At 37.0% G+C, this 72,078-nt stretch overlaps 1 protein-coding gene across 1 annotated transcript; it reads left to right on the top strand.

The window, feature by feature from the left end:
- The first annotated feature begins 37,420 nt into the window (after nucleotides 1–37,420).
- Nucleotides 37,421–61,964, top strand: LOC129242193 (bicaudal D-related protein homolog). The gene is made up of 3 exons (XM_054878753.1): nucleotides 37,421–37,723; nucleotides 49,424–50,061; nucleotides 61,791–61,964. Exons 2-3 carry the CDS (start codon nucleotides 49,630–49,632, stop codon nucleotides 61,962–61,964), a joined length of 606 nt encoding a protein of 201 aa, XP_054734728.1. The 5' UTR covers nucleotides 37,421–37,723; nucleotides 49,424–49,629.
- The last annotated feature ends 10,114 nt before the right edge of the window (nucleotides 61,965–72,078 follow it).

Below are 72,078 nucleotides of genomic sequence, written 5' to 3'. Positions count from 1 at the left end.
AAAAAAACTTCAGTAAATATGTACTCAATCACCTGTATCAAAAACAATTGGTTACATGGGGATCTACACAGCACCAATACACTACATTTAATCCAAACAGGCTAAAACCCGACTATCCATCTTACTGCCGATGTAATGATGTCAAAATGTTTGTTCGGCTACGGCTTGGGCACACGATTGCAAGCCACTCCTATATATTCAACAGAACTAACCGACCAAACTGCCAGCACTGCCCTACAACACCACTAACATCAATTCATCTTCTCGACAACTGCACACAATTTTCCACAGTAAGGAGCAATATTTTTGGGGACCAAATCCCATCATCACTATTAAAAAATATATGCTACAAAAATATTCTAAAAATATGAGATTGCTTAGCACAGACCGATTTAAAGAAACTTATTTAACTAATTTACCATAACTTTACCTAGTTTGCCTATAATTAATTCATAATTCATTTTATAACAAATCAGAGAGTCGAAGGTCCTGGCAGCCAGTGCTCATATTCTCGTGTTAAAATAATTATATTATTATATCACGTTTGTAAATAAATAAATAAAATAATTCTTCCATGCCAAAACAAAAGAGAGCTATAGAATAGTAGGACGCAGTAGGCGTAGCAAAATTTATGTCGAGTAGTCGGTAGATACTATCTAACTCAGTAAGAGCCCTCGATGCTCTGATGTTACCTGTTATGTCCGACCGACTGTCATTAAGTAGAAGGAACTGTAGGCAGCTGGTTGACTGATGACGGACCACTTTCTATGGGCGAAGCACATGGAAAAGGTAGGCCCCACTTTCTACGGCGGACCACTTTCTGTGCGTCTGCCCGGCTTTCCCTCGAATCGGGCTTGAGACACTGATATGTTAATTCGGGGCCACTTCTTGGCACCACAAGATCTGCTCAGATTTCTTTCGAGGTCGGGTTAAAGAAAATTAAAAAGAGAACCCGAGCGCAGTACAATGGACTTAATATGGTCTGAGTGCTGTATTTCCTAGTTCTCCCGTCAAAAAAAGGAGTAATTTGTAACACGGCCTTCGAAAATTCTAAAGCTGCTGAACACGAGTGAGTGTCTTTCAATTGATTCTGCGGCAGCTTCCAGCTCATGTTTGAAAATGTACTTTATCTCCTCAGAGTACATAATATTGCTACTCGTGTGAATTCTTTCAGACATGCTATTACCGAGGCCAATTTGTTTACGCGGACAATAACGTCTATATTTTGCCTGATCAGAGACAATTTATGCCATTATTTTAAAAATGTGGTCAAATTGCCAATTTATTTAAAAAAACTAAATAAAATAGGAAAACACAGGGAGGCTGATGAAAGCCGCTACCAAAAAAAAATTGAATAACTTTTTTTCTTTTTAAGTTATCTGTTCCATTTTTATTTTAATTTGCAGATTGATCTTTAAAATTTATTAAAATGGATAACTGGGACACGCAAACAAGAATTTGGATAGTCCGCCGCTATTACGCACTGGAGTCCGTAGTTTTGGTACAGAGAGAGTACAGGCGGATGTTTGGCGGCGATCCCCCGAGCAGATGGACCATAATGAGACTGGTGATAATTTTGCTGAGCAAGGAACAGTCGCAAGAAGGCCTTATCATCGAAACCCACCAGTTCGGACGGAGGAAACGATCGCTGCTGTAGCTGCAGCTATACAAAGCAATCCAAGGGTTTCAACAAAAAGCTTATCTGCTCAACTTGGTGTCAGCCGACAGTCTTTGCAAACAATAATGCACAAAGATTTAGACTTATTTCCCTACAAAATTCAAATGGTTAACAAACTGAATGCAGCAGACTTGCCGATTCGCTTGGAATTTTGCCAGAAGATCCTGCAAATGATGGAAGAAGACCAAAACATGTTAAACTGCCTTTTCATGTCTGATGAGGCCCATTTCGATTTAAACGGCAATGTGAACAAACAAAATTGTCGAATATGGAGTACTTCTAACCCACAGAGACTCCACGAGACGGAATTGCATCCTCTTCGCGTGACAGTGTGGTGTGCGGTTTCTTCACGCTGCATTGTCGGGCCTTATTTTTTTGAAGAAAATGGTCACACCGTTACCGTTACTGGAGACCGTTATTTGAAAATGCTGAAAGAATTTTTGTATCCAGAACTACGCCGAAAGAGAATTCCTTTCAACTCTGTGTGGTTTCAACAAAATGGGGCAACGTCTCACATAGCCCAGACTGTTATGACAGAGTTGCGACGAAAATTTCCCAATAAACTGATTTCAAGAAACTCCGAATTTCGTTGGCCCCCCAGGTCGCCTGACCTTACTGCACCTGACTTTCTCTTGTGGGGTTTATATAAACAAGAAGTTTATAAAACAAAGCCAACAAATTTGGATGAACTATAATAAAACAATCCATTCGGGCAACAATTGCGGCTATTCCTGTCGCAACTCTCAAAGCAGCAATGAACAACTTTTTACTAAGATGCCGCACTTGTGTCAACGAGCATGGGGGGCATTTAAATTCAATTATTTTTAAAACTAGTTGAGCTACATTTAATAAAATTTAATGACCTTCAACTTGAAAAAAAAATAAATGAATTCCATACACTAAAAAAAAAAGTTATTTGAGTTTCTTAATGTAGCAAAATTCATCAGCCACCCGTACAATCTCATGCATGTCACTGCTTCAGTTGGCTTTACAGCAACCAATTTTTCAAATTTCCATAGCCCAATGGCTCAGTCGATATTCACCTTAAGAACTTATACCTATGTGCGATATGTGATATAGTACGTAGAAATGACGTAACCTGATTGAATAAGGCCGGCTTAAGGTTGGTTCTTCACCATTCATACTCGACAACGTTCGCAGCGGCAACGGATGTATCCGTCTACCGAGAGAAAATACCGACTATGTTTGAAGGGAGGCGAGGTGTCTCAATATATTTTATATGAATATGCGAACTGGACTGTATCTAAACTATTTTTCCAAGAAAAGTAAAGCAGATTGAAGCGACATTAGGAAAGCGGCTTTCAGTACTGACCGTTAGAAACGTGACCATTTGAAGCAAGGATCGCTGTCATGCAGTGCAATACTTTATATTTCTATTTATGGTGTAGCAGGCCATGTTATCAATCTCAGCCCTTAAATGCTCGCCCCTGACCGCTGAACCACTAAGCTGAATTTTCAAACCAAACTGTCACTTCCTGCAGATGCGTTGACTTTAGTCAATCACTCTCCACAGTTTATGACATGCAAATTTGTTTTTTTTTACCCTAGATTTTGCTTCAGTGCCTAACAATAACCACTCGATCTTGGCGCACTTTACCATTTCACCATACAACCGTTCATGATTATTACTTTATACGAGTAATAAACTCAGATAAAGAATTGCTGCACCGATTTGCCATTCAAAATTTAAGGAATGTGGACCAAAGGCAGCCTTTTCAAGCTATTGTGACCTTTGTATACGAGATTTATATTGGGTGTTTTTTAAAGGCTTGGGAACTTAAAATAATAATACAAAAGAGAAACTCTGTTGGAATACATTTTTTTTTATAAACTGATAAATAATTTTATGGCATATATTTTTAGAATATGATATCCGGCATGTGTCCACCGCAGTGCCGAGTTACATAGCCCATTCGATTAGCCCAATTTTAGACAAATTTTTCTAATAAATCTGAACCGTAAATCTAAATGAGCCCAATCAGCAAAAATGCAATCTTTGCATGAGCTTTATTTTATAGCCACGTAAGCCAAGATCCTCACGTAAAATTGTCCTCGTAGTCGAAGAACAAAGGTCAACAAAAGGTCTTTCAACACTTCGCTCTATGAACTTCGCGAACAAATTTATTTTTTTCAAAGTAAATTCCCAAGTAGCCGAATGGGTTGGTGCGTGACTAACTTTCGGAGTACGTAGGTTCGAATCTCCGTGAAACACCAAAATGAAGAAAAAGTTTGTTTAATAGCGGTTACCCTTCGGCAGGTAATGGCAACCCTCCGACCGTGTTTCTGCCATGAAAAAACTCCTCATAAAAATATCTATCGTTCGGAATCGGTTTAAAACTGTGGGTGCCTCCTTTTGTGGAACAACATTAGGACGCACGCCACAAATAGGAGAAGCCGCTCAGCCAAACACACATAAAGGGTGTACATATATACAGGGTGGGCCATGTAAAATTTGCGTTTTGAATCGGCTATAAAAAAAAAACGAATCAATATTTTTTCAAACTTTTTTTTTTATTTTGAAGATTGAACATTGTCATTTATGAATGAAAAATAATATCGTTCGAATGACTGCCACGACTGGCTTTCAGTAGGCCATTCGACCAACCCAATTTTTAAGCACATTTTCGATTGTTTGGGCTCCAATTTCATGAATGGCAACTTCGATTTCGTGTTTTAAAGCATCAATCGTCTCCGGATGGTTCGCATAGCATTTGTCCTTAACGGCTCCCCACAAAAAATAGTCCAACGGGCTTAAATCACAGCTCCGAGGCGGCCAATTGATATCGGAATTCAAAAAAGGTAGCCAAAAGTTGGAGTGGAACTTTGGCAGTGTGACAAGTTGCACCGTCCTGTTGAAACCAAATGTCGTCCATGCCATCCTCTTAAATTTTTGGAAACAAAAACTAGTTGAGCATGTCACGGTAACGCTCGCCATTTACTGTAACCGCGGCTCCTCGCTCATTTTCGAAAAAAATTGCCCGATGATGCCGCCAGACCCGATGATGCAGCAAAAAAAGCACCATAGTGAGTTCTGCACCTAGCACACAACCAATACATATATATAAATTACTTTAAGTGGGCCCCGAACATAGTTTTTAAATTTATTTATAAATAAATCAGAAAGAGTATGTGTTGCAATACAATTTCTCATAAAATTGTTAATTCAAAATTATTAAAAATGTTTGTAATATTTTTATGTGTACTTTATTTATCAATCCTTATTTACATATTTCTTCTATTTTAATTTTAATATACTCTGCAGTAATAATAAGGCTACCGAATAATCAGCTGGCAACTCTACCTTTATTTCGCCTTCCGTTCAACTTGTTGCACAGCCAAAGTCAAAATATCAAATAACGCTGCAACTTATACTCACTCACTCGTACCTGCCCTACTCATTATCTTCCTATATTTATTACAACTGATACATACTCGTACAAACATGTTACACCATTTCTTCTTCCTCATCTTCCTCTGTTTTCTTAAATTGTTTTTGTTTTTGCTGGCTCCCTTCCTGCATCTTACATCTTCCAAAATCTTTGTTGTTTGTGTGCGACTACTCGACTGAGCTTTTGTATACGTCCGTATTATGAGCACTCTTACCATGGGCGGGCGGTCAGGTGGCTGCAGTGTCCATGGGTTCATACGAGCAGTGGAGTGAGACGTTCTTGAGTTACATAAACATACGTACATACATACATATGTAACAATTTTTTATGCAGTTTTTATAACTTTACATTGTATTAACGAAAACAGCACTTTTGTATGTGGAGTATGACAGGGTCTTACAATTCAGTAGTGAATAACTCCTTTACGTTAACTTTTCTTATGACATCTTTGATATTTGTCAAGTAGGGATAGTATAAGTTTACGGGATAGTACAAGTTATTATCAAAATGGTCAATCTTGAAGAACAACTTATCGCAGATTTCGTGGTTCTTTTGGTGGAAATAATCGTTCGAATTTTTATTTATTTTTGTATCTCCATTTATTAAATACTATCTGCCATCCAATAACGTTCAGTATTATATACGATTACACATTCAGAAGAAAATAACCTCATAAGAACTTCCGTCGGAGATCATTCTTCTTCTTCTTAATTGGTGCGATAACCGCTTTCGCGATTTTGGCCGAGTTTAACAAAGCGCGCCAGTCGTTTCTTTCTAACCGGCGCCAATCGGACACACCAAGTGTAGCCAAGTCCTTCTCCACCTGATCTTTCCAACGCAGAGGAGGCCGCCCTCTTCCTCTGCTACCACCAGCTGGTACCGCATCGAATACTTTCAGATCCGGAGCGTTTGTTTCCATTCGGACGACATGACCCAGCCAACGAAGCCGCTGGATCTTTATTCGCTGCGCTATGTCTATGTCGTCGTAAAGCTCATACAGCTCATCGTTCCATCGTCTGCGATATTCGCCGTTGCCAACGTCCAAAGGTCAAAAAATTTTACGCAGAATCAGTCGGAAATCATTACATTGAATTAAATGGTACATGTTTTTTAATCCACTTGGAATATTGTTGTTGGATGCGCCTGAATTTGGACGTATAGCAAGCCGATTGTTGTATCTGTGACTAATACTCGTATTACTGATTTTCTCGCGTATAGGTCATGGTGTAGAATCTCATTGTTGACAAAACAAGATGCATTGCTCTTTCGACTGAAACCTTTGCAAAATTTCAGGATTTCAGTTTGAAGCTGGTTCCCATATTTGGATTCTATAGGTCCATAAAGGAGTAAGTATTGATTCATAAGGGGGGATCTATATTTTTGAACTTTTACTGTTCTAGGCCATAACCGTACGCCTTATTTGCCTTTGTGGTTTTGCTGATTGTGGCTTCAACTTCTTTCGACGTAAAGGGTGGTACCGACAAGTTTGAAATGAGCTTGAAAGAAATTCATATGTTGTGTGTCGAAAAAGTCTTTTCGTATTTTGTCAATAGATGTCGTTGGAGTCATCTATCTCCAGTGCTACCAATCACATTGTGTTATATCATATGGTGTTAGAAAGGTGACATTTTAAGCTTCATTTAACAAAAAAAAAATTAAATTCGGAGAAGTTAAAAAAGGGTTATAGCTGTTCAAAAATGAGTGAAAAAAATGAAGAAATTCGCTATATTTTGAAATTTTTGTATAAAAAGGGAAGAATGCCACGCAAGCCACCAGTGAAATTTGTGAAGTTTACGGAGACGATGCTGTATCAGTTCGTGTAGCACCACAATGGTTCGCTTGCTTCCGTTCTGGAAATTTCGATATGAAAGATGCACCTCGCTCCGGTCGGCCTATCGTTGAAAAAGTCGATGAAATTATGGAAAAGATTGACCAGGATCGTCATATAAGCTGCCATGACATCGCCAAGGCACTAAACATTCATCATCAAACGGATTTGAACCATTTAAAAAAGGCTGGTTACAAAACGAAGCTCGATGTTTGGGTATCACATGAATTGTTTGTGAAAAATTTAATGGACCGAATTAACATCTGTGATTCTTTGCTGAAACGAAATGAAATCGAACCATTTCTGAAGCGAGTGGTAACAGGAGACGAAAAGTGGATCAAATACGACAATAATGTGCGAAAAAGATCATGGTGCAAGGGTGGTGAAGCTCAACAAATGGTCGCAAGGCCAGGATTGACGCCTCGAATGGTTATGCTGTGTGTTTGGTGGGATTGGAAAGGAATCATCTACTATGAGCTGCTCCAGCCTGCTTGAACGATTGATTCTACACTTTACTGTCAACAACTGATGAGATTGAAGCAAGCAATCGAAAAAAAACGGCCAGAACTGATCAGCAGAAAGGGCGTCGTCTTCCATCAGGACAACGCTAGGCCACACACATCTTTGATGACTCGGCAAAAACTGGGAGAGCTGGGTTGGGAAGTTTTGATGCATCCACCATATAGCCCTGACCTTGCACCATCGGACTACCATTTGTTTCGGTCAATGCAGAACTCCCTTAATGGAGTCAAGTTGGCTTCAAGAGAAGCCTGTGAAAATTACTTGTCACAGTTTTTCGCCGAGAAACCACAAAAGTTTTACACTGATGGAATAATGTCTCTAGAAGAGAAATGGCAAAAGGTGGTCGACCAAAATGGTACATATTTGGTTTAATAAAGTTCCTTATAAATACAAAAAAAAAAAATGAGTTGAAGTTTGATTAGAAATACGAAAAGACTTTTACGACTACCCAATATTTCATTGTCACCTCTATATCTTTACTGAGAAAGAGTTCGAAGAATTGTTCAAGGCGTTTGACGAATTCAACAGCTTTTGATTCGTCGGTTGTTGCCCATTCATCGCCCGAAGTTTTTATTGGTGCAATGTATACAGTTGATTGCGGTATATTTCTAGTTGTCCGAATGAGTCGACAATTCAAATGTTGGTGAACAAAATTCAAGAAACTGGTTTTGTCGTTGAGAGAAAAAGGACTAGGCCACAAAAATGGAATGTTATGTTGGGAATATGGCTGCTGTGGTGCAAAGTATTGCTGAACAACCCTCAACATCGATATCTCGACAATTAGGCATTCATGAATTGACTGTTTAGCGGATTTTGTAGACGTGCTCATGGTGGACATTTAAAAGAATTCATTTTTAATATATAATTTAATTTTATAAGAATTAATTTTTAATATATAATTGATAAGAGCCGTGTTTTGAATAAAAGTAGTGAAACCAGAAATTATCTAAATTTGTACAAGTTTTATTTTAAAACTACATGTAGGCGCGTGTTTTGCAAGACCCTTTGGTGTATAAGCGGCATCATAACCTCACCATATTTCGCTGCCGGCAACTGCGGAATCTGTATATAGTCTCTTTGGAGCTATACTTGTATATCTCATATCTATAATTTTTAATATTTTTTTTTTTATGGAGGTGGCACAAAGCATTAAAAGCCGAAAAGTGTGAAACTTGCCTTTCGGCTCACCCACTAAAAACCCACCCCAGCTCCGTTTTCCTCCCGCGCGACAACCGTTAAGTAGTACTTCACGGGAGGGGGAGCGGCCTATTGCGTCTTCATGAAGATCTGCGCTGTTCTTCAGCGCGACGCAGTTTGGAGATTACTATGTTTGCCATATTACATACAGCGGACCAGTGCACTATGGGCTGGCATCAAGAAAGGTGGCCAAAAGTCGGTTTTGGAACTGGGACCAATGGAGTATATTTTTGATATCTATACACTTTAGAGCAGCTATGAGCAAAATTTCAGAGAATTTCGTTTAGTAGTTTTGCCATTAAAGGGCGATAACCATTCATACTTCGGCTTTTTTTGCACTTGGTCATATAGTTAAAAACAGTGCGAAATTCGAATATCGCTCAAAATATTTTTGGTAAATTTTACGTTTTTGTATTCAGTTAGAATATTCCAACACAGATTATACAGAAAAAGCTTTGAAATAAAGGAACTTGACGAAAAAAAATTAATTTTATTCTTAAAATGTTGTTTTTTACCAAAAAGTTTTAGCCGTCGAATGCTGGCAACTTTTGGCACTCCATGATATTAACAAAATTTCAATATGAAAATATTCTTTGAAGTATCTATTATTACCTATTAATGCGCAAATGTGCGCTTTTTAGTATTTTCAGAGATAACGGTAAAAACGTATGTGCGCTCTGAACAGCTTTTGTACTGTGTCTATGTTCAAATGCCCATAACGTTTTACTGAATTGACAGATTTGAGTCATTTTTGATATATTAAAAATATTTTTAAAAAATCGTTACACAGCCAATAGAAATGTTTTTTTTGTTTACATTACAAAAGTAACAAAGTAGCCATGATAAATTAAAAAAATCGTTGGGAGAACGTAATTCTGATTGGGGGAAGGTTTTTTTAAATGTCTAGAATTTTGCTTCTAACAACATAGTAGGCATTAAATCAAAAATAAATTTCAGAAAATTCGAAACTTAGTTGGTCGGCTCATTGTTAAATGCAATTTAATCAAAGCTGTTTCATTATAATGGCGACATTCACGAAGAAGGAAATTTTAGATGCCAATGATGCTGAAAAAGGAAGCGGTGTAAAATATATTTTAAATAAATTACTAATTGAAGAAAATAAGGTACATTCTGAGGATCTTAAGCGTTTAGTTAAGATGGTTGCGTCTCTTATTTCTAAAAGAAAGGTTAAATACAAAAAAACCAAAAAAAATAATAAATCATTTACAGAGAAAAATGTCGAATGGATTAATTCACAGTTTCTCATTCCAGAATTAAGAATAAAGTCTAGTTCCGATTCTTCTTCCTTGAAACGTGGTCGCCCATGTGTTGAATTTGAAAAAATGTCAGATCGATCGAAGCGGCGGGCAATTGCAAAAATAAGCCAGCAATGTGAAAACGATCCTCTAAAAATATTATTGGCGGCACGACAAGCTGCAATAAAGTCTCAGGAGTGCGAATTAAGTTCGGTTTTGAAGAAAATCATAGAAAACCCAGAGTATTGCGTGAAAATAAAGCAATCCAGTAAAGCCACGCTTTCACTTATTGTGAAATCTCCTGAAGAAGCTCTGGCTTTTTTGATCGATAATGGGCTTTCAAAATCAGTTTATACAAATATAAGGTTAGCAACAAAATTAAGCGGAGCTGATGTTTGGCCTCCTTACGATCGATTAAAGGAAGCTAAAGAGCAATGTAGACCTCTAAAAGAATTCATTCAAATAAATGAGAATGAAGCTAAGTGCGATCTTCAAGCGCTTTTAAATCATACTGCCAGAAGAATTGCCGAGTTGCAGCAAGAAGTAGTACTTTTATATGCACAGAAGTCTAATTTTTGCGACATTGAAGCTGTTTTTATTTTTTCTTGGGGGTTTGATGGAACCAGTGGATTTCCATCATTCAAACAACCTTATTCTGAATCAAGTGTAGAAAAAGTTGATACAAATTTACTTGCTTGTACATGCATTCCTTTAAGATTAGTAACGTCAAATGGGACCATTTTGTGGAACAACGCTATTTCTCAATCTGAAAAATTTTGTCGCCCAATTTCACTTAAATGGATAAAAGAAACTACTGAAATTATTAAATCACAAAAGCAAATAATGGACGAACAAATTAATAAGCTCGAGTGCTTGGAAATTGAGGTACAACATTTTCGTATACGTTTACATTTTTCTTTGCATATGACTCTAATAGATGGTAAAGTTTTAAATGCACTTACTGACACAACATCATCACAGTCATGTCCAATTTGCCACGCGACACCAAAACAATTCAATGATCTTTCCAATATTGCGACAGATGTTTTCTTACCAATTACTGGCTCCCTGCAGCATGGCATAAGTCCATTGCACGCTTGGATTAAAATTTTGGAATGCTGTTTAAATATTTCATACAGGAAAAATATAAGAAAGTGGAGAGTCTCAAACGAAGTTGATAAAAAAGAATATTCGCGCAGAAAAGCAGAAATACAAGATATTTTGTGGAAGAAATTGGGATTGAAAGTGGACATGCCCAAGGATAGAGGTTGCGGAAACAGTAATGATGGCAATTCAGCTCGTCGGGCTTTTCAAAATTCAGAAGTCTTTGCAAATTGTTTAGAGTTGAATACAGAATTAGTAACCAACTTTTCAATAATATTAATGGCTTTATCCTGCCATCTGCCGATAGATCCTAATAAATTCAATATACTGTGCCATCAGACTGCAAGAATTTATGTTGCGAACTACAATTGGTATTTTATGCCTGCGACGGTTCATAAAATATTAATTCACGGCTCTGCGATTATAGAAAATAGTATTTTACCTGTAGGAATGTTTGCAGAAGAAGCTTCTGAAGCCCGCAATAAAAATTATAAGTGTTACCGTGAGCGGCACAGTCGGAAATGTAGTCGAGAAGCTACAATGCAAGATATGTTCTTGCGTTCTATGGATTCCTCAGATCCACTAATAGCGTCTCATAGCTTGAGTTCACGACTACAAAAACGAAAAAAATTGCCTCTTCCATCTGCAGTAATTGCATTACTCGCATTACCAGAGGTTCCGCAAAGTGAAGAGTAACGGCCACTCCTCAAAAGAGATAAAAAAAAAGTAAATCATAAAAAAAATATAAAAATATAAAAAAATTAAAAAAAAAAAATCTTAAAAAAGCAAAAAAAAATATTTTCAGTTGAAATCAATTTTATTTTCCTAAAATATCTTTAATTTTCAAATTAAGAAAAATCTATATATATAAAAATGAAATGATGTTCGTTCGTCCGCATTTTTTTCGGCCGATACGAGGCCAATTTTATTCGTTCTTTTTTCATATTATAGGGATCCACTAGGGGAAGGTTTTTAGCAAAAAAAAATTTCTTTTAAATATTTTCTTCATATAAAAAAAAGAAAAAATCAAAATATTGTCCAAAACAAAACTTGCTCGATTGTTAGATTAAAGTAAGTTTCGAATCGACATTCATTTTATGTGTACAACTTTTTTTGAATTTTTTGTATTTGTATTGTGATACAGAAATGTATTGTATACAGAAATTTCAAATGATTCGAATGAAAATTTTTTTTTTTTTTTTTTATTTCTTCCATAAAATATTACACCTGTCGTTAGACAATAAGTAATTTGATTTACAAAAAGATGGAATGAGAGTGATATTGAAGGGCCAATGCCCCCAAGCTCATTTAGAAGAAATATATACATATTATTTAAAAACAAGTGGTTAACAAACAATGATATATACGATTAGTTGACAATTGATTACAAGGATTTTGCAAGATCTGTTGGTGTTTGACGGTTAAGCCGACTTTGGGTAGATTTTTCTTTATTTGGTAGTCTTCTCATCATAGGATTTGTATGCCTTAATAGTCTATTTATGTGTCTTCTGCTAGCGCTTTGTATTGTTTCATCAATAGTATCGATGTCAAGGTCGCGATGAATATCTGCGTTAGGTATGTACCAAGGTGCATTAGTTAAGGTCCTAAGTATTTATGAAAATAATGTTTCAATTCAATTGAGCAATGCTTTCTTTGACCAATTCTATATGGAAATGAATGCGTTTGCAAACGATGTTTTCGGCTATGAACAAATGTTGGAATCGAATGAAAAAGGAAAGAAACGCGAAATGATAAAAAAAATTCTTGGAAAATTTAAAATGAATGGTGCTTCATTGGAAAAATTCAAAGGTAATAAGAACATACACAAGATAAAGTTAGAATTCGAATTTTTAGATTTATTTTGTTTATTTCTCATTTTTTTCAGAAGTACACCACACAACAACTCATTCCAACTCTGATTTTGAAATCCTGTTGGAATTGGTGATCGATAATTTTGTCACTATAATGGTCAATGGAAATTTGCGTGTATCAGACCCTGCATATTATTTACCATATCAACTTTTTATGGAACATATGGACCAAATGAACACAAAAAAATAATTTAGTTTTGTTTTGATTTTTTGCAACATTTTGGTTTTCAGTTAATACAATAAAAACAATACTGTTTTTTCGTGAACACAAAATTCTAAATTTATTACGTTGTTTGTTTAGAATTTTTTTAGAAAAAAAGTAAATTTTTTGGTTTTGAGGAAATTTGTTTATTGTTGCTATTTGTGAAAGCGTAGATATTTGTAAGTATTTGACTATAATCCTAAAAGTTAATGGAATACCACTATGACACATAGAAAACATTTTTTCAAAGGGGTGTTTTTCGAAAATTATAAAAAAAATTGTTTTCAAAAATTTTGAAGAAATAAAGTAAAATAAAAAAATTTCGAAAGCATGAAATTTTTTCAAAACCAAATTTTCCTCAAAAAGATAAAAGAAATTTCTTCGAAGAGGTGTTTTTCTAAAATTACAAAAAAAAAAAATTTTAAACAAATAAAATAAAATAAAACTTTTTCAAGGGTATGAAATTTTTTCAAAACAAAATTTTCTGAAAACCAAACAAAATTAAAAAAAAAATGGTGTTTTCAAAGCATTTCATATTCCACTATTAATAGAGAATACATTTTTTCGAGGGGGTGTTTTTCAAAGCGGAAAAAATTTTTTTTAACAAATCAATTTAAACTTTTACAAAAGTATGAAATTTTTTCAAGAACAAAATTTTCTCAAAAACGTTAAATTAAAAAAAATAGTTTTTTCAAAATATTTAATTTTCAGCAATTAACTGAGAAGAAATTTGTTAGAGCGAAGTGTTTTTCAAAACTTCAAAAAACACTTTTTAACCAAAAAAAATAAACCTTTTTTCAAAAACAACAGGAATGATAACATTGCCTAACAATTTCTGCACTTTTGCACAGTCTAAAGAGGCATTGATACAGAGTGTATTTCCAAACATAGTTCAACATTACAAAAACCATGACTGACTCAGCGAAAGAGCAATTTTAACTGGGAAAAATAAGGACGTCAATGATATAAATTCAGCTATTTTAGATCAAATACCTGGTGACATAGTTGCGTATAAGTCAATGGACACTATTACTGATCAAGATGAGGTCGTAAATTATCCAACTGAATTCTTAAACTCACTCGATTTGCCAGGCTTACCACCTCATAATTTACGATTAAAAATTGGAGCACCGATTATTATGCTGCGCAATAGTAATGTGCCCCGACTTTGCAACGGTACCAGACTCGCTGTGAAGAAGCTAATGGGTAACGTTATCGAAGCAACAATTTTGAAAGGGAAGTACAAAGGAGAAGACATTTTGATACCCTGAATTCCACTGATTCCGGCGGATTTACCATTCGATTTCAAACGTTTGCAGTTCCCTATTCGCCTTGCCTTCGCTATGAGAATTAATAAGGCGCAAGGACAGTATCTACAAATGTGCGGTATTAATTTAGAATACCCAATTTTTTCTCATGGACAATTGTATGTAGCTTGCTCACGAGTTGGCAAACCATCGTCATTATTCACGCGAAAGATGAAAAAACCAAAAACGTTGTCTACCAAAAAGTGTTACAATAAAGTTCGAATGAAATTGTATCAAAGAATTTGCTTTGTTTCGTATTAATTTTATTCTCTTTCAGCAAATCATTGAATTTATCGTCTAGCGAAGCGGGCGAGGGTACGCTAGTATAAAATAAAAAAATCTTAAAAAAAAATCGTTTTAATAAAAAAAAACCAAAAAACCGTAAAAAAAATTTAAAAAATAAAGAAAAAATAAAAAAAAATAAAAAAAAAATTAAAAAAAATAAAAAAAAATAAAAAAAAAATAAAAGTGGAGTCTTCTAAACCTGTAACCTCCTCGTGGTAGGCTCTGGAAACTGCAAATGTTCACCAAACTTTGCAGGCTAATAACAGGCTTATGAAAGTGCTGGAATTTTCAACTTAGGCGCTTGGTATAAAGATTTTTCAAATTCTGAGTCCAGATTCGAAATCAGCGACCTCGAAAACCCCTTTATGCAAATATTTGTATAAAAAATTGATTTTTTTTAATTTCGGCCGCCATATTGAATTTTTAAATTCTGAGTCCAGATTCGAAATCAGCGACCTCGAAAACCCCTGTATGCAAATATTTGTATAAAAAAATTGATTTTTTAAAATTTCGGTCGCCATATTGGATCCGCCATATTGAATTTTTAAATCCTGAGTCCAGATTCGAAATCAGCGACCTCGAAAACCCATGTATGCAAATATTTGTATAAAAATATGGATTTTTTAAATTTTCGGTCGCCATATTGGATCCGCCATATTGAATTTCTAAAATCTGATTTTAGATTCGACATCAGCGACCCCAAAAACATTTATATACCAAGTTTCACGAAAAAATGTTTTGATTTCGATTTATGGCCGCTTTTCCTTGATGCCAGCCCATAGTGCAGTGTTTTTCGGACTCTATCATAATATCCACTAGGTTATCAGCCGTAATGGGCTTCCCCACCCTAGTGTTTAGTTCCTCCCTTTTTGACGCAAATCGCAGACAGACAAACAAAACATGTTCTGCGACTTCTGCAGTTGGTGCACAATGAGAACAGTACGGGGCGTCTTCGTGCTTAAACCTATATAAGTAGGATTTAAAGCACCCATGTCCTGTCAGTATTTGGGTTAGATAGTAATCTAAATGTCCATATTCACGGTTAATCCATTTGAAAATTATGGGAATCAAACGGTGGACGTACCGTCCGTTGAGGGACGAGCTCCATTTTTCCTGCCATGAACGCTGGCTACGCTCTCTTGCTATCTTGCGTATTGTCACCCGTTCTGAAGTAGCTTTTTTTGTAGATTTCAGCATACTCTGTTGCCATTAGGTTGATTGGGAGTAGACCTTCTATAACATAATGACGTCTTCCGATACCGTGCGAAACGCGCAGCACACTCTGAGGGCACTCAATCGGTACACCGATTTCATACACTTCACATACGAGCTGTAGTTTGTGACTCCCGCCCATGCTGGAGCTGCGTACAGCAAAATCGATGAGACCACAGTATTAAGAAGTCTCCTGCTGTTTTGCCTAGGGCCTCTAATATTCATCATTAGTCGTGTTAGTGCAATTACTGCTTCTGCTGCCCTGCTGCTCGTGTACACCAAGTGCTCTTTGAAATTGAGCTTACGGTCAATTATTACGCCCAGGTACTTAATGAATGGCTTCGATTCTATACCATGGTCGCCCACCATTATATTAGCTGACTCCACAATCTTCCTGCTGCTAATTAATACTACTTCAGTTTTATGGTCCGCAAGAGTTAGACCACTGTTGCATAACCATCTCTTTACCATGTCGACAGCCTGGTTGCATGTTTCTTAGGCTTGACGGAATGTTTTAGCCACGGCCACAACAGTTATGTCGCCAGCAAATACGATTTGCGACCCTAGAGGCAGATTACGTTCCATGACGTTCCAGAGTAAGGGCCCCAGGACTGAGTCTTGTGGAACTCCGCGGGTTATTTTGTGCTCTTTTACGCCAGCATCCGTTTTATAGCGCAGGGTTCTGTCGGAAAGGTAACTGGCGACAATCCTACGAATGTACCTCGGAATGTGGAAATTATCAAGCGCGATCAGAATTTTGCTCCAATTCGCCATATTGAAGGCGTTACAATTAGGCAATACTCCTTGCTACCGTATAGCCATCGAGTAGCTTCAATTGCCTTCTGCGCAATGGCTTTGACTGCAGATACAGCATCTGTTGTTGAACGGGCTTTCCGGAATCCAAATTTTCGGGGTGATAGACCGCCTACATCTTCTATAGCAGCCTCCAGACGAACTGAAATCAGTCGTCAGGATTTTTCCTGCAGTGTCGAGCATGCACAGGGGGCGGTAGCCTGTAGGATCTTCCGCAGCCTTGTATCCTTTCAGTATTAAAACCAGTTTCTGCAACTTCCACTGGGTTGGAAATGTAGCTTCCTTTAGACATGGTTTGTGTAGTTTTCTCAGATGCATCCCCTACGAGAGTTACATCTGCCAGCATGATTTCAATAATCTCAGTCTCCATTAAAAAAAAAATAAATAATTGGCGCGTACACTTCTGTTAGGTGTTTGGCCGAGCTCCTCCTCCTATTTGTGGTGTGCGTCTTGATGTTGTTCCGCAAATGGAGAGACCTACAGTTTCAAGCCGACTCCGAACGGCAGATATTTTTATGAGGAGCTTTTTCATGGCAGAAATACACTCGGAGGTTTGCCATTGCTTGCCGAGGGACGACCGCTATTAGAAAAATGTTTTTATTAATTTTGCTTTCACCGAGATTCGAACCAACGACCTCTCTGTGAATCCCGAACGGTAATCACGCACCAACCCATTCGGCTACGGCGGCCGCCATTGTTTTCTCTTTATACCACGTGTCGTAGTTATTTAGAGACCTTTCTTCGCCGTGCTTCCTTATTTCACAAATTATTGCGAGGTATCACTCCGAGTGTAGTGCTGGCTGAGAACAATTTCGTGTCGCGAACAAGACTAGAACTCAAGAAGGTAAGGTCGATTATAGATCCCGTTCCCGCCTTTTTATACGTCTGTTGATTTCCTGTGTTCATCAAGGCTATATCTAGCATGGCGAACACTTCCAGCAGGGCTTGCCCTCTAGGGTTTGTCCGTGGGCATCCCCAGTTAACAGACCAAGCGTTAAAATCACCGGCAACGATGACAGGTCTATGCTCCTTTACATCCTGGGCGAGGTTCTCTAGGATGCCTATTGCTTCCATCAGAGTTAAACTGGGAGGTAGGTAGCAGCTGTAAATGTATGTGCCTTCCACGCGCGTACGTACATATCCGCGGGCTGCATTCACACTTATCAGTTGGGAATTATTTGTTCCACAATTCCAAATCGTTGACTTGCCTGTTGTGTCAGAGGCCCAGCCGTTACCTTTTTTGTGTTTATAGGGCTCACTAAGTATAGCAACATCTATTTTGTGTTCCCGTATAGTCTGCTCGAATAGGTTCTGAGCTCTCTCACAGTGGTTAAGATTTAGTTGCAAGTTGCAGAAATGCCGAATTTCTTTAAGAGCTCTCAGATATTGAGGGCACTTGCTGCTGGTCATTGCATGCGCCATGTCGCTTGCCTTTTTCTTCTTGCACATTATACAGCCTGCTGTTTGTATGCAGGTTTTGGCCTGGTGATCCTTATTGCAACATTTGAAGCAGGTGTTACTAAGGTCAGCTGAGCTTTTACAGCTTACTGCCCGTATGCGACAAATTACGAGGTCTATACGGATTTTATTAGCTTTCGGCGTTTGCGTTCCTCCGTAAGCTTTTCGCAGACCCAAAATGCCTGAGATAGGTATCTCAAGCTCTTGTCAGTAACTCTCCTTTGGCAGTTTTTTTTACTCCTTGTATGTTATTACTAAGCTCCTTAAGACTTGGTTCTGTCTTAACGCGCTTCAAAATTTCGGCATATGAGATGCTACCAGCACTTTTGACTGCGATAGCGTCCTTACGGAGTGGTCTTCTCCGTCTTCGATTGCTTTTGGCGACGTTGTTTTCTGTTTTATTATCGTCTCGTTTGAGAGTATTCTGCGCAGAGCCCTTTTGATTCTTCTCAGCTTTAACCACATCCCATTTTCCTAATCTTGCTTGCTCGTTCGTTTTAACCGGCGTATTTCTCAAGACTTCAACGCGGTTCGTTTTACTTCTTTTGGCTGAGCTTGCTTCGCCGTTATCAATTGCCCTCTTTGGCATGCAATCCATGCTTGGGTACATTTGTATCGAATAGCAGATATTGCTTCATTCGTCTATCTTGGGGCCTAGTTCCTCGGGGTAAGGACAGATCTACCTAGATCTAGTTTTTTATGGAGGTCCGTTATATTGGGTGATTGATATTTCGCTTCGGAAGCTCCATGATTTCCACCAACTCCTTAACTTTATCGCCGATTGCTTGATAGATTTCTTCAGCCGTCATCACCTTCACGAAACCGAAGCGCTGCATACACAGTGACGCCGACCTGGTTCTTCCCGTGTCTGGTGGCGAGTGGGCCAATCTTGATCTCCTTTGGAAGGGTTTTTTAGAAAGTTCGCCGCAGCCATTATTGCCAACTGCAATAGCTGTTTTAGGCATTAGTTCGTGCACTTGAGATGCCATTTTTGTTGTCAGTTCAGCCTCTTCCGTAGTTTGTAGTTTCTCTTTGTTTGTATTAATATTAGTATTCATGTTGTATGGGTCCAACTTCTAAGTCGTTATCCATATACCTATATGCCTGTATATCTACATATGTGTGTGCGTGCGCCCTACCAAGTGCAGTTTTGGGGTTAAATTCGTTTACTCGCAATGTAAAAAATAGATTTTTACACGTAAACAGTAAAAAGCCTTGGCTTTCAAACCCTTTTTTTCTTTCAACAGCTTGAGTAATCACGAGAATTCTACACTAAATTAAAATACATAATTTCATGTCGATGACTTAGAAGTAGATTTTGAGAAAGTTCAGATGGAATTAAATCCTTTGCAGTCTCAAACTTGGCTGATTTCTCAGAAGATTGCAGACCAGCTTTTAAGAAAGCTTTCGAGGTCGATGCTGTAGATATACATATATTTTTTTGTAATCCATTTCTTTATTCATTTAATAGACATTTATGGAATGCACCAAGTGGTGCAACCATTTATTCTCTCTTAATTTTTGTCCTCCCTGATGGGTCATAGGGCCTCTAAAAAACGCGCCCACGATCCTTCGCGATGACTTGGACCTCTTTGAAAGATTGACGTTTCGAATGCTGGAATTCATAACGCTAAAGCTGCTGCTTGGATCTAGGACATTTACTTTAAGCGATTTAGTTTTTTTCCAATTAATATTCAGCTTGATTTTCTTTGATTCTCCCACCAAATCGTCGAGCTTCTTCTGCATGTCGGGGTGCTTTGTTGACAATAAGCAGATGGCATCGACGTAATCTGGGTCTTGAAGGTGTCCTGAGTAAAGTGAGAGCTTACTTCCGAGAGAAACATGAGAATTTCGATGTAGTAACCAATATAGGCTTCTAAGATTTATTCCTAGAGCTTTCCGTTTGGTGAAAATAGGGATATTCCATGTAAGTTTGCTATTAAGATGCATGGTGAAATATTTTGGACGTTAACATAATTTGGGGATGATTATATTACTGAACTTAACGGGTGGGCAAGTTTTTGTCTCATTTGGCTTAAGGCACCACTCTTCAAACCAATGAGTTATTTTATCAAGTCCTTTCTGGAGTTTTTGGCAAACCAGTAAGGCAGTGTCATCCGCGCGCGTTCCAACTATTGTTTCTTCGGAAGCTGATAGATTCTATATAACGGGTGATTTTTTAGCTATTATCTTTTTAAACAGTTAGTTTAAACAGCTGACGCACGTTTCGTGTTTTGTTTCACTGTCAAACATCTTCAGTTTGGTCTATAATTTAACCATGAATCGTTTTACAAACGAACAACACTTGCAAATCATTGAATTTTATTATAAAAATGCGTGTTCTGTTAAGAAAGTTTATCGCGCGCTTCTTCGATTTTATGGTCAGTTTAATCGACCCACTGAAGCGGCTATTGGAGCTATTATGACTAAATTTAGAAACAAATTTACATTATTGGACATCAAACCACCAACACGCTTATGTGTAGTGGGAACTGAAGAAAATATCGCAGCTGTATCGGCCAGTGTTAATGATGACCATCAATTATCGATTCGTCGCCGTTCGCAGCAACTAGGCCTCTGTTACTCAACAACGTGGAAAATTTTGCGAAAGGATTTAGGTGTGAAGCCTTTCAAAATACAGCTGGTGCAAGAATTGAAGTCGAATGACTTACTTCAACGCAGAATTTTTGGTGAATGGGCTCTTGGAAAGTTGGCCGAAGATCAACTTTTTTATCGAAAAATTGTGTTCAGCGACGAAGCTCATTTTTAGATCGATGGGTACGTAAATAAGCAGAATTGTCGATTTTGGAGTGAAGATCAGCCAGAAGAATTGCAAGAGCTACCAATGTATCCAGAAAAGGTCACAGTTTGGTGCGGTTTATATGCTGGAGGTATCATTGGACCGTACTTCTTCAAAGATGTTGCGAATCGTAACGTAACTGTGAATGGTGAGCGCTACCTGTGAAATGTTATCCAACTTTTTTTTGCCCAAAATGCAAGAGCTTGACTTGCATGACATGTGGTTTCAGCAAGACGGTGCCACATGCCACACAGCACGCGTAACAATGGATTTGTTGAGGGCCGAGTTCGGTGAACATTTTATTTCACGTTCGGGACCTGTCAATTGGCCACCCAGAACGTGCGATATAACGCCTTTAGATTATTTTTTGTTGGGCTATGTTAAAGCTCATGTCTCTTCAGACAAGCCTGCTTCAATTAACGCATTGGAAAACAACATTAACGCATTTATATGTGAGATACCGGCCGAAAGATTGGAAAGAGTATGCCAAAATTGGACTAAGCGGATGGACCACTTGAAGCGCAGTCGCGGTCAACATTTGCATGAAATAATCTTCAAACATTAAATTATATGGACTGTACTATCGATTTAAATAAAAATGTCATGCATTTTTCTGGATTTTACGTGTGTTTTTTTGAAAAACTTTCCTATAGCTCTTAAAAAATCACACTTTATTCAGTAAGTATAGGAAGGAGCCCATAATATTGCCTTCGCGTACACCATAGAACTTTCATATAGTTCAGACTGTTCTTCCCCTTGTTTGACAAAAAATATCGATTTTCGAAATAGGACTTAATAAATATGTAATAATTTATTGGAAAAGTTTATTTTATTTTATAGAGTAATCAATCATGCTAAGCGCGATCAAATGCTTGAGATATATCGAGAAAAGCCGATGTGCAATATTTGTTTGTTCAAATGCTTTGTGTATGCTGTTTATAAGTCTATGGACTTGTTCGATTGTACTCTGTTGTCCCCCTTAAGCCGAATTGTTTATTTGGGAATATATTTCGGTCTTCAATTATGGGCATCATTATTTTGAGAAAAAGGGAGTTTTGTGTGTTTTGTTATTTTGAAAACGGTGGATCACAAAGATTTTCGTGTTTTAACTTTACACTGCTTCTTGATGGAAAAAATACCGTTCAAGCGAAGCAACGGCTTGAAAAGTGTTATGGGGCATAAGAAACAACAATAAAATGTTAATTTTATTGAAATCAAGAAAATCCACAAAACCGCTTTGAATGATCGAAAAGTGAGGTTGCGTGACTTAACTGGCATCGTCAAAATATCAAAAAGACGTGTTAGCTTGTAATATAAGATAACTCCTGATCAAACACAATCCTAAAATTAAATTGGTATGGATACCGGGACACTCCGGCATTGTCGGTAATGAACTAGCAGGCCCAGCTGCCAAAGAAGCATCTCGACTTTCACTCATTACCACCAACAACGTCAACGTAAAAGATATCACTGACTTCTTAAAAAGTACACACCAGGCACAACATCATAACCTCATATCACAAGCTTCTAATTGGTATCAACGAGCTCAAAAATCACTTACCAGATTGGACCAAACACAAATTTTATGACCACGATTAGGTCACACCAAGCTCACAAATACAACACAACTACGAACACAAATTTTGAATAAAGACAAACCTTCCCAGCAAGAAGAGTTCCGGTCACGTTACCATTCACATGACCGGCACGCGTGACCGTTAAACGGTCACTAACCACACCTCTTTACAATAACGTTGTTAAGAGCGTTGGGAAAATCGTGCCAAAAACTTTGTGTACGTGTGATTTTCTATCCCTTTCATACATATGGATTCGTTTCAGTGCCAGTTTGATATAAACGTAGCGACGAACAAAATAACTTTTAGGCCAGCGCCGACAGCACAGCGCGATAGCCCAGCGGCTAGCAATGTGGGCGTCCGATCCGAAATCCTTGGTTCGAATCACAAAAAAAAATTTTTTTGTATACATTTATTTTATTTTGTTTTATGATATGTTTATGAGGGTATTTTTTTCATGGCAGAAATACACTCGGTGTTTTGCCATTGCCTGCTGATGGGCGACCGCTATTAGAAAAATGTTTTTATTAATTTTGCTTTCACAGAGATTCGAACTGACGTTTTCTCTGTGAATTCTGAATAGTAGTCACGTACCAACCCATTCGGCTACGGCGTTTGTTTACTTTGACTGATGCAAAAATGAGGAAAAATATATGAATGAAGTTTGCTTACTGCTTACACATTTGCCAAAGGTTGACAATTTGATTCTCGGCCTACTTTGATATCAAAAAGAGAGAAAAGATATCTTTTTGACTTATTGCCGTTTTTTTTTTGTTTTTTTTTTCTATTGATGCAAAAATGAGAAAAAATATATGAATGAAGTTTGCTTACTGCTTACACATTTTCCAAAGGTGACGGAATCAAAAAAAAAGTCGATTTTGAAACAAATACGAGTGCATATGTGTTTGTAACATACAAAAAAGTGTAATTGTGTTAGAGTTTCGGTCACGCAGGTTTTGCTGGGTTCTTACCTCCTCTCTTACCCGAACTTCGAAAATATGCACAAAATCCTTATCTTCCTAAAACTCTCCAAACCTTATTACCGTAAATGAAAACATAAATTCACAAGTCAAACTATTCATACATACATACATAGAACAAATTAATTAAACGTATTAATAGATATTTAATCTAGTATCTTAAACTAAGCCTACTACTTAAATTTAAACACATAGCTTTTAAGTTTTGTAAACTTTTCTAACTGATATAAATAACTATAGTACTTTCGTCAAGTGTTTATCTCCTTTGAAGACATCTTATTTTATCTCTAATTGTCGCTTGAGATCGACCAGTGAAAATATGTCCTTAGGAGTTATATAATTTCGAAATCTTATGCCATATTGGCGTTTTTAAGACACAAACGTACAGAATTTATCAGAAGTCTTTAGACCCTTAAATTGTTTGTTTGTTTGTTCTAAAATGGACCATGCATCCTTCATCTAGAGAGCTTATCTCCCTGTCCTGTCATATAACTCGAGTCGAATATATCCGAAAAGTTTTCATTGCTCCTCTTTCACTTCGTTTTCCTGACCCCATACACTCATAGTATTCTAGATACCTGCTTATCAATTTTAAATCTATGCAGCTTCGGTGATTTATTCTTTGTCTTTATTTTTTATATTATGATTAAAATGTTTTCAAACTTTGTTTTTTTTGTCATAATTTTTTTAAGAAGATTGAGAGCAAAGGCCTCTTCGCCATCGTTATTTCACTACAGCTGTGTATTAAAAAGCTACACGTATTACTTGGTTACTTGGCTTACCTGTAAATATCAGCTTTAAGAAGTTCTTATTAGGTGCCTGCTTTAAGTTCAACTGCAGAAGATTTTTCGCAATTATTTGCGCTATGCAGTCGCCACGATAGATTTCAACATTCTATTTTCCTTTCAGTTGCCTATTTACTTTATTATTTTTTCTATATTTTTTTCTTTTGCTTTTATATACATTGTTTCTCATTGCTGTTGTTGCTATCACAACTTTTACATCTCTTTCGCAAAAACTGAGCTCGAGAGTTTCCTTGCACCAGAACAAGTGGCACATGTTCTGACCGCGCAACAAACTAAGCAATGTTAACACAAGCACACACCCAGGTCATATTGCACATACACAAATCTTGCACCAGCCATTTGTAGCCCAGCGACAATTGCCGTCATAAACAATCCAACTGCAGCAGCAATAGAATACCTGGCAAGCATAAACATTCACCAAAGCCAACTGGAAATCGGATATCTATGTCAGTAGCAACAATTCTGGTACATTTAATGAAATTCATACAAACAAAAAGAAAGATACATACAAGTAAAATACAATAGAAAGGATACATAAAAAATAAAAAAAAAATATAGTGCGCTTTGAGCAAGTTCATTTATCTAAATACATTGCAATTGTATATTTTTCCCAGCTGCATGCAAGTAAATGAATTGTGAGGTTTGACTTATAATAAAGACTTAAACAGCCGTAAGCGCAATAAAATTAAGGTTTGGCCAAGAATTCAATCAATTGGCTCGCAAGCCGAACAAAAAATATAAGTTAGTCAAATTCTGAGATATCAGGCGTTCAAAAGTTTCATATAGCCCCAAGCAGAACAAGAAGAGAGATCTCTCAAATATGTAGTACCACAACAAGTGCATACTTATTGAATGCTTTCGGAGCAGTAAATGATGTTTGTTGGTCTTGTACTCATTTATTACTCCTTAGAGAGCGGAGGAAGAGATCTCTCAAAACGAGAAATAAAAGAGTACTCATTCTGAAATGATTTTGGATCATTAACCGATTTTGACTTATTTTGGTACTCAAATAATATTCGTTCTGGAACAGAAAAGAGGTTAAGAGGAGACCGGCGTGTCGACCTGAATGATCCTGGCAGAAGTTTTTTTAATTTAGCGCGATGTCATTCAATTCGATTACCTTGCAAGAGGAAACACCTTCGGAACAAGACGAATTTTCAGCCGCAATACCAAAATTGCAGAAATTACTTACAAATTGCACGCTCCAGAATCAATCTCCTATGCTTATTTCTTGTTTTTAACTTTTTCTTGTTCTTCTTCAACTTTATTTTGGACTGTGTACTCTTTTATAACAACATTTGATTAAAGTAATTATTAGAGCTGTGATAGTCATGCAAATGCATGTTGCATGCATATTTTGCATGTTTCGTCCATAAAAGCATATTTCGATTTAAAATGCATGTTTGCATATTTTTTGAGTAATTTTAAGAAATTTAAATTATTCTTCTAACCAAAACATAAATAGAAACAATTCAAAGCTAAACTTTCGTTTAAAGAACAGATCTATAACATTTTATGCGCCCATCTATTTCAAAATTTTTTTATTTGCTTTCTCCAATGAGGCGACAAATTTTCGAAAATTTCCACGAAATGAGTTTGGCGGAATTATTGGTTACTATCATTTGTTAGTATGAAATGGATAGTAAACGCAGTAAGTTACATCATATTCTTCTCAGTTATTGCATAGTATTTGAAGTAATCGGTTGATTGAAAATTGGGTTAAGATGCCAAAAGATAGCAAAGAAACGCCGGGTGAATTTATTGTGCGTATGAAAAACCAATTTCCCAATGTTTTTCGGTCGGACAAATCAGTTTTATTTTGTTCATATTGCAATTGTTTGGATTCTGCGAAAAAAATATTTCAAGTCAAACAGCACATTGATTCAGTGAAACACAAGGATGCTCAACAAAGAAAAAACAGAATTCTGAATATGAAATGAGCCAATTGTTAATTTCAAATTATCAACAGAAACATGGGCCAAATCTTTCGGAATTCAATATGGATTTATGTAAAACTTTAATCGAAGCCAACATTCCATTAACTAAAGTGAATCATCCGAGTGTAGTATAATTCATAGAAAAATACACTTCACAATCAAATCCAGATCAAAGCACCCGTCGTCGTGATTATGTGCCACATTTGTATGAAAAATCGATTGAAAAATTGCGTTTAAAAGCTGATGGAAAACATATTTGGGTTACACTGGATGGAACAACGAATATCGAAAAAAGATCAGTTGCGAATTTTGTTTTTGGCATATTGGACGATGAAAACGAGCGCGGAAAATCTTATTTGTTGAAAGTTAAAGAATTAGACAAATGCAACGCTAACACAGTCGCAACATTTTTTAATGAATCATTGTTACTTTTATGGCCTAAAGGTAAGTCTTTACCTAAACACTCGAAAAACGACTCAATTTTGAATTTTTTCTTTGCGTTTCTTTTGTATTGGAGAAATTCAATATGACACATGTTATGCTCGTTACTACCGATACTGCTGCATATATTATTTCGGCAATGAAGTCTCTTCAAGTTTTATTCCCAAAAATGCTACACGTTACATGTTTTGCCCATTGCATCGATTGGAATCCATGGGCAAAACATGTAACGTGTAGCATTATTCGGTCAGACTTCCATGAAGTAAATTTGTTGATATCAAAAGTAAAGGCTACCTTCGTCAAACTATGTACGTATTGCTATTTTTATCTATAGTTCAAATTCTTATATTGAAAAAACCATTAAATTCCTTCACAGTCAGCAGCTCGACAACAGCTGTTTAAGCAAGCAAATCCGAACATTCCACTGCCACCCGAACCAATTGTTACTAGATGGGGAACTTGGCTACAAGCATTCTTTTACTCAGATCGTGAGCCGGAAATCCGGCACTCATACCATCTTCTTAGGGATCTACCTAGTAGCCTCGGCATATTTGGTCTCTCTAGCACATCTCCTTTCTCAAGACGCCCGTCAGCCTTTATTTCGACATTTTGGCCATGGCCACTCTTCCATTTTCAAAGATTTGTTGAAAAAAATCGGCGATTTAGGTCGCATGAAAAGGTCATCGAGGACGCCAAACGCTTACTTTGGAGATCTCGATAAATAGAGTATTGCCTATTTCAATTCTCAAGGACTGTTTGATCGACCATTGTACATATACTTATATATTTGTTGGAGTATGTTCTGCATAAGCTTTCATTTTCACAACGGCCGTCAAAACCATATTCTCAAATGGAAATTGTCAAGTATTTCAGGTCCACATATTGGACGTCATGATGGATGCCCATAAAAAACAAAAAACCCTTTCTGAAACGCTGTGTAGTACGAAATAGTGTGAAAGAGAAGAAATGGTCTTTGCTTCGACAAAGGCGTGAGAGTCATTATGCCTCATTCAAATTGCAGTTGAAGAAAAGTTCAAAAGGTGCTTGCATCTTTTGTTGGTTGCACTCCGAGCTCCTCCTCCTATTTGTGGTTTACGTCTTGAAGTTGCTTCACAAATGGGTTGACCTACAGTTTTATGCACCTCCAAATGGCAGCCGGTTGTTACGAGAAGCGGTTAATCCTATCTAATTTTCCACCGTACGTCGTCATCATCCTGTCCAAAGAACCCCTCGAGGGGCAGCTATTTCTTCTTCTTCTTCTTAATTGGCGCGATAACCGCTTACGCGATTTTGGCCGAGCTTAATAAAGCGCGCCAGTCGTTTCTTTCTCGTGCTAACCGGCGCCAATTGGACACACCAAGTGAAGCCAAGTCCTTCTCCACCTGATCTTTCCAACGCAGAGGAGGCCTTCCTCTTCCTCTGCTACCACCAGCTGGTGCCGCATCGAATACTTTCAAAGCCGGAGCGTTTGTATGCATTCGGACGACATGACCCAGCCAACGTAGCCGCTGGATCTTTATTCGCTGCGCTATGTCTATGTCGTCGTAAAGCTCATACAGCTCATCGTTCCATCGTCTGCGATATTCGCCGTTGCCAACGTGCAAAGGTCCAAAAATCTTACGCAGAATCTTTCTCTCGAACACTCCAAGCGTCGCTTCATCGGATGTTGTCATCGTCCAAGCTTCTGCGCCATACGTCAGGACGGGCATGATGAGAGTCTTGTAGAGTGTTAGTTTTGTTCGTCGAGAGAGGACTTTACTGCTCAGTTGCCTACTTAGTCCAAAGTAGCACTTGTTGGCAAGAGAGATTCTAGGTTGGATTTCAAGGCTGACATTGTTATAGGTGTTAATGCTGGTTCCCAAATACACGAAGTCTTTTACAACCTCAAAATTATAACTGTCTACAGTGACGTGGGTGCCGATACGCGAGTGCGCCGACTGTTTGTTTGAAGACAGGAGGTACTTCGTTTTGTCCTCGTTCACCACCAGACCCATTCGCTTTGCCTCTTTATCCAGTTTGGAGAAGGCAGAACTAACAGCGCGGTTGTTAAGGCCGATGATATCGATATCATCGGCATACGCCAACAATTGTACGCTCTTATAAAATATTGTGCCTGAGCGATTAAGTTCTGCGGCTCGTACGATGCTCTCCAACATCAGGTTAAAGAAGTCACACGACAGTGAGTCACCCTGTCTGAAACCTCGTTTGGTATCAAACGGCTCGGAGAGGTCCTTCCCAATTCTGACGGCGCTGCTGGTGTTGAGCAACGTCATCTTACATAGCCGTATTAGTTTTGCGGGGATACCAAATTCAGACATAGCGGCATACAGGTAACTCCTTTCTGTACTGTCGAATGCAGCTTTGAAGTCGACGAAAAGATGGTGTGTGTCGATTCTCCTTTCGTGGGTCTTTTCCAAGATTTGGCGTATTGAGAATATTTGGCCGATGGTAGACTTTTCAGGTCTGAAGCCACACTGATAAGGTCCAATCAGTTGGTTGACGGTGGGCTTCAGCCTTTCACACAATACGCTCGCTAGAACCTTATAGGCGATATTTAGAAGACTAATCCCGCGGTAGTTGGCACAAATTGCAGGATCGCCCTTCTTATGGATTGGGCAGAGCACACTTAAATTCCAATCGGCAGGCATGCTTTCATCCGACCATATTTTGCATAGGAGCTGATGCATGCACCTTACCAGCTCCTCGCCGCCATGTTTGAATAGCTCAGCCGGGAGTCCGTCGGCGCCCGCGGCTTTGTTGTTCTTTAGGCGCGTTATCGCTATTCTCACCTCGTCATGATCGGGTAACGGAACTACAATTCCGTCGTCATCGATTGGGGTATCGGGATCTTCACATTCTCTATGACATGCGCAGCTGTCACCGTTTAACAGGTTCGAGAAGTGTTCCCTCCATAATTTAAGATTGCTCTGTACGTCAGTCACCAGATCGCCGTCTTTGTTCTTACAGGAAAACGCCCCGGTCTTAAAACCTTCTGTAAGCCGCCGAACTTTCTGGTAGAATTTTCGGGCGTTGTTCCTATTGGCCAGCATCTCAAGCTCCTCGCACTCACGTATTTCGGCCTCTCGTTTCTTCTGTCGGATAATACGTCTCTCTTCCTTTTTCAGCTCTCTGTAGCGATCCCACATGGCTCGCGTTGCGCCCGATCGCAGCGTGGCTCTATAGGCGGCATCTTTTCTTTCTGCGGCAGCATGACACTCCTCGTCGTACCAATTGTTTTTTCGGGCTCGCCGGAATCCGATTTCTTCTTCGGCGGCGGTACGTAGGGAACGAGAAATGTTGCTCCATTGCTCGCGTATGCCGATTTGTTGGGCAGTGCTTTCGGAGAGCAGGAGTGAGAGTCGAGTGGCGAATCTTCTGGCTGTCTGTTGTGATTGCAGCTTTTCGATGTCGAACATTCTTTGCGTAGGTAGATGCACGTTTTTTGCTGCACAGAGGCGGGTGCGCAGTTTGGCTGCAACAAGGTAATGATCCGAGTCGATGTTGGGTCCTCGGATCGTACGTACATCTAATACACTAGAAGCGTGTCTTCCATCTATCACAACATGATCGATCTGGTTTCGCGTTTTTCGATCAGGAGACAGCCAGGTAGCTTGGTGTATTTTCTTATGCTGGAATCTGGTGCTGCAGACTACCATGTTTCGGGCCCCGGCGAAGTCGATCAGCCTCTGTCCGTTACCGGATGTTTCGTTGTGCAGGCTGAATTTTCCGACTGTGGGACCAAAAATTCCCTCCTTGCCCACCCTGGCGTTGAAGTCACCAAGCACGATTTTTATGTCGTGGCGGGGGCAGCGCTCATAGGAACGTTCCAGGCGCTCATAGAAGGAATCTTTGGTCGCATCGTCCTTCTCTTCCGTCGGGGCGTGGGCGCAAATTAGCGATATGTTGAAAAATCTGGCTTTGATGCGGATTGTTGCGAGACGCTCGTCCACCGGAGTGAACGACAGTACTTGGCGACGAAGTCTCTCTCCCACAACAAATCCGACACCGAATTTGCGCTCCTTTACATGGCAGCTGTAGTAGACGTCGCAAGGTCCTATGGTTTTCTTTCCTTGCCCCGTCCATCGCATCTCTTGGATGGCAGTGATGTCAGCCTTTACTCTCACGAGGACATCAACCAGCCGGGCAGAGGCACCTTCCCCATTAAGGGACCGGACATTCCAGGTGCATGCCCTCAAATCATATTCCTTATTTCGTTTGCAGGGGTCGTCATCAGTAAAGGCAGTTCTCATCCGAGGCTTTTTTAATCTTTTCATTGGGGGGGATTTTTAAGTGGCGGGTCCCAAACCCAGCGCACAACCAGCTATCCTGGAATGTTTCGCCTTCTCACGTTAGCTCACTCCCGAACGGGTGTTCGGAAGCTAACCAGAGGATACGTGGGCTAATCCCGGACGTTGTGAGCTGCTTGAACCATATGTAGAAGAATCGTCCTGGCCACTCCCAAGTGAATGGCGATCAGTAACTTTCCCCACTTGCGTGGACTTCTACACATGGAACCATCCTCCGGGGCAGCCATTTATCCTAACTTAATGACAGAAATGCACTCGGTGCTTTGCCCAATGCGAATTGAGTACTGAACGTGGCGCCTTCCCAAAACAATTGCATTATTTGACAAGTATAGTTTCTTGCCTTTAATTGTTTCCATTACATACTTTCGCCTCTTCCTCTTCACAATCATGTAAGTGCCCTTCTTTTTATACGTTTATTCACAGCAAATTCATATGCTTTGCCATGCCTGCCGAGGGGTGAGTGCTATTAGAAAAAACCTTTTCCATCATTTATTATTTTCTGTTTTTAAATCATATCGGTCGATAACTCTCTTTTCCCCAATAAACATTACTAGATGACATTTTACAGTCGGCACTCCCGCCAGGACTGAAGAGGGGTCGACACTCGTCAGTGATTTTTCGAGAGCAAATTTCTTAACAGAGGAAGATAAAGCAAGGGGTGCGCGGGGTGGTGTTCTTTCACCCTTGCTTTTCAACTTCTATTGTATATATCGAAGCCTACTTTTAGATGAGCTAGACGAAGGCGACCGGTGATTTACACTACACTGGCAGGCTTTAGCATTGCTGCAACAGCAACAACAATAACAACATTAAGTAAATAACATGGCGGTAAATATCGCGTAGCTCGAATACAGCTGTAGTTCAACTGATGAGAGCATTTTTCGACAATTTTAAATTCTTCAATTTTTCTATTTTCCGTCGAGGTACCGTTTAAAGAAGGAAGGAGGAGGTGAAGAGGGATTGTTTAGGGCCTCGATCTTCGGTATTTTGGGTTTCATTGAATCTTCTTTTTACATCGGGTGTTTTTTTAAGAGCTTGAGAACTTATAATGATACTCGTAACATATATATATATATATATACATATATAATTAGCGCTTATACCCTTTTTGGGTGTTTGGTCGAGCTCTTCCTCCTATTTGTGATATGAGTCTTAATATTGTTTCCCAAAAGCAGGGACCTACAGTTTTAAACCGACTCCTAACGGCAAATAGTTATAAGGTGCTTTATCATGGCGGGAATAAAATCGGAGGTTCGCCATTGCCTGCCGACGGACGACCGCTGTTAGAAAATTACTCTTTCTTATTATTTTTTATTATAATAAGGTAGGTAATTTCATGTAATTTATTTTTTGAATACGATATCCGGCATATATCCGCCGGGGCTACGAGTTGCATGGTCCATTCGATCAGTCTAATAAATCTTTTGTCGAATGCGCTTTATGACTGTCCTGTGCCGTCTCATTGGAACCAAATATCGCCAATGTTCAGTTGAATAATTTTTGGAAACCTAAAACTCAGTCAGCATAGCTCGATAGTGCTCGTCATTCATCGTAACGCAGTTCCTTTCTCATCTCGAAAGAAATAAGGGCGGATGATGTCACCAGAAACCCATCAATGCTAACATTACCACCATGCAAATGCAAGCATCGAAAAAAGGGTGAAACTTCCATTGAAACTGAAATCTTATTCCAGCTGGGAAATTAATTTGACATTTTATTTTTTTTTGATTACTTGTTGAATTGATGATCACCTGCTCCACCATTTATTTTTTAACGCATTAGTTTTAACAAAAACTTGTCGACTTCTTGTGAAAAAAATATGTGAAAGACAATGAGAGAAACATCAAAAATTGCAACTATCTGCCATTCGCTGCCATTCAAACTGAGCCTTAATTATATCAATAGAGCCGAATAAAAGCCACTACAGTTACCGAAACAAAAGACCGCAATGGCACAGATAAGTACTTAACCCAGTCAATAATGCCAACAAAAATAAAGTCATAGAAAAATAAACCAGCCCCCAAAAGTTGCAACACAACCCCCACCACACAAAACAATAATAGCAAAACTCTGGCCCTGTACGACCCAACTTTTACGGCGTAAGGTCAACGCGGCAACAACAAAAATCAGAGCAACAGCAATAAAAACAGTAAAGCCGCATGTTCTTTTAATAAAATGCTTGACTTACAACAACTACGCGTATATGTACTGAGCTCGCAGTGGCACAATAAACCAACTGGGCGTGAGAAATTTGAATTAAATTGACAGCTGCATAGTACAACAACAATGAAGCTGGAGTCAATGCGACTGGGCTTGGTGAATGCCACACGAGGAACGGCCCATATGTGCATATGTATGTTTGTACTTAGCAGGCATTGAGGCCAAAATACATTTTTGTATATATGCCTATAGTACAATATATAGGTAAGTACATATGTACATACATATAATATTATTGGCCACTAAAATAGCACTCTATTCTACCCACTGGTGCTTAGTTTAAGTTTGGGCATTGACGACACAGCGTGGGAAAATGTCAACGCTGCTAAATTCCAGTATTACAAAAATTTTCAATTCTTATGAAAATTCTTAGAAAACCAGAAATACAGAATAGGAAAGAAATTTGGGCGAACCATAAATGCAACGGCTTAGCATCAAACTGCGACACATAAACAACAGTTTACGCTACTTACGCCGGTTGCCAAGAGCTACTTTGCGCGGCAAGTGTCAACAAGACGCCTCGTTATAGCCAAGAAGTGTCCAACAAATCGTTAAGTAAATTATGTTGTGGCCAATAAAAATCTTGTTTTTGTTTAATTAAAAGAGCAACCGCGACTCAATTATGCAGAACGCCAAAGGCGAGAGAAATGCGAAAAACCCCAATGCATACCAATGATTTATCTCTCTCTCGAGATAGAGATGAAGTCCACGTTTGTGAGAGAGCGTGGTGCAACATAAGTGCTGAGCAACAAGCAATTGAAGTGGGAATGGGGCTATGACAGCGGCAGTAAACTTGGAAAATGGCAAAGTAAACAAAAAAAGAAAAACAGTGAAACAGTGAAACCAGGTCTACTATGAGGAAGAATAAGGTCAATGAAGCGTGAAAATTCACGTTTTATGTAGAGGTTTGTGAGCGCGTAATACGGATATGGAAGAAGGGCGTTAAGGAGTGAGTGTGGGTCTCGTTTTGAATTTCAATGGCCAATGACCAAAAGGTAATCACAGTCATTCTGCAAGCGAGTGAGCGTTGGTTGTACTCGCACGAAAAGGTAGTTGAATGAATTGAGGTGGGCGCCAAACTTAGTGACACAGTGGCTTACTTTACCACTTTTCAGATATAATATTGGAGCATATTTATAAAAACAACTTCAGCTCCTTTCGATTCAGCCACCCTTTAGCGGTTAATGAACGAAACAAAACAATTTCTGTTGAATCCAACGTTTCGTATGATTTCGCAGCACTGCACTGTTTCTGTTTTTTTCCGTTAGCAGAGAAACAAAAATTTTAATTAAATTGTTGTGATGAAAGAAAGCTTGTCTGCTAATACTACCAAAAATACGAGGTGTGTTCAAAAAGTATCGCGAATTTCGTAGATTTCATGGGCCTCTTCAGTTTCGGGAATAAGAAAAAGTCATAGGGGGCTAGATCTGGGGCAGTACGGTGGCTGTGGCATCATTAGTGTGTTGTTTTGGTCAAAAAGCCGCACACAAGCAACGATGTGTGAGCAGGGGCCTTATTGTGATGCAAGAGCCAATTTTCGTTCTTCCACAAATCCGGGCGTTTCGGGCAGATTGCTTCGCGGAAATTGCCGCATAACTTACAGATAATATTCTTTATTGACCGTTTTACCCTGTGGTAAGAATTCATGATGCACAACGCCCCTGCAATCGAAGAAAACGGTAAGAAAAACTTACATTTGCCCGAACTATGCGCGCTTTTTTCGGTATTTGTTCGTGCGGCAGCTTCAATTGAGATGATTGAGCTTTGGTTTCCACGCCATAACCACAACCCCACGATTCGTCTCCAGTTATGACCCTCTGGAGCAAATTTTGGTCGTCGCAGACAGAGTCCAACATATCATTAGCAATGTTCATGCGAAGCTGCTTTTGCTTGAAATTGAGCAGTTTTGGTACAAATTTTGCGGCGACCCGTCTCATGCCCAAATCATTGAAAAAAATCGAATGGCACGAGCCAATCGATATGTCTAGGTTCTCAGCAACTTCTCTAACGGTGATTCGACGATTGGCCATTACCATTTTCTTCACTTCATACATTTTTTCGTCTATTGTTGAAGTGCTCGGGCGTCCGGCACGCTTTTCGTCGTTCACATCTTCTTGGCCTTCTGACAACATTTTGTACCACCGATAAACGTTGCTTTAGTCCAAAGTAGCTTCTTCGATTGACACAGTCAACCTTCGGAATGCATCCGCGCACTTAATTTCGTTTTTCATACAAAATTTGATGCAGGTTCTTTGAGCCATCTTTTTGAATTCAAAATGGCCGAACTCGTCGGCATGAGTGAGGGACATGAGTACCAACATATCGCCACAAAAAAATCTAAATTCGAATATACGTAACCTACGAAAATTCAAAAATTCCCGATATTTTTTGACACACCTCGTATACAAATAGGAAATGAACGTTTGAGTTTGCTAAAAATAAGTGGAATCCGTAAAATATCTAATAATTGGAAGCACTGGACGGTTGTAAGCTAAGAGGAGAGCTTAAGTGTTTTAGGAGCCACCAAATCTCCTGGTGCTCCTTGGTTCGACTTTTTTTTTCAAGCTAAGAGGATGAAAAAAAAGTTGCTTGAATATCGTTAAATTTTTATTGTATTCACTTACGGAAGAGGAAGAAAATTAGCATTTATTCTTTAGAACGGCCAGCTAGCGAAGAATTTGGCTGCATTTGATATTTTTCACTGAAAAACTAAGAAATAATTGATGCATTTTGTTGAACAATCGCTTATATGAATACCACGAACGTTGGACGGTTTAAAGATGTTTACACGCATATTCATGTGGCATGTATTTATACCACCTTGATCAAAAAGTTCCCGGAATATATTTAGAAAATCAAGGTTATTCCTTAAAAGTGTTACTTCCCATTAACTGCAACATTAAGTACGTTTAATCGAGTTCTTGAAACATTTCTGTAACTCTATTTTCTGTATAGCTATCAGAGGCCTCTTCGATTTTTCCATTCTTCCTTTCGGCTGTTAAAACGCGTAACCGGTAGTGTTTTTTGACTCGATCAAGCAGAAAAAGATCACAGGGAGCTATATCAGGTGAATTCGATGGCTATTGAATGGTATTCGTTTTGTTCTTCGGTAAAAAATTCACTGGTAATGATGGCACTGTGCGACGGTGCATTATCATGATGCAAAATTCACGAGTTGTTTTCCCATAAGCCATTTGTGGTTTTTCTACTAAGAATTTAGAACTCATAAACTTTTTTACGCAGCTTCGATACCACAAGTCGACGTCTGCTGTCGTTATGCGATATTTTTTTAATATTTAATATAACTGATGTCAGGTGAAATAACTGAATAACCGTTAATTAAATATTTAAAATAAATAAAATAATAAAAATTAAGTGTTAAATAGTGAAAGCGCGAATGATACTAAATCTCCAAATGCAGTTTTTTTTTATTTCTTTTGCTTATTCGTCTTCTTCTTTTCTTTGTTTCGGTGCTGACGTCACAACCCTGGGATGGCACAATCTTTTATTCCACTATCGTAAAAATTTGGAAAAATAGTATGAGCAATACAACAAAGATCGTGAGAAGCTATTACTACGTTTGTATAATACTTAAACCAAAAATCAGTAATAGCTGTAAACAATCCACACAAAAATTGATCACTGTACCTCTCATTTTAGTTTAATGCACTTTGTTGCAAATAATTTTTTTTGGTAATTTAAGTTTTACTCAAAAAGTTCTCTTCCAACGCATGTGTTTGCTTCTCTCAAGCTCGTTTTAATTTTGTGGAACGTAAATTTATCTTAGCCAAACTAAACACCTGTATTTGGCCGATTATATTCACCCATTCACACTCTCTCTCTCTCTCTCCTTCTCTGGAAATCTGGAAAATGTTTCTCTCTGCTCACTAAATGATTTAGTGAAACTTTAGTAAGCCACCAAAGAAACGCTCGCTCCTACTATTGCACTTCGTTACTTTGTCATTTAGATGAATTGTTGGTAAGAGAGACACTTTACATATATGTGTGAGTGTGTGTATGTGCCTGCGTACACGACTGTTTTTGTTACGTTTGTTGGTAGTTTCGTATAATGTTTAAGCCAAAACTCAACGGTTGACTTGGTTACTCACACCCGAGCGCCATAAGTGAGTGTGTGTGTGTAAGTGCTGACGGTGTTTTGGCTGTGTTTTGGTCTCGGAATTTTGCCATTTCAGTTAATATCGAACATTTGCGCTGACAGTTGGTGCTGGCGGAAGAAATTTTCGAAATTGACAGTGATAAAAACAACAACAACAAAACAAATAGATATACAACAAACAAAAATATAAATAAAAACGTGCGTTACCATTGCTAACACCGTCGGAAGCTCTTTACTGATCATTGGTTATATTTACTATAGTATCGGGCCCAGAATTTGTTTGAAGGCTGTATTAAGTGCTCTATGCAAATAGAGAATTCGCGCTCTATAGTGTGTGTGAACTGTGAAGACGTGCAGTATAGGTGAGAAGTGTGTGGTGCAAAAAAGGTACGAAAAAGGTGAAAATCTGCAACAACAACATCGTTATGGTACATAAGTAGCATTTGAGTGAAAAGCAATCAAAGTGCATGTCATTGCAGAATCAACGATTTTTTTTTGCTGCGGCCGCAGTCGCTGATGAAGGCAGCGCGAAACTATTTTTTTTACTTCTACTTTGTTTTGTCAATAAATGTTGTCGTTGAAACAGTCAAACAGAACATCCGCGAGTGGCACGTACTTGTGTACTATTTCTATATGCAAATCCATACATATACTTATATATATATGAGTGCGTAAGATATAAGTTGTGAATAAAAAAATTAAACTCAAATTGATAAAAAACTATACTGAATGATAGGTTAAGACAAATGTGAAATAAAACAAATTAAAAAATTGAATTTTCATTATATTATTCTTATATTAATGCAAAAGAAAAGCTGTCGAAAAAGTTAAAGCTGCGTATATGGGAAAATAAATAAAAATATATCCACAAATGCAGCTTAAAGGTTTTTCAAATGTATGCGTGCACAATTTTTATCTCTAAAGCCAAAATTAAAAATATAAATAAATGAAAATGATCCAGATACACAGCTCTGGAAAAAAGATGAATAAAAAGTAAAAAATTAATCTACACTGCGTGAAAAATTTATATAAAAAGTCTATAAAATATTGTTATAAAAATATGTATATACATATAGGGTGAGCCATGTAAAATTTGCTTTTTGAATCGGCTATAAAAAACAAAAACTAATCAATATTTTTTCAAACTTTTTTTATTTTGAAGATTGAAGATTGTCATTTATGAATTAAAAATAATATCATCCTGTTCAATTTTTGGAAACAACTCGTTGAGCATGTCACGGTAACGCTTGCCATTTACTGTAACTGCGGCTCCTCGCTCATTTTCGAAAAAAAATGGCCGGCATCATCGGGCCAGACCAAAAATCACACCATACAGTGACTCGTTGTGGATGCATTTGCTTCTCTACAGTAACGTGTGGATTTTCTGAGCCCCAAATCCGACAATTTTGCTTATTGACGTAGCCACCGATGTGAAAATCAGAAAAGAAGAAGAAGACTCCACACTTTGGAAATAGATTTTCAATATTTCCCAATTTTGTTCAAGCGTATAGCGTCCGATTTCGTAAATGTCAAACCTTTAAGTAAATTATGAACACATTTGACATGTCATTTGTGTTACCATTCTCAAAAAAATAAATGGTTCAAAAAGCAAACGCTATATGGCCCACCCTGTGCATACGTATTTCACTCAGCATATAGAGTCAGTTAAATAAATTTTACTGTTAGTGAAATATAGTTTGGTTTTAAACCAAAGAGTCTCACATAAGTCCTGGCACCTGTGCTTGCCTCTTTGCTTGTAATTAGAGATACCCATTTTCCAGCCGTCTTGGCTAAACGGGCTATTGTGTGACTGCCATTGATAAGTGCAAAAGTTTGGAACTCCGGACCCGAAACACCAATTGATCGAAAAAGTCTTTTTCGAATAGTGGTCGCCCCTCGGCAGACAACAGCAGTCCTGCGAGTGGATTTCTGCCTTGAAAAATCTGCTCATAAAAAAACCATCTGCCGTTCAGAGACGTCGTTAAACTGTAGGTCCCTCCATTTGTGGGAAAACATCCAGGGGCACACCCCAAAAAGAAGGAGGAGCTCGGCTAAACACCCTATAAAGTTGTAAAGGCCAATTATTGATAGATAGATAGATTTGAGGTTTGCACTTCGACCTCATGGTGTTTTGTGCTCTCTACTCATCACATTACCTCATCCAAACAGAGTTCCCTTTTAAACTTAAGATAGAGCTGGGTTGGGCTAAACCTACATATATGCGTTTCCTCTAGCTGCAGTTAGTCGAGATGTCTCAACTTTCTCCGCGCTATAGTGCCCCGCTCAAGTAGAAGATGTATTGGAGTCTCAGGGGATTGGTCGAAAAACGACAAGAGTCAATGAATCATATCCCTTGTGAGAATACCCGTGAGCATTCTCAGTTTATCTTTACGGAGAATTTTGAGTTTTCTAAACTGCTTTTGATTGTAACTGCAATAAAGATTTAGCCTGATTTAGTCCTATAATATGGTGGCAGCTCCCTTAGCCTTAGCTCTTCTCTCTAAAGTTTCTCCTTGATGATGAGTTGCTACATAGCAAGGAAGGGCTCGGGTTCTATTGGTAACGAGGCCACACGAAATGAGCGCCAATTATATTTATTATATAAATATATATAATTGGCGCGTACACCCTTTTTGGGTGTTTGGACGAGCTCCTCCTCGTATTTGTGGCGTGCGTCTTGATGTTGTTCCACAAATAGAGGGACCTACAGTCTCAAGCCGACTGCGAACGGTATATATTTTTATGAGGAGCTTTTTCATGGCAGAAATACACTCGGAGGTTAGCCATTGCCTGCTGAGGGGCGACCGCTATTAGAAAAATGTTTTTTTTTAATTTTGGTGTTTTCACCGAGATTCGATCCAACGTTCTCTCTGTGATCAAAGCTTCGCCATGTGACTAAGAGGCTTCACTTCTTCGGCTAATTGTATCTTGTAACTTTGTAGACTGGGATATATACATGAATGTTTACAGAAAGACTCCCAATTTTTGTGAACGGCATGGAATCAACTCATTGGGTCTATTCAACAACGTATAAAAGTTTTGTTTTGAATCTAGTGCATAAAATCCTCATAACTCAGATTTTCATGAGGGTTATTACTCTGGTTAAATAAAAATAAAAGGTTCAGCATAAATAGCTTAAAGGCATGACTTACCATTTTTCCTGCCTCCGAACGGTAAATGGTTTTCTTATCATGAGCTTTTTCATGGCCGAAATACACTCGGAGGTTTGCCGTCGCCTGTCGAGGGGTGACCGCTATAAAAAAAAAAATTTCTATCATTTGGTGTTTCTGGTCCGGGATTTCGAATCGGCCGAATGGTAATCGCGCTCTGACCCATTCGGCTACGGTAGCAGTAGCGATTGTCGTATTCGGCCTTTATATCGATAAATTAGGGGCTAGAAGCTTTTATATGAAAATTCACTACCTTGCCGGTGTCAGTTATCAGCGGACATAAATGTAAAATCTTCCATTGCACCTGTCAACATTTATCAACTGATTTGACACTCTTCGATTATTCTCTATTCTCGAAATTGCATACCATCTATTAAATTGAAATAAACCGGCTTATTGACCAAACTCAACTAAAACACGAAGAACAAATAAAATTTATATATGCATATAGGTATATTTTTTCACTTAATAGAGATTTTTTCACTTGTGTGTAGAATAAACCAAGGAATCGGAAGTATCAAGTATTAAAATAGATATTATTTTTTAAGCGATACGTTCTATATTCTTTTTTCAAGCACCTATCGCAAACGAGAAAATGAGGATCTTCTCAAATAAAACACCCGAAGCTCAGATTAATCTTTCTCCCTCCTCAATAGTAGGCTGCTGCTCCTTTCACAATTCGTAACGGAAAATTACTTTCAGTTGAGAATAAGGATGCATTTACAGTACAGGTGTCCTATTCTGTGCTTAGTATACGAAAAGTGATCTTAAATAGACACAGAATTGGTTCCAAGTGTAGTCTAAGGTTTAAATCAAGAAAAATCTTAAATTAAATGCTCCAGATCTACTGAATGGTGAAAAGTAACACAGAAGCGGTTTTCATTTATTTTACATTACCTTCGTTACATACCATTCACGATACGCCTTGGGCCAATCCCAATTTAGTCGCATAACGTGGTCTGAGAGACGGTCCCTGAAATGAAATGGTGCAATATTTACAATACACCATTGAAAATGCTAGTAAAGAGGCAACCGAATAGGGTAATAAAGCATCCTATACGGAGCTAGTGAGTCTGAACTGGGACATGGTAGCCGATACTCGCTGCCTCATTTCATAGACCCACTAATTACTTTAGTTAAAAAAAATTAAAATCTAAAAAATCTAAAATCGGTCGCTGGGTGCGAAAATCCACATAATTTTTTTTGTCATGTAGTTTGCGATGTATCGCAAAATATTTTTTTCTTATAGATTTCAGATTAATGTAAAGAAGATAAATCATAAATATTTCCAATTTTTGTTAGCGACAGATTTTGTGCTTCATTATACCCGCCAAAAAATATTTTGCGTTTTATGTTCAAAGTTGCTTCACCTCAATAATTTATTCTCATCCCTATCACTTTCTAGTTTCATGTAGTGCTACTCGAACTTCACATAATGAATGTTTTGTATGTGTAGAGTTGAAATTAGAAATAATTAATAACAAATCAAATATTTAAAAATTTCCTATAAACAAAACTGAAAAGAATTCAAAGAAATTAAAAAAAGTAAAGTAATATAAATTTTATCACTGGTAATGACAACTGCATTAAAAAATGAGGTCCGCAAAAATATAAATAATGAAAGAAAACTAAATTATTTTAATTAAATTAAAAGTTTGAAAATTGAAACTGAGAATAGAAGTCTGTTTAATGAAAGGTAACAAACATACATACGTACATAAGTAAATACATACATTTATATATTAATATGGAAAGGGCCGTCTTTTTTCAAAACTGCTAAAAGGCAGTCAAATCTACCCAAAAATTCTTACACATATACATGCATACATAAATATGTATTTCAAAACCCAAAATGGTATGAAAAAAGTGAACAGTTGCAAAAGTGAATATTTTAAATGAGTGAAAATTGAGTAAACTCTGGAATTCTACAGAATTTCCACACACAAATTCTCCATACTCTTACAGCAGTTAACCGAAGTTTTTTTGTTATTAACTGAACACGCAGTCTGGCAAATAGCAAAAAAAAAAAAACGCAAAACAAACACCGAATGATAGCCGAAAAGTTTAACACTTGCACGCCATAACAAAAGCGGGAACAGCAGCGACTAAAAGTGCAATGGCAAAATAAATATGAAGTGAAAAATAGTAGCGAAAGCAAAAAAAGATACATGAAAAAATATCAAAAATAAAAAAAAATTAACAAAATAACAGAAACGGAATTAACGTAACGACGAATACACGAGAAAAGTCAACAGCGCGTGAAGAACGTTACGGTGTGGTGTAGTGCAAGAGGGTGGGGAGCGGAAGACGCACTAACAGATAAAGTAGTTTGCAAAGAGTTTACATGTAGAAGATTGAGAATAAAGATAAAGGCAGATAAGGCAGTAGTAGTAGAAGCAGGCAGTAGGCATGATGCGCAGTTTTTAGAAAAGCTTAACAAAAAAAAATTAAATTCAAAATTATTAAAAACAGACCAAGTTAAGATTTCGCTTGAAAAAAAATTGTTAGCACTTCAGAAACGCCCCCAAGTGCGCAAACTTTCTGTGCATGCTGATTTTGTATGAATGAATATGTAAATTTGTATATAAGTGTGTGCCTTCTTTGTTGTACATTCGTGCGGGCTTTATCTACTATACTAACTTTGCATGCATTCCATCTATAAATAATAACTGCAAACATACATACATACCTAAGCACAGCTGTGTACTAATAATTGTATATAGAAAAAACTCATAAAACCACGGAATGCATCCTTGTCGCTCATAACCTTTTACCTTTACTAAACTATGCAAATGTACAGTTAAACCACAAATACACGCTCACAAAGGATGTCCCTCAAGTCTCTCGATATAGCAAAATTTCCCTACGGCTCACCTTTAATGCGCCATAAAGCCATACGATAAACACACACCCACACACATACGCAAATGCCAAGTGACAACAGCCACGTTGACTTCAAATGCTTTAATAAATTAAATTCCATCAAAAATGCATTTGCCTGCCAGAAACGCACTGCAGTGTGCTCTGTTGCGAAAAAGTGAGACCGAAAATGTGTTACCACTTGCATACATATTTACCTATGTGCATTCGTATGTGTGTGTGCACAATATAAACAGTTAAACGTGAAGTAAAAGCTGCTTAACGTGCGCTGACCTTCAGGAACCGCACCAAACTTCGTACAGAAAGGCAAAGAAAATGGAAAATAATAATAATAAGTAGAAGAAGAAGAAGAAGAAATGTATACCGCAACTGCAACAGCACTGCATTCGATTTGGGGGACGTTGCCTAAATAGGCGTATCATTATTACCAAGTGGAACTAAACACTGTTGCCCAACAATATTGCAGACAAATTGTTCATGCGCCGTTTAGTCACATTTCTTTTCGCCAGGCATTATGAATTTTGTTAAAGTGAGACTCTCAAAAAATAAAGTGGTGGGAAAACAGCAAACCGAAAAACTTGACAAACACTGCCTGCCAGCTAACAATTTCCATGTGACCTTAGTTGCCCTCAATATGGCAAATGAAAAAGGAATGCTACTTCATTTGGTAAAGCAACAATATTCTACTGTACTCCCCAAAGTGCAGAGCATGTTGGTTACTTTGGTTTATTTTAATGCAGTTTCGGGTTTCAGCCTTTGCATTCGAATTTCTCACTTTCTTGTTACTTTCCTTCCATTGCTTGAGGCTGGCAAAAAAATTTACTGTAAGTTTCAATTTCGAATTTATTGTGAATGTACATACTTTTATATGTTAGAGGAAGTCAAGTCAACTATGGATAGTTGGCACCCAGAATGATTGAATGGGATATTGCGTCTTCAACGTTCCGCCATCTGTGTTTGTTTGAGTTTAGCAGGAAACTGCGTGCAAAAACAAGAAAAAAAAACACACAAAATTTCGCTTTTCTTGAAACATTTCGGTCCACAACTTTTCCACTTAGGCAACTTCTTACGTAGTTTTTGTTACATAAATTCACGGTATATTTATTTACTAATACTTTTCATAAAAAATTAATATGTTAATATTGCTTATTTCACAATTTTACACAAATCTTCGTAAATGCGGGCTGTTTCGTTTCCGACGACAGAACAAGCTTCAAGGCACAATCTTCTATTTGACTAGGTTGTTTAATAAGTTTTGCGGTTCGATAAGAAAAAAAAACAATTTTATGGTTTGAATTTATTTATGAGTTTGAGAATGTGGAAGGGCTGCAAAATACGCTTCCACATCATTTGATGAAAAACGCTTTCCACCCATGAATTTGTTTAGGCCTGGAAACAATCGGAAGTCGCTAGGGGCCAAATCTAGTGAATGCTCCAACAATTCGAACTTTACTTCATGAATTTTAGCCATTATGAAAATGCTATTGTGGCATCGTCCTAATGAAAAAAAAAAATTATTTTGCAACTGGGTATTTTTTCACGCATTTTGCTTACAGCTTGTCTAAAGGTTACAATAATATTCAGAATGTATTGTTTTGTCAGTTTAGAAGTAATCCACAAACAAAATTCATTTCGCATCCAAAGAAATTGATGCTAACACCTTCGTGGCTGATTTCTAAACACGAACTCGTTTCGGAGTTGATGAGCGAAGTTCACACCATTCTTTATCCTCTTGTTTTGAGTAAGGATCATGGCGATAGACCCGAGTCTCATCCATGGTGGTAAACCGATGCAAAAAATCCACTTTTTCCTCTCGAGAACGCTCTAAATATTGCTGAGAAAATTGTAATCGAATGCGGTTTTGTGCCATTGTTAGCGAATGCGGCACCCGTTGTGCACGCAGCTTTCTGAAACCCAATACTTCAGTCAAAATATTGCTTACACCGCCCAACGAGATGCTTAGGGCTTTTACTGAATCTCTTTCAGTCACTTGACGGTTTTCCTATCATATTTTCCTGTATTTTTTCTACGATTTCTGGTGTTGTTATTGTTTTTTGACGTCGTTGATGTGAATCGTCTTCGAGACTTGTGCAACCACGTTTAATTTCCGCAACCCTTCTTTCTCCTGTACTAATTGATAGCGAAAAGTCCTTCTGCAATTTCATTATTTGTTTAAAAATTTTCTTTGCTTTTGAATCTTCCAAAAATAAAAATTCAATCACTGCTTGTAATCAAAGAGTGTACCAACAAAAAAAAAACTAGGCTTGTATCGAGCCGGTAAACTTATTGAACAAGCTAGTATGATTCTTGGTGAGTACATAAGATTTCACAAGTCGGACTATTTGTTGTATATATATATTTTTTTGCTGGTATATTAGGAGCTGTGACGTGAAATGTGTGAGCGGCCTGTACTACTACAAGCGATGTTGCTGCAAACAAACCTTTCAGAGTGGTTTTGAAATAGTAAAACGTTACTTATGAATCAAAAACAACACTTTTACGACCTTCCTAATATAATAGAATAGAGCAATAATGGCAAATAGCATGACAAATGTGAAATCTCTAATTATTTGTTAAGTAATTGGCCAACCCCTACCTCTAAAGTTTGGTGTGCTTCATGAAGATCCGTTCTTATTATGTATTCCACATATATTTTTTCGTTTTCTCATTAATCGGCTTATGAATTTTTTCTCCTATACTAGCATTCTGAAATTCTATTTTCTTTCCTTCTCGTGTCACAGAATGTGTCTGTGAAATAAAGACTATTTTCGCGTAAGAATTCTGATGCCAGAACGAGATAGCGCACATTTTATACCAGTTTCCCCAAAATCCTCTACTTATAGTGGTTTGTTTCAGCCAAAAAATGTTGCCTGCTCATTGTATTCTACTTCTTTTTGCAAAATGCCACACTGGCAGATGAGGCAAACTGTGTGCTTTGAGAAGCTTTGTCAGGTTAGTTGTTCGCCCCTGAAAGCAGCTTAGGGGGCCAACGTTAAAATAATATTCCGAAATGCGTGTGCTAGACTACGATTAACCTTTTGCACCCTTTCCTGAGTAAGCAAAAATCATGATTTTTTACAGGATTAAGTGCAACACCGCTGAAGAGTAACATTCTTTCGGGGATACCAAAACACTATTAACGAAACGTCATGCGACAGTGTTTCTAATGGCCCGCGTGGCAAAGGATTTGATACCTCATAAAGATAATGCTTTATTTCCATGGCCGTGAAACGAAGTGTTTGACCCGTAAAATGTATTGAGTGTAACTATGACATCTGTGACTTAATATCCTAAGTATCTACTAAGCCGTAACGCCTCAACCAGGTAAACAAACCGTTGCCTTACTCTTGAGACAAAGTTGAATTTTATTGAGTACAGCCCTAAAAACCTGAGCTACTTGGGTTACGCCCTAGCTATTAACCGTACTATCAGTTGTTTTTTAGCTTTAGATGGGAGTCATCATGAATCGTTTAACTTTTCTGGCGTTAAACGCTTCCGAATTGTGGAAATTTACTTTGATAAAAATCTAACAAATTTTTTCGCGAAGTTCATAGAGCACTGGCGGCATCATCGGTTTTTATATCTTTCGAAACGAGGAAGGAGCTGCTGTTATTGTGAATGCCTAACGCAATCGGGTCATGCTGACTGAATTTTTGCTTCCAAAAACTAATCAGCTAAACATCGACGACATTTAGTTCCAACAAGGCGGGGCGACTTGCCATAGAGCTCGCTTAACAATCGATTTATTGCAACCATTGACGCCATACGGCAAAATTTATTGGGTTTGGTTCTTGAAAGGAATTTATTCTAAATATTTAATTTACATATCATAGAGTTAAAGGTGTTGGACTAACTATGTATATTTGCACTTCTATAACACACTGCGGCGCGTAACTAATTTCATAAATAATAATAATTATTATTATTATTTGTATGTTATTTCACACAGCATTGGTTTTTTATATGATCACTGGTGCATAACTGTAAACGCACATGTAGAAAATGATCTGACATCCTAGCATTTTATAATTCCCACGACATACATATACATATATAATATAATGGTTGTGTTCACGTACACGATAACTTTTAACAACAACAAACTATCATGTTTTGGTGTCTTCGTACCCAGAGCACTTGCAAAGAAGGTGAAATTCAGAGCGAAAAGTGACATTTTATTTTGAATAAAACCGTCATCGATTTTACCCATTACTTCCTTTCGGCTGTTCGTTCCCCGTTGTGGTTTTTTGGCTCCATCAATCGAGAAAAATCCGCAGAGAGACATAGCAGGTGAATTCGATGGCTACTGGATGCAGTTACACTGCGCAAGCCCAAATGATTAACTACAATATCGTGAATGAATCTATAAGTAAATTTTCAAGACCTCTGTCAGCTCTCTGACCTAGTAGACCTCCTTTTTATTCAATCACTTCACCATTTCGGTTTGGCATACTTCTGCATATCACTACATTCCTCATATATTCTTAGGTAAGCCCATGTCTATGGGTCCGGCCAATTCGATGAGAAAACATGAATTTTGTATGAATCTACTGCACGGTGCATGTTTCATACCATGTTTTATGTGAAAATATTATTAAAATAAAAAATCTCTTCGTATATACCTCGCATCTTCATCTCCAAGACCTATTCGGCATAAAGGCACCTCTCGTACCCAAAGCGGTGTAGGTACGTCAGGTCGCAACAATGACCTGCCAGGAATTGCGTTAGCAAGAAATCAACCTCGTCACACCTACGACTTAACCAGCTTTTTATGTTTGGGATCAAGGCATAATTCCACCTTCTTTTTGTCGAGTTTTCTCAACGTTCATGCCATTTTCGTAAAGTGTAGCCATCTCTTTCTCGATAATTCCTGATAGATTTGGTCATGGTTACGACCTGTTGAGAATTGCATTAGCAGGAAGTCAACCTCGCCATAGCTTCGATTTAACCATCTTTCGATGCTTGGGATTAATTCATAAATCCAACTTCTTTTTGTCGAGCTTTCCTAATTATCACGCCTTTTTCATCACTTCCTCGATAATTGTTTCCAGGTTATTGTTGCACTATTCCATTTGTTTGTAAACTCTATTTCTCCCTAGCATGTAGCCACATCTGCTTGGCGAAGCTCCTTCGGGATGTTAGAAATACTACTTCGATCCCTCCCTCTTGCGATAAAGCGCTCTTAAAAATAAGTGAATCACCATAGCCAAAATTCTTCTTTGAAACTAACTCCAGTCCTTGTGTAGATCACATCAATATGACTTAAACCCATCGGGACCATCAAGATTGACTATTTTTCTCCTACGAAAAGATTGCCTGAACATAAAATTCTATTAAAAGTCAGAGCCAGTATTAGATTTGCGTTCTTTAATTTCTACCTGGGAATGCTACTGGAAGATTAATGAATGCGACTCATATTTCATCGATATGCATCGATATGTTCTATAATAATTGGGATAGCTTCGTAGAATTTCTGGCAGTGTGGCGCTTATCTCTGTTTCTGAGCTTCTCTTAGTTGGGTTGGCCCTTTATGCTTTGACCATGTGAAGAACTGTCTTAAAAAACGGCGAATAACGACTGCAGACCAATAGATTTTTCCCACTATTTCAAGCCTACTTAAATCTTCTTCACGAAAAGCTAAAATTCTCCCCTCTACTTCTTCCAAAAATATACTTCTCTTCAGCACTTTAAGTAAAATGTCTACAAAGTATCCAAAATGGCAAAAGAATCTAAACGTTTTCAATTAATGAGTATCCATTGCATTTATTGTCATATACCAGGCGAAATATTCAGTTTCTTACAGTTTCAAACCAAAATAGAACTGAGTATGGAACTCACATTTATTTATTTCATTACATCCCAGTCGGAAAAATTTGACTACATGTTAGTAAAAATATTAAAAAGTTCCTTTAAAGACTGCGTTCATCGTTATGCATCACCATATTTGTATGTTTCACAACAGAGCCATTCCACCGCAATTGGTTTATAATATAATTAACCATAAACATACATTTTACTTTCAACTAAATAAATATTATGTCATTTAAGGGATCAACTGGCATTTTAATGTATATTTAAACAAAAAAAGCAAACATTTCGTCTAACTCGCCAATGCTTGAAAACCATTACTTATTAAAAATATAACTGTTACTAAAACAAAGATATAAAAATTAAAGTACCATCTGTGTGATCGTCAAATCAAACTGAAAGATAATCTCATACGTGTATAAAATGCTCGCTTGGGTTGATTAGTTATGCATAAACCTCGGATGAATCGTAGATCATTTTATGCCGAACGCGATCGCGATGATCCAACGATGCATCATCACCACACCGATTTGATATCCTCAATAGCTACAAAGCATAATCAGACCACGTTGATGTCGTCGTCGCCGTCGTCGTCAATGTCAATGTCGTCGTCGTCGTCGTCGCCATCATCATCAACGAACATTTTTCATAATTCAAATATTGGTTCAATTAATTTAGAGGATTATATAACAGCTATGGAGGCGCGTTCTAAGGCATTAGATCGTCAACAATCGGAAGTTGATGTGTGGGCACAATTACAACAAAAAGAATCGGATATATTATTGGCAGCGGAATTGGGTAAAGCTTTGCTAGAGAAGAATGAAGAATTAGTGAAGCAGCATGAGAAACTTATCGAGGATTATTCCACGAAAATTGAGGTAAGTGAGAAAGTTACCGTTATTTGTTTGGGCATATATTAATTTTTATCTATTTTTTAAGTATGAAATATTTCTTAAATAGTTATTTCAATTCATAACATCTTATAGAGGGTGCTTACCATCTTATAGAGCGTGATCCAACTGGCGTTTGGTTTATTTTAATTCGGTTATAAATTAAAGAGGAATGAATATATTTAAATAAGCTTTAGGTTTTCGTCGTTGGAAAGAGTAAACCTTGCCAACACATTTTTATTCAAACGACTTCCACGGCAGACTTTAAAACAGCCCATTCAACTTTTAAGAAAATTTTCGCGGTTTTCGACACTTAGCTCACCAATCTGGTTGATTGCCGTCATGGTGAAATGATTTTTAATGGATCAATATCAGACCGTTAGCCGGCTCTCAGCGAATTTGACAGAATCAGGGGATGGGCTGGTGTAGTTCAGGAACGAATCGGTTTGTTTACGAAGCTAACTAAGAATGTGTTAGTGATACACGAAAAAAATTAACACCATGTCACTTCGTTGCCAACGGCAGATTTGACGAGTTAGATGATAATGCGGAATTCGGCTGGCGAATCACCGCCGCACAGTGCGGCTGATTCCCAAAAAGCTGGCTAAAAAAAAAAAAAAAAAAAGTTTCTAGATAGAGTTTTTTTGTCTTTGGGTTGGCTACAGTAATGCCTTGAGTAGTGAAAACCGTTCATAGCAACGTCCTGTACCCTAAGTATCCTCTGTATTTTCAGTCGCAACGTGGCCTTCGTTTGAGCATCGTATTACTGTCGATGAATAGGGAAAGTTGTACACATTTGAAAGATTTTATAATGGAGTAAATTGAACAAAACCAAATGGAATCATCTTCGGAAGGTTAGTAAAATACGAGAAATCTTTAGTACATATCAATACCTCGACACAAAATTTTTAGCTGCAGCAATACGTAGATACATTTCTTGCAATTTTTTTTATAAAATTTCAGTTTTCAAACTGTATAGTAATACAACGCCGTCATATGCTGCTTTGAAACCTATTAAAGGTTACCCAGAAAGTAATGGTTACTGAATAAAACAAGATTCAGCTGCTACCACTTGCTACCTTGCGACCCCGGAAACATATCAATTTACATGCATCTTGATTATGTTCTAGAATATACGCTATTTCACGTGAGGGGGTGGCCAATAGGGGTGGAAGGGGATGGATTTTCAAAATTTTAAGATCTAATTCGTAATCAGTGACCCCGACAACCCCCGAGTAAGAAATTTTGAATCAATTACTTAATTTTTTGAGTTTTGGCCAGCTTTTCGGGAATCGGCCGCACTGTGCGCCGTTGTGTATCAGCAGAAATTAAAACCCCGCCCCCCACAATTTTGTTTTTATCATAGTTATTGGCCAAAGCAAATAATCTATCATTGTTGTAACATTTATCTCTAGTGGTGCCCCACAGTAAATAGTCTAATGAAGTCAAAATGGAGATTATAGGAGACCAATTGATATCATCGCTTCGAGTGATTATTGGATTTTCGAAGAAGATCGAATGTTTTTAATATTTCTGATCTTTTGTTCAAGTAAAGAATCCCTTTTCTTTAAAAAAGTCGATTGTACAAATTCCAAACACTGGTTCCACCACCCAGGATTCGTGCGTGATTCCCATGCGTTGGAACACGAGCTCGAAACCCATTGTGGGTATGAACAACCAAATGAAAAAAAATGTTTCTAATAGCGCGCGGTCTAGCTCAGCAGACAATAATAAAGAAACACAAGATTCTCACTAATAAAAATCAACCATTCAGAGAAGACATACGTAGGTAGGTAGATTAGATGGCAAGAGTACCACGGGTACTTGCAGTGTACAAACAGCACCAGAGAGCCGTTTTGATACCATAATGTTGGACACTATCTGCGAAAGATTACCAAGCTTAAAGGAAGAAAAACCATCTACATCCATCCAGTGTTGTGGATGTAGTGGAGGAGAGAAAAGGGATCCCAGCTAGAGAAATGCTTCAAGCTATCCCCAAAAGGCACACAAAGAAACCTCAAACGCCTAGCCGCCAAACCTAGACCTTTGCAAAGAAAGTGTTCCTGCCTCTGCAGGATCCTCACAGCTTCTAGAATGGAAGTTGTACGGAAGTCAAAGCTTCCCCGCATGAGTTCCGATCACCCTGTCACCGGTAGTCGGTGACCGGTATGCGTTTGGGAATTAAATGGCGAGGGATGCCCAGCACTTTAAGCGTCCTGACGTAATGAGCCAAAATGTTCTTGAGATAGAGCACGATAAAATAAAACCATCTGCCTCGCGCTTTTTAAGAAAGAAATTGTGTAGCTTCCCGTTAAGAACGGTTAAAGGAGATGCAGAAACCGGTTGTCGACCCCTTTCAGGCAGAGGAGGCATATAAAGGTAGATCCCTCCATTTGTGGAGCAACAACAACAACAACACGCACACCACAAGTTGACCAAAAGCGGCCAAACATCTAAGAAAGCATGCACATGCCAATTATACTTATGGTATATATATTTATATTTTAAAAAACTTTTAACTTATAATTAGTTAAAACAAATACACATGTGTCAGGAACATCCACCTGCACCTTCAACGAACCGACGACTACCCTTTTCGAACGTCAACCAGCCAATGCCCTCTCACATGCAAACTGTCGGTAACATATGTATGTATAAGTATATGTATAGCCCCCCCTCCTGTACTCGTAGTTTGTCTAGCATTGAAAACTGGAGTCATTGACTATTAACTTCCTTAGTTTCTTCAACTTTTCCGAAATAGATAAACAAACTACATTCATACACATATACACACGTACTTATAAACGTACGCAGTAATCGTTTGTCAATAAAGAAAGGTAAAATAGCAGAAGCAATATAAAGTATAACTAACCTCTGTCGAGGCCACTATGTTAATTACTCCCACTGCGTTGGGGGCGTTAGCTTAGCGCAGGCTATTTACCCAGGAGCTACGAGCAGTTCGCTGTTCATGACACACCTTGAACCTAACGACGGAACGTTTATCAAATATCAACTGAATATGCATGCACCTACCCACGTACAAACAGGAATTTTATACTGGACATATTAGGAAAGTAGGCACAAAAGAGTTACTTTGACGCAGCGAAATTTCCAGTGAACGTCATCAAATATAAGGGATGGGGTTGTGATCATAAAAACCATTGACCGAACCAATAAAAACGCTACAGAACGCATTTCATCACTTTTCCACTTCTGAGAAAAGGAAAAGTTGTAAAACCAACAAACCTAAAACAATAATGAAACTAAAAGCAAAATTCGATAGTAAAATATATGCAATGCAAGTGTTTGTATGTATGTGCGTATGTACAGTAACTTTCACACATATATCAAAAGTTCAAGGCCAATCCACACGAATTACACGGCCGATTGCCGCCGAACTCAGTAGACAACACGCCATACTCGTACTACCACACTTACACCTCTATTATGTATGTCTAAATTTTTTTGAAAACACAACGGCTCCTGGCTCGTGGAAAGCGCTATAGGTGCAGTTAAATTTTTGATAGACTTTTTGTAATGCTCGCTACACCTGTCGTTCATATTAGCTTCAATGGGAGAGCGTCTACGGTGTCAACTATTCACCAGGCAAGTAACGCAATTTCGGTCTGTTGGGGGTTCGCTGATAATGTGCCTTGGCTCGTGTCGCTGAAAATGCGCGCTTGAAGTGTCGCCGAAGAGATAAAAATTTCAAAACACACATTCACAAACTCTTTAACGCATATTTATGTGCGCATTTATATATTTAGATATGCATATGTAAGTGGCTAATGTAGGTGAGTGTGATTTTGCTTGATAGGAAATTGTGGGTTCAAGGACAACCTCTTGACGAGAAACTATAAATTATTAAAAGTTATTCAATTTTATGGTACGAAAAGGGTGCATATTTAGTGCATTTCTGCGAGAAAAAATTTGTTATAAGAACTGACTGCTGTTAGAAGGCAGTTTTGGTGTACTTCAGTACAGGTTGAGCTATTTTTTTAAATCTTTGTTGAAGAGGTCGTTTGTCCTTCAAATGCGGTGGTCTGGTGTACAAGGAAATGTCATACGAAAGTTTTTCATTGCAGCAATGTATTCGAGGTTTTTCTTTGTCTTTGAAGGTGCGAACCTCGAGCTAAGCTTTTTAAGGTGGTGTGTGTTCATGATTTCATTTTGGCATTAAGGTTCTAATGGCACAAGCCCCACAATACAAAATTGCATATGTCAATCCAATATTGAAATGCACGAGGTGTGTTCAAAAAGTATCGCGAATTTTGAATTTTCGCAGGTTACGTATATTCGAATTTCGATTTTTTTGTGGCGATATGTTGGTACCCATGTCTTACACCCATGCCGACGAGTTCGGCCATTTTGAATGTTCAGTTAATTAATCGTATGAATAAAAGCCTATATTTTTTTATCTATATTTCTATTTGTATTTAGTGTTGTGCAAACTCAAGTGATTCTTTCTTATATTTTCTTGTTGAGATAATGCTTTTGAAAAATTATATTCAAAACCAATTTTGTTTCCGCGACAAAACAATAGTTTCATTCAAAATTAAAGTCCCATATTTTCAGTATATTTGTGTTACTGGCGGCTTCGCACGGTGGCAGGTATTCGTTTTCAATGATTCTGCTGCATAGATCCGACTGAATTGAATTTGAACAAGAGACTCCGTTTCATTGACTTTGAAGTCATCGACCTATTGCGGCTGATTGCCATTTGCCTACGGCTTAAAAACCAACAAGAAGAAGTGCGGCGGTTTCAAATCGAACGATTTTTCGACTCAATTCACATAAAAACAGTAGCTTGAATATTGTTGTAAATTTTTCTGATAATGTGTTTCTGTTCAGTAAGGTTTGACAAGTTCTCATGAATTGTTTAGCGCCAGAACAGCGCTTCCAAATTATGGAAATTTACTTAAAAAAGAAGAAGGCATCAAAATACCGATTCGTCGTAGTTCTCCACTTGTTGGCCTTTGTATTGGGATTACTTGGAAAATTTTACGTAAAGATCTGGACAGCACTCAGGTTCCCTTTTTAATTTTTTTTTTTAATCTACCCGATGTCCGAAGAAATCTGAGTTGATCTGGTAGTGCCAAGGAGCCAAGGTTGCCGCTTCTTGTAGGTTGAAGTAACCCGTTTGCTAACGTGGCTTTGGTGGCTGCAGAAGGGAGTGGCGGAACGGGCTCTGGGCCAAAGAAGTTGGATCCCATCCTAGCTAAAGAGTCAGAGGTCTAGTTGACCGCGTTACCTACGTGTCGGATGTCAGGATATTATGTCTACCGACATAGTTCAGCCTGGATTTACAGCACTCAAACACCCTTGAAGTGGTTGGAGGGCTGTCTAAGGCCATGAGCGTAGCTTTGCTGTTGCTGCAAGCACATACAGATCTGCTTCTCTTGGCGTTTTTAAATATCTTCGGTTCTTTCTAACATTTATATAAATTTAACTTTTTCTTTTTTAAGATAAAATATAATTTTCAGCAAATTTTTTTTGCAATTTGTTTTTTATTTCAAAAGCTTTGGAAATTTTTTTTTTTTGTAATTTTTGGAAAACTGCTTAACTTAATTTTTCTTTAATGGTTGAGATGGGATTCCCATAACTTTTCGAGTTACATATGTATGTATTTACATATCCACAAGTACAGCTGCATGCTTACAATGGACCAAAACAAGAGGTACATTGTTTATATTTTGCTCAATACTGTTTGCCACTATCATCGTGAGTGTTATGACTGACAGGTACAATATGAAAACGGTCTTTCTAACCAAATAAACGACAACGAAAACAGGTAAACAAACAAAGGTACAACAAAAAAAAAAAAAGAACGAAAGCACACGAGTGGAGTGAATATAATGGTGGCTTAATCAATGGAAATGCGCAATAAAGGGGAAATATGAAATAAAATGGGGTAGTTAGCTCATGTTGCTCGATAGGGGTAATGAACGATTGACAGAGGAGATAGTTTTTGTAAAGACGACAGCGTGGGTAGAACGCAAATAACCTAGGAAACATTCATTTTAATCAAACGCAAAAATCGATAATAATAATTGGTTGGAATGACATATGTACATATAAGAACATACATATGTATGTATGCAGTTGTATAAAAATATATAATTGACGTTCTCAGTATACCCTGCGTAGGCGTAGTTGAATGCATCTTTTATGAGTTATGAAAAGTTTCATATTAAGGACCCTAAGATATTTAACGAAATGAACCAAAATCAAATTTTTCAGGTGTTTTGTTATTTTATGAAAAAGGGGGAAATATTCTCGGTATTTATTTGAAATTTTTGATGTTATGTAACAGAAGCTCTCAAAAATTATTCGCCTTAAGGAGCAATGCAAAGTTCAGGTAGACGAATAGTTTTTTTTTTCAAATCGGGTATAACGTTATAAAATTTTTCATAAAACAATAAAAATTAACTTCATAAGGATTAGAATATTTTCAGAAAGGTTTCCTTTTAAAAATAATCAAACTTAAGAATAATATGAAAAAAACTTATTTACCGGCTTTTAAAAGTGTTTCAATGTCGGAGAAGCGCGTAGTCGAATAAATACAGAATAACCGATCATTGTGATACGATTACTCAGTACAAAGGAAAGAAAAGGAAGAATAACGGAAAGAAAAATTAAAAAATAAACGAAGACGATTTATGGGCCTTGGAGGTATTAGAAACTGTTTCAGTTATCACGCCCACCGTTTTGAAAAATGCGGTTTCTAGAAAAACACAAAAAAAAAAATAAAAAGTATATTTTTGCGCGCCGAACAGGATTCTGGGATTCAAAAGTGCTTGATTTACAGAAAATTGGCGTTTTTGTCCATCCATTGTTCCCAAGAATCTTAACCTTGAGAATGCTTGACAGTTAAGGAGCAGACTCCTCAGCGATCCCCCAACAACTAACCACAAACAGTCTTATGTATTATAATATGTCAGGTTAAGAGATTTTCCATTATTGGGAGTTGTGACTTACCTAGCACTCTCGATCGCCTCCATTTCAAGCGTTGTCAAGCAATTGATCTCCAACTTATTAAGTAAGGATTATTAAAACCACCAACCACGTTCAGTAGTATGCACCCCTCCCTTTCCCTACAACGCGAATCTTCCATTAATCGAAACAGTCTCAAACCTTGTTCATTTTAATGCAGAACCGGATCCAGAAAGCTGTTCGTCCATCACTGAGACGATGTATTTGACATTGCTTTTCTCTATTGCTGATGTTGACGACGACAATATTGGAATACAAAAATTTTGCGATTAAATATTAAAATTTATATATGTACAATTTATCTCACACTTTGTTTGCTGCGGCGCCCATGCGCTTTGGCTATTGGCAGGTCTTGATTGGTGAATGAAAGAGAAACAGAGCTGAGAAAGTGGAAAATGGGTTGTCTTTTGCAACAGTTACACTTAACATTTTTAGGGGCACCCAAAAACAAACATTCGAATTTTAATAAAGACACGACAGCTACCGCCGTAGCCGGCTGGGTTTGCGCGTGTCTAAAAAAATAAAAAATAAATAATTGGCGCGTACACTTCTGTTAGGTGTTTGGCCGAACTCCTCCTCCTATTTGTGGTGTGCGTCTTGATGTTGTTCCACAAATGGAGGAACCTACAGTTTCAAGCCGACTCCGAACGGCAGATATTTTTATGAGGAGCTTTTTCATGGCAGAAATACATTCGGAGGTTTGCCATTGCCTGCCGAGGGGCGACCGTTATTAGAAAAATGTTTTTTTATTAATTTTGCTTTCACCGAGATTCGAACCAACGACCTCTCTGTGAATTCCGAATGGTAATCACGCACCAACCCATTCGGCTACAGCGGCCGCCGTAGCGTGTCTAGGTAGGTAGGTAGGTAGGGTGGTTGTCGTAAGACACACTTAGACCTTCGGCAGGTCCATTGTGATACCACTGGAGCTTATCCTTACTCTACGTGTTCCTTTTCAAACCATCCGGTTGCTTTAATAAACGAGCAGAGCTTCGTTAGTTTTAGATGGGCTATGTCCGCTACATCGGTTAGAAATGCTGTATCGAGAGTGCGCAGCCTTCTCATAGCTAGGCTTTCACACTCAAGCCTGACAGATTCCCGGCACGAGTCGCATCACACCTTAATCCAGCCCTTCACCCCCGACCACGTTAAAGGTACTTTGAGTAGTGCTGTACTATTGAGGAGTATCGAACCCTACCCATAGTACCCTTAACTTAGCTAAGTACCTCCTGAAAATAGGAAAACTGTGGTACTTATTACCAGCTGGCACCCTCGGGGAGGGTTCAGTGAAGGATTTTCGCCAGCCATTCAGTAATATCCGAACTCGAAGTCCCGAGCGAATGAATAAGCTTTTTCTAATAACGATCACAAGCCTTCAAATGTATTTCTTCATAAAAACCGTCTGCCGTTCGGAGGCGACATAAAACTGTAGGGCGAAGAAGTTATACAATTTCTATACGAATCTTTGCTCTTTAAATTTTAACCGTCTGATAAATTTAGAATTGATTGGCGAATACGGACATCAAGCTCTCATATTTAAATCATATACATATAAGAACAGTGCCTTTGAAAGGCTAAAAAATGCTATAAGCTAAGTTTCAAACCTTTATAAAGGGTGGCCAATTTAGAGGTTTCGGATTTCAAATTGAAATAAAACAACGAAAATTCAGATTTTTTGGGCAATCTTTATTATTTTTCTGCAGAACTATTCATGAACCTTTCAAATGTTGGACGCAACTGCGCCGTAACTCGGTCATTTAGATTTTACATACCCCCACAATTAAAGGTGCAATGGTGTGATATCATACGACCTTGGTGGCCAATCCACTGGTCTGACGCAGCAAGTCCATTGTTTCATGGACTGTTTGGCAAGTAGCGCTGCCAAATGTTGTGATCACGGGTTTTAACTTCCGGAATCATAAAGTCGTTTATCATGGCGCGATAGTGTTAGCCATTCACTATTACATTGGCGCCAGCCTCTTCTTTTAAGAAATGTGGGCCAATGATTCCTCCAGCCCATAGGCCGCACCAAACGAGGTTTTTCAATGGATGTAAATATTAAATATTAAAATTTTGCTTACCGATGTAACCATTAAACCAAAAATAGGCCTAATAGCTGAGCGACACAAATAGGCCTGAGCGCACTTTTCGCAGAGCGTCAATTATCGTAATATTGAGGTGTAAATATTGTTGGGGCGTAAGTCTTTCCATGATGAAATGTCAATGAATACTGAAAAAAAATATGTATTTAGTTTGACAGTAGTCACGCGTGATCTGTCTAAAAACCTTACTGTAAAAGTGCCTCCAATCTGAACACCCTTACAAGTGCAGCTAAATAATTAATACAAAAAAAATATACTTCAAAAGATGAAACAAACTGCAGGTGAATCAATTAAATATTCTGTAAGCCCAAAGGCTGCACTTGAATCGGCGGTATTTTTTCATGAAACCAACCAGTGGGCATGGCCCAAATCATTAAGCCAAACGACCGATTCATCACTTTACCAAATGCTACCAGTAGCTACCTTCGAAAGCTGGCAACTTACAACAATTTACAACTATAATTGTTAACAATTTCTGCTCGGCGCTTGCTAGCCCAACAACACCTAACCTAAGACAACCACACACATACACACATAAATAGTCGTAGCTTGCATTGGAAGCACGTTGACTGCTCAAATTGCTGCTGTTTTTTTTATTTCAGTGTCGATTGAATTCTCCAATTGCAATAACTAACCAGCAACTAACCATGAACATACATGCACACATATTTACACGATTGGTGTTGTTAAAGAATTATTTCAATTTTGATGCATAAAAAAGTGATAGCGGCCTGCAGTCATTTTAAAGCCACTCAAACTCAATTGATTGTCGGTGGTAGAGAAAACTTGAAACGAACAACTTTACAAGAGGAAAGGTGTTAAAACAGTTTCTTGTTTGCTTTTATTTAAAAATATGTACATACAAATTAGCTGCACGTATTGCTATTTATAACAAAGCAGTTTATATGTATGTGTGAATGCTAAATATACTTGTTGTATATACATACATTTGACCTCTGGCAGGCTAGTCAGCTGACTCGTACTTGACTTATTTATTCCTCAATAAAAGCATGTCTTCACTTTGCATAAGTATGTATATAATTATATACCTTAAGATAAATAAATATGCATGTATTTGAACGCATACAAAGAGAATCATAAACATTTTGAACTGAACTAACGAATCATTAATCAATCGATTTGTATAGATTTTAAAAATGAGTTGAAAGTGAATTTATTTCAATTTGGAGATGAGAGAAGTAAAAGTGAAACGGCTTTTAGCGGCTGTCAGAATTTGGTTTTGTACCATTTGAAATATGATGGCTTGCGAGAGGGCTTTAGCATTTCAGTTAATATATACTATATACCTAGATATGTATAAGTATATACAGGGTGCATGCGGTAGTTGAGGACAGACATATATGTGGCTATAACTTCCCGAAACCGTCATTTTTCCTTTTTGTTCTTTTTCAGTTAAGGCATGAAGGGCTACAACTTAACTCACGAAATGAAGAGGCATGCACACTAGGGCGGGTCCATTTAAAAATCGCTCATTGCTCTGTGAAAATCGTATTCTAGGGATCAAAATAAGAAACTTTGCCGAAGGAACCATACCTCTAAAACGAATTCTGATGTCCCCCAATTTGGGTCGAACGAAAAATCCCACTTTGACCCATTTAGAGTGCTCCAATCGAGTCCAAATGTATGACCGGCCCCCACTAACTTTGGACGACCGATCCACAAATGCCAGTGGCACACCCCCTGGAACTCTCCTGGGGGGTTCCCCACAGAATCATTTCAAAATATCACCATTTTTGGCCTTTACATGAGAAAATAAACTAAAAAGTTCAACCCAAATTGAGGGACATCAGAATTCGTTTTAGAGGTATGGTTCCTTCGGCAAAGTTTCTTATTTTGATCCCTAGAATATGATTTTCATAGAGCAATGGGCGTTTTGAGAGATAGCTTCATGTGTCTGAGGGTCATATCCGTTGAGATGCCTATGAAAATGGACATGAAGAAGAAAGTTTATGTCCGAACAAACACGAGAACAGCGAGTTATCCGATCAAAACGCCTTCTAAACAAAATTAAACACTCTAAAGCGCCGAAATGTTATGTTTTTTTTTCTGATGAAAAAAATTTCAACCGAGACCAAAATACCAAATGGCAGGTAGCAGAAATGATAGATGACTATGTTCTTATCCTAGAGAGGTTTCTGCCGGCATACGCACGAAGTTTCCACTGTTTTGGTGTTTGGTTTTAGGTGTTGTGAGCAACAACAAGGATTTCGAGTAAATTCTGCTGCTATAGACTTCTAAACAGTAGTGAAACTCTGGATTGATAGTGTACGCGGTGACAGCCCATACATCTTTGAGCAAGACTCTGCTCCTTCACACAAAGCCATGGCCACACAAGATTGAATGGCTCAAAAGTTAATACTGTACTGTACTGTAAAATGTTCGCAAATTTTGTTCAAAACAAAACCTAAGCTTAGTGTGCCGGTTTATCCTATCAGCAATCCCTTTAATCTAACCAAATCTGCGCTTTATCAACTTTTATATTATATCCTTTGCCTGTTCTCTTTGAGTCGTGTTTGTTTTGCTAGTTTTCGCTATTAACATCCCTGTTTATAGTTCTTTTGTTTTTGTAATAGCATGAACAATTTCCCATACATTTTGTAGAATGCTGCTGCTTATAGTTCATCGCCGAATATAAAACCGAATATAAACACGGATATTCAAATGTTGTGGGATGGGGGATCGCGTCTACCAGCATGTTGCGGTGACGAAGGTTCAAATAAAATCTATCATGACCTGATTGTTGGTGCTTATCACCGCATAGCGAGATCAAGATAACAGCATAAACATAAAATTAGACTAATAAGAGAAATTTTCCACTCTCATTAGCTCTTTGCGATCGGCAAATTTCTCTGATGGGAGTACCAGCTAGTCGCAGCAGATTAAGCTTTTCGGAGTTATTTGTCCTCCAGTGATTTAAAGCAAATTTATTAGAAAACACAGAATTCGTTGAAACTGATTTATTGTGCTTAACTCAACTGATCTCAGAAATCTTTCCTTTTCTATTAATGACGTCTTTACATTAGACATCCAGACTAGCCGCACCGACTTTTACGACGCAAAAGGTTAAAGCTCGAGAAAGTAAATGCTTCTACTTTGTAACTACTAGTAATTCAGGCCAGAGAATACATATTTAAAGGACATACATGTATGTATGCATAAGTTTCCGTAGACCGCGTTTATACAGCGCGACTTTTGTTGGCGCAACTTTGCAAATTCTCTCTTGGTATTGCCCGTCGCGCCCACAAACGTTAACTCCGTTGCTTACAATTGTTTTTGTTTTTCGTCTATTGTCAACAACAACATAGATAACCCCAAATGAGCTACTTGATACTCCTTCAACTTTCCTCGTCGCCCCCTCTTCGATAAGTTACGAGTTGAAGAAATCAAAGGCAGCGCTGAAGGCAGCCTTAACAACTTTGAATCATGTGGCCGAGCATCATCGTGCAGTCATATCATCTAGGGGGCGTTTAATCTTCAATGCTCTGCTCAAATAGGGGGGTGGATTCCGCATGTGAGTAACTGCTACAATTTTCTTCAAAATAAAATAAAAAAACTGCATTTGCCATTTCAAAATTGCCTTTTTTTAGCAGAAAGATTGATATGATTAGAGCACAGACAGAGATAGTCAGATGTTTATACTTCAGCAAAATGATAAACTCTAATTTTTAGAGGTAAATGATGATGCTTTAAAAGTTACAAGCAGATGCGATGTGGTTTAATACTACGTAGTTACAGTATCGTTTATAAATCTCCCAAATCGCATTTGTACACCCAATATTATACTAACTACTGACGAGGAGGTAAGTTCAAATTATATTGTTTTGAAAAAGTATTTGAATGGCTATACTGAAACTGGTTAGCGTGGTTCATCAAAATCTCTCACGTATGATCATACAAAATTCTCCAAATAAACTTTCTCCTATAAATACATCATTCCGTTCTTCATTTCCAACGCTTTCACTAAAAAAGCATATTTTTTTCATACAAATACAGGGCCCGCCATCTATCGTTACGGATTTGAACTAGGTATTATTTGAAGAATGGTAACACTTAGCTGTCATCTCATTTGACAGAAAATTAGTTTTATTCTTCCGCTGAACGAAAATGGTTGTGTATACGCTCAAAGAACGCTGGGAAATATTGCGACATTACTTTGAAAATCATGGTAATGTTGCAAAATGTGTACGAAAATTACGTACGGCAATGGGAAGAAGAAAAGCACCGAATGAAGCGTATGTGCGTTACTTTGCGAAAAAAGTAAGAGAAACTGGGTTGCTTATTGACAAACCAACGCGTGACGCCGTTGGATTATTATCTTTGGGGTACCGTCAAAGACCAGTGTTATGCCAACAAACCAGCAACAATTGATGCACTGAAGACCAACATTCGCGATGTCATAGCTGAAATACAGCCGCATACAATCGAAAATGTGTTGAAAAATTGGACCGATCGTATGGGATGGTGCATGGCTAGCCGAGGCAGCCATATGAATGAAGTTGTGTTCCATCATTAACCGGAAGGATTGTACTTCAAAATAAAAAAAAAAAAAACAGTTTGGAAAAATATTGAGTAGTTTCTTTTTTATAGCATTTTTAATTCGGTAAAGTCATATGGCGGACCCTTTATATGTATCTTTTAGGGATATGCGGTTTTTAAGTACCGAAAATTACGGGATCAGTTAGTACGACTCCCGAACTATTTTAACTTATTCGAGAAAATATTCAATGCTCACTTGAAAACTAGTTTTTTTTCGGATTTTATTTGGAATAGTTAAATCAACTTTAAATGCTTAGCCATTCTGATAAACGCCGCGGCGGGAACAGAATGAGTTGGTGCATGACTATCATTCGGTAGTGTCCAGTGTCGAAACACCGAAATTAAGCATCAAATAATAGAAAATATTTTTTTTATTATAGCTGTCGTTCCTCGGTTTGCCTCCTTCTGCTATGAAAACGCCCCTCATAAAAAATATTTTTTTTTTTGCTTACGTGCATGTGACGATTTGGTTTTGTCATTTTTTTCTTTCTTGACAATAAATTGAATACGAAAAAAAAGAAAATTTATGGAAAGTTACAATTTGGTGTCGTTCCTAGTCAGAACATAGGGCGGAATCTAAAGCACACCAGCCACCAATTAGGATGCGCCGCTTTTATCCATGCACTTCTGGGTTGTTCCCTCTTTCGTGAACCTTGTGGGCTCCACTCGAGTGCTATTTCAGCGATGCCATTATTTGCCTTTCGCAAAGTGTATCCAATCTACCCATTTCCGGTGTTTAATCCCGACAGTAGCAGGTACTGACTTTGGTAGTGTTAACAGATTTTAATTCGTAATAACTCTGGGCCAGAAAATTTGGCAAATTCGTCAAAGACATTTGTTTACAAAGGTTTGCATACTCTGGCAGATTCTGTTAGTGACTTTCCACGTTTCACAACCATACAAGAAGACCGTTTTACACTCGTATTAAAAATTTTAAATAATTGGGTACGTCTTCAATATTTAGTGAAGCCTAAATTTTGACATTCCATTTTTGGCAATTATGCCACCCCGATAGCAAAACTCGCTAACATCTTCTTCTTCAACAATCGTATCAGCAGAGTTTACAACCAAGGGCGTGGCACTATTAGTTTAATTTAGTTTTTTTTAATTTTTGATAGATTACGAGAAAATGTGTGACTCATGAAGCTATATTTGTTCTGTGCGTTTCATAGAGCGTATTAAGTTTTATTTACAGGTTTTTGTTTATTTCAGTTTTTAAAAACACAACTGCAAATACTTAAAAATACACCGAAAATAGGTAAATATTTTCAAAAGTACCTTCAAAATATTTACCTATTTTCAGTGTATGTTACTTAAGTACGACTTAAGAACTGTATACATGTTTGCTTTTGCTCTTGTGAACCAAATAAATAATATTCCCGACTCGTTTATTTCTAATTTTCTTCAAAGTTTATTGCAAGATGGAATATTAAAATGCTTATATTACAATATATTTTAATTTAAGAAAAAAAAACAAGATTATGCTTAAAGATTTTTTATATGGACTAAATTCCGAAGTGTCCATATTAAAAATACCGAAATCCCGTGATCAAAAATTACTAGTAATATTAGCATTCCTAGTGTCTGTATATTTAGAATGCTATGGTCAGTCGATAGATTACATATACACATACTACATATGTATGTACATATTCTAGCTATCATAAAAATGATAAAAATCGAAACTCTCACGACAATTTTCAGTAGCAGCTTAACTAAAACTTTTTAGTAAAAAGAAAGAAAAAAAACGGTATTACTTTTACTTATTCTTTTAGTATCAAATGCTTTCATATTAAATTGATTTCATTAGCATTTGAATTTTTACTCCATACATTTACCACTATAAATGATTTTAGACCAAAACTTTTAGCAAAATTGTATCAAGCGCACCCACATGCACACATGAGGATTTTTATGTAAATGAGGCATGCTCTCCAAACACCCTTTCCCTTGACAATAAACTAAAACGCCTAAGTCATCCATCTGGCTTAGGTCACTCCTCATTACTCACTTGCTTTCTTTATTTTTAATTTCTCATCAACCTAATGGATATGTGGCGTTTTTTTTTTATACTTTGCATTCTTTCCAAGCCCCAGCCTTTGTTCCAAACACTGATATTCAAATGTTTTACTTTTTTACGTGACAGTTGCCAGTTACTGTTGTGCGCTGGAAATTTAGTAAAATTTTGTTGCACAATAAATAATATGAAATGCGTAGAACGCTCGCGTTTTAGCAGAATAATGAAATTTGCGAGCTTTTTAGGAGCGTTTCGCTGCCAACGTCAAAGTAGCTATGAGCCTTTTTGCAATTTTTTACCTTGACAAATTAAATTTCTGTGTCATGGTAAGTTTTTTTACATTTTGACAAATTCATTCCATGACATGGTATGTTTGATATTTGCGCGTATGTATATACATATTTGTGTATAATATAACTACAAATAGATGTACGCTTTTCCTCTTTCGATTTACTCTACATGACAGCAACTTAATCACTGAACCGTACGCATAACCGACCTCTAATGACCACTGTTGTCCGCTTTTATTTATTTATTTATTTATTTTTTTTTTTGTTTTTACTTCTGATAAACTTTTTAACGTTTTGACTATTTTACGCTTTCATGTCGCTGAACATTTGCACGCAGTTTTTTCTGGAAAACATTAGAAGTGAGTGAATTTGGTCCCATGCAAAATGAGTTTGAAGGTGGTTGGCGAGAGATTTGTGGTTTAATTACTTTTATTATAATTAGATTTGCCAAACATATCAATTGTTGCCACTGTGCGTACCATCATCCTGCACTAAAGCTAAAAATATGAGCTGATGTAAATAAGTTCGTAAAAAAATAATACTTTCTCTCTGGGAAAAGTTGAGAGTAGTTGAATAAAAGAAAAAAAATAATGATAATAATAATAATACACACACAACTACATATACATACATGTACCTTCTACTAAATAAAATGAAAATAAAAAACAATACAAAATTTAATTCAAATTAAAAAAACTAATAAACAATATTAGTTAAATTAAAAAAAATAGAAATGAATTATATTGTAGAAAAAAAAATTAAATAAATAGAAGAAAAACGTATATATACAAATCTAAATTTCAAATCAATTCAAATTAATTAAATTAAATTAAATTAATTATATTGAAATTCTCTTAAGTTAAATGAAAACGATAAAATTATAAGCAAAATTAAACAATATAAATTAAAATAACAATAAAATATTAAATAAAAAAATTGATTAAATTGAATTAAATAAAAAGAAGTTATTGAGTAAAATTTTATAAATTTCTTCAAATTAATTTAATTAAAAAAATAATAATAAATTAAATTAAATTAAATAAAAAAATACAAAAAAAAAACCTAGAACAAAATAATTAAAAATAACTGAAATGAAAATAAACCAAATTTAGTTAAATTAAAAGAAAAAACAGAAATAAATATTAATTATAATAAATTTGAAAATAAAATTATTTTGAATTAATGTTAATTAAAATAAAAGCTAAATAAAATTAAATTTATAAAATGTAGAAAATTAAATTGCACTGATTAAAATAATATTTAAAAAAATTACATAAAATTAAATATAGTTCGACATGAATAAAATAAAAATAAAACTAAGCAATAAGATTATAATTTTGAATATGAAAAAAAAAGAAAAAAAGAAAAAGAAGAAATTAATTAAGTTAATTGAATTAAGATCAAAAATTAAATAAAATTTAAACAAAAAAAAAGTAAATTAAATTAAATTAAATTGAATAAAATAATATTAGAAAAAATTAAGTAAAATCAATTCTAGTATAATTAATTTAGACGAAACTAAATAAGAAAAGAAATGAATTATAAAAAACTAAAATCTGTAAAATGAAGAAAATTAAATAAAACATTAAATTGAATTACATGAATAAAATAAAACTAAATAAAAACTTAGCTTAAATGAAATAAAGAAAAAAAAAATTAAATTAAATATATGCTAAAATAAAACTAAAAAAAATTAAGAAAATTAAATTAAAAAACTATTAAATTATTTAAATTTAATTTTTATAGTTACAAAAAATTTATAAAAAAATTAAATAAAATTAAAAAAATAAAAGAATTAAATAGCATTGAATAAAATTATATTAAAAATATTTATTAAGTACAATTAAATGAAAATTAAATTAAATAAACAAAATCAAAAAATGAAGAAAATTAAATAAAAAAATTAAATTAATTCAAATTAAAGTTAATTAAGATAAACATTTTACAAAAACCAAATAAAATAATATCATATGCAAAAAATTTATTTAAATAGAAGGAACTGATTGAAACTTCTTCAGTTAGTTCAGTTGGTTTTCCTATTTGGTTTTCCGTGTCGATATTATTTACCATTGTAAATTCAACTCTCTTAATTTTCTGGCGAAGAGGCGGGCCCAGGGTGTTTCCACCTTTGTAATTCATACTGGAGGCATTCTGTAATAGACCCACTTGAAGATCGTATTGATTGGCAAGTATAAAAGAGCAGTCATGATTTTGAAATTCTGCATAGGAAATCAAAACTGGCTAATTAGGAAAAAATTACCAAAAGTTGTAAAAAGCTGAACGGGTTTCTTCAAGAAACTTTTGTTAGGCCTTAAAAGCAATGCGGAGTTTTTCAATATTAGCCCATTAAAAAAAGTTCATAGAAGTCGGGGCCAAACGGAACGCGGCTGAAAACGCATAAGACCAGAACCACAAATTGGTCGTTACGGCAAAAGTTAAAAATGTATTATACAATTATTTAGTTTAGAGATAAATAAAAAAATGCCGTGCTACTAATATTTGATGCAATAGTGTACGTTACAGCGAAGTAAAAATTAAACTACCGGAAACATTGACAATTGGATAAAGTTGTACGCCGTTGTATCGATAGCAGCGGCAAAGTAGCTTACGAGTGTATGTGAGACTGATTTCTTTCAATCAACTTCGCACATGAAATGTGAACATAACAATGAAATACAAAGAACGTGTAAGGAATGGTCAAGAATGGACTTGAGACTGATTATTGCTGTAATTCAAACAATTTACAGCACGGTATTGGGAAATTAACTGGATTTTAATTGGCTAAGAAGGCGTGTGACCACGATAGCCAAGAAACGGTAGCAGCAATAAAATTAAATGTAATTGTGTGCAATAAACACTAGAGTGGGACGCCGAACATATTATACCTATGTACATAACAAATGTATATCGAAGGGTGTTAATTGTAGCACAACACAACTTGTTTGTCTTCGTTTCTATTGCATTTCCATTGCTTTCAACAGTTCGGTTTAAAAAGTTAGTTGCATGCTTATGCACCCTCTTGCTCCTAGTTGTGCACTAGTTATTTGTAAACTTGCCCGTTATGAGGGTCACGTGTCACGTTTTGGTGGAATTAGAAAAAAGGAACACTATAATTTTTTTGAAAATATTTGACATTTGCAACAGTTTCTCACTGGTTACATAATAGTACGTAGTAGACTAGACCGTTATGAGAGAAAAATGTCTAGTTTAACTTAAATTAGAAAAAAACCAGCAATAATTTTTTTACCGTCTAAGTATTTGTTACTAGACACCTACTACGACTAAGAAGAGTACTCCGTTATTAGGGGCAAATTTCTAGATTCGGTAGAATTAGAAAAAACCCATAAAAAATTTGTTTAAAAACCCTTAAGTATTTGCACCAGCTTACCATTAGTTACATATTACCACTGACTGTTATGACGGCTAAAAGTTTAGTTTTGGTTGAATCAAAAAAACCAACACAATTTTTTTTTAAACACCCAAAAATTATATTTATACTTATATATGCACCATCTTGCGACTAGTTACATACTAGTACTTAGTAGACCAGTCTGTTAGGAGGGCATAATGTTCAGTTTTAGTTGAATTGGAAAAATAAAAAACTATATTTTTTTAATACTTAATTATCGATTAAACAAATTATGTAAAATAATAAATAAAATTAAATAATTATATCTATAGTTCAATATTTTTCTTCAAACCGGTTAATCTACAAAAAGCTGTTTTACTAGCACTAGGACAAACTTTCTCATAGCCGTTTGGGTTTGTGCGTTACCACCATTCAGTTGGTCTCGGGACCGATCCCTGTTTTGGACATGAAACATTAAGTAGCTTAAAAATGGTTCGTAATACCAATCGGCTCCGGTAGGCTATTGCATAACTCCGTCGTTTCTGCCATAGAAAATGTTCTATAGAGAACCATTTGCATTTTAAAATGGTTCTTTTGGCAGTAGGTTCCGCCAATTTCATAAACCTTATGCATATAATATATAATTACAAAACAAAATTTTGTGTCTTTTAACTCGTGATGCTTAAAAATTTCACATACTTAAAAAATCAGCCTCCTTAATGCTTTTTTATTTGATGCAAAAATCTTTACTTCGAATTAGACTTCTGCTCAGCTTAAACATTGTAGCCACAACGGGACTCTCAGTGGTATTGTTGTCGGTGTCACCTTCCAAATTATCAATCTACCTAATCATATATCAGGCATGAGATTTAAGCGTATCATGAGTTTTATTTGTATGATTCGAAACGACTTTAGCAAGAGCGCACACTTTGACAGTAAAATATTTTATGAGCCTATTGAAAATTGCATGCATACAACTGTTTTACGTAAATAAAATTTCATACACCTCACAAACATCTTGATTTAAGCATTTTAAAGATGGTATATTTTTTAATATAAAACCTTATATCCAATTCTAGCATCTTTTCAATTTAAGAAAAATATGTTTTTTAAAGTTTTTTATTATTAGCGTTATATTATCTTGGTGTTATGCGCTATTTGCTTGAAGCTTTTCGCATCATAAACATTTCGAAGTACACCTGCTGCTGCTGCTTAAGAGGTCATATAGTTGGATTACATATTTTTCTTGCCTTCAAATGTTGTCATCTTCATAGGCAATGTTTTCAAATAGCCGCGTAACTGTGTCTCAGAGGTAATAAAATAAAAAGAACAAAAGCAATTTACTACATGCACTCAAAATAATTGCAAGTATTTTATTATTATTGCTGCACTCGTACAAGCACCCAAATACTCGTACAAATCCTCTTTGCCTGATCGTGAATGGGAACGGTAGCTTCGACATAGTAGTATGGCTGGTGAATGGATGCTTTAGTCGACTTCTATTTTCTAGCTTACTACGATTTCTACATCATACTCAGTTTTATTAAAGCGCAGATTATACCAAAACGTGTTGTTCTTAATTCGCTATACCATCACCACCATTGCGGAAATTATTTCTATGTGTTATAAATCTTTCCACTTCTGCGCCGCCGCACACTCTTTGCTCATGCGCTTTAATACGATATTGGCGTCACAAAGTCGCAGAAAGACCTCACAACTGGTTTTAAATTACAAATGCAAATTAGAGAAAAAAATAGTAATAAAGAAAATAAAATAAAATAAAATGTGCGCCACACTGGACAAAAGAACTACTTATACATACATATTTACAGTTGGCAGGCCAAAGGCTAAGCTCAAAGAACGTGAAGAAAGCAGCAAGTAAAAGGCCATATACTTTCTGAACCAAGCCTTTAGCTCTCGCTGAATTTCCCGCTTGAATGAATGCCGGCGAAAGAAGAGTTGGTCGTTGCTATAAAATCACTAAAATGCTAGATTGGTGCGGTTTGCAATACGCAATTGCCAAATGTTTTGAAACTAGTTTGGGTGGAGTCCCGTTTGATGGCTGGTTGGTTAGAATATTGAGCAATGCAAATTTTATTCCACTGAAGGTGATTGCACGCACTTCGAGTGCTGAGAAAACATAAACAGCGCAGGCAGAGCAGCTCATGAGCTCAGAATTTTATTTTTAATCAGCTTAAGCAACGACGAGTTATACTTCTTCTAATTTATTAGTGCCCCGTTAGTATAAGCAAGTTTTAGACGAGTTTAATAAAGCTCATGGGAATTAATCCGATTCGTATATTTAAATTTGAGTCAACTACGCCTCCTTCCCCCATCGTGTTCATTTCAATCTTTTTAAATATACATAATTACTTATCCGAAAACAACACCGACTCTTACTGCTTGTAATCTCGCACCATGGTCCAAACACAAGAATCTCCAGGTCAATGAGCAAATGGCCGAGCGTCTTCCAAGCTAAAATTCAAGCAATTTCAATCTGTGCGAGAATGAATCATATTAGGAGCAACAAGGGTGCGCACAAAGCTATATACTCGTAGAGTTAGGTTACAGTAGGTTCTGTTTTTATGCGGTAGATACGTTCCGCAAGAAACAGCATAAAAAAAAAACAGCATAAAAAAAGCTACTAGTTCTATAGTAAAACTATAGATACGTTTCAAAAGTGCTAAAACCGCATAA

The sequence above is a fragment of the Anastrepha obliqua genome, chromosome 3 (assembly GCF_027943255.1).
Source record: "Anastrepha obliqua isolate idAnaObli1 chromosome 3, idAnaObli1_1.0, whole genome shotgun sequence".
NCBI classification, from domain to species: domain Eukaryota; kingdom Metazoa; phylum Arthropoda; class Insecta; order Diptera; family Tephritidae; genus Anastrepha; species Anastrepha obliqua.
This window is presented reverse-complemented; position numbering and strand designations above follow the sequence as displayed.

Excerpts from the sequence above, each read along its gene's own strand:
- LOC129242193 (XM_054878753.1), top strand. The coding sequence starts at position 49,630 with ATGCATAAACCTCGGATGAATCGTAGATCATTTTATGCCGAACGCGAT. Across the intron at positions 50,062-61,790 it reads ATTATTCCACGAAAATTGAG|AATGCTGCTGCTTATAGTTC; the intron begins GTAAGTGAGAAA and ends TACATTTTGTAG.